This window comes from Perissodus microlepis, chromosome 7, assembly GCF_051167445.1.
Source record: "Perissodus microlepis isolate ML-2025 ecotype Zambia chromosome 7, ASM5116744v1, whole genome shotgun sequence".
Classification (NCBI taxonomy): domain Eukaryota; kingdom Metazoa; phylum Chordata; class Actinopteri; order Cichliformes; family Cichlidae; genus Perissodus; species Perissodus microlepis.
This window is the reverse complement of record NC_140467.1, coordinates 15,769,984-15,842,072: the sequence shown is the minus strand read 5'-3', so window position 1 is coordinate 15,842,072 and position 72,089 is coordinate 15,769,984. Positions and strand designations below refer to the sequence as shown.

Here is a 72,089-nt window from a genome sequence, read left to right as displayed (position 1 = left end):
GGGAAATAGCAATGTGGATGGTGCGACAAGAGGAGACTCAGACAAAACATACACGAGATAACACAGGGAACAGTAACGTAAGCTGAAACTAATCAAGGACAACAAGACAAGGGAAGTAAAACTAAATGCAATGACTGTCAAAATAAAACGGGAACACCTGACACAGAGACGAAGACTTGACAACACAATGTAAGAAAAAAAAAAAAACACAGAGGAGAAGCTAGATTAAAGTGAAACACACAAAGGGGTAAATGCAAATGACAAAAATGAAACCAAGGATATAAAAATCAAAACAGTGCCTCCAAAACGCAGGACCATGACATGCAGTGGCAACTAAACAGGAAATGCCTAAAGCAAAAAGGGATGGCAAAAAACTCATGTGCACAAATGCAAATCAATTTGTCTAAAAAAAAAAAAGACTAAAGCCAAAATGTAATTACGAATTGCAAACAAAAGGGTTGTAATGCGGAATTGGTCCTCTAAACTCTCATCTGTTCCCTATTTATCAGAAAAGTCAATTTCATGGCTAATAGGTTCATTACTGTGGTCATGCTTGAAGGGATTCTCAGATAAAACTCACTCAGGAGTTGAGAACTAAGCCTCTGGAGAGCAGGTCTTAATAAGGTTCCCTATCTGTCTCCCAGCTTCTCTTTCTCATGGCAGCATTAAAGGGAAGTTAAACTTTGACCCTTTTCTTCATACAACTTCTGTAGTTGGTCCATTGTGATTGCTGTATGTGGAGCGGCTCCAAACAAGAGAAATCGTTTCTTGTGTAGAAAAGAGCACAGATTTGCCTCAGCTGCTCAATTCACTACAGACAATTTATCTCCTGTTCAGGGGGAGAGAGTTTCTGCAAAGGTCCAGCTAGACAAGATGGGTCTGTGCTGCATACTAATGACAGTCCACTGTTTCTACCACACAGCCTTGTCATCCTGCATTCCAGCCATGTTCTCATGCTGTCACGCTGTGGTGCAGATGGAGCGCTTTATGAGGCGCTGCATCGGGGTCTGCTTTGCTACAGCACGTGCAATGCTCCGACTTGTGTTTCAAATCAAATTTCTTATTCTCAGGTAGATAAGCTCAAGCCAAACACGTAATGTTGTTGTATTTGTTTTTTTAGTTTAACGTGTTATCCCTGAAAATCCTTATTTTCTAAAATGGGATAGTTGATGAATGTGAAATCCTTCCGTCGCTAGCTGCACTTGATTCTTCTTAATTCCACACACATGTGGAAGGAGCATTAACTCCAAGTGCTTTCTCAAAAAACGCCAAAAAACAAAGAAAAAAAAATCACGGCTCTTTTTCATTTGCAATTACTGTTTTAGAATTCATCTTTTAAACAGACATTTATTAAGTCTGCACTTATTATGTGTGCATAACTTGTCTGGGCAAGGCTTTTTCATCTATCCTAATGCTCAAGTGTAATATCCATCATAAGGCTCTGGGCTTATCCTAATGAAGGTTAAATAATCCACTCCTTTGTTCCCAAACAGATTAGTTTCTCATTTTTTCCTCACTGCTTACATGTAGATCTTCTCTTCTTGGTTTTCTTTGTTAACATCATCATTCAAGGGCACACGCATGTCTAGTTATACCGGTACCTCCAGATATGCGTACGTCCACTGATGCAACTAATTTTGTAAACTTGCAGTCCGAGTGAACAAATAAGTAGTGGTTCATGTGTGTGCAAGCTATTTGTCTGAGCAAGATTTGTGGCACTATTTAATACAGCATAACTGACCGGCCTCACCAGTCTCTATTGATTTTCAATTTAAGTGGAAGATAGATCCTTAGAAGAGGGATGGAGTTAATATCTCTAGCTGCCGGTAAAAGAGAATTAAATGCATCTAAGCGTCTAAAACTGTTCGCAAGACTTCAGCATGAAGAGGTGAGTTGACAGAGTTAGAATCAATACCTTACACATTTACTCCGGCTGTAATATCTGACCGGTGTTTGTGGGCAAACGAAAATCAGCAAGAAGTCAAGAGTTTTATGAAAACTGAACCTTCTGCTGTATAAACAAGAGCACGCTCTAAGAGTTTGCACTCCTTATCAAAACAGCAATCAGGTCTATAAATAGCTTCTACAGACGGTGCTGGCCAATTATTTATGAATAATAATGGAATGACTTGCATGGAGACATGTTACAGTTCAAAATAACATCATCCATCTTTCCTTCCATCTCGGCTCTTATTGCCCAAGGGGAAGTGGTGGGAGTGGGGGTATATGTTGGGAGGGGGCGGGGGTTGTAGCGTGAGAGGGGGAGAGACCTGCAAAACTCAAGGATCTGTCATTGTTTGCAATGTGTGAGGTGAATGACTGCCTGGAGTAGGACGTAGAGGCTCCAGAAATAGCAAGAAATCACGTGTTATCTTATAAGAGTGCTTCAAGAAAAATGTGAAAGTATTTTAGGTTTAAATGTATATCAATGTATCGTTTATCTTTTTCATGTTTCACAGTGTAAACAAGAAGGTGAATGAGGGAAACGAGGTTCCAGCGTTCAGCCACGTGTGAATAGATTCCTCATTCTTCATCCCCGAACAAGTGCCGCGCTACAACAACAGCGAGACGGTAATGTAATCAGTATGTCTCTGTCTATCAACAAGGCTATGCAGAACTCATATTAGCAAGTAAATAATATTATTTAGTAAGAAAAGCAATGGTGATAACAACTCCACGTGAACATAATTTCATCATTTAATGTCTAACTGCAGCAGTTTATTGCAGCACGCCTGTCATTAAAAGTGCTTCTAAAGGATGCTCGTTCTGAGTATAATGACCAGAGCCACCGAGGCGCATCACATTCGGGGAATTGAACAAGCTTGGGCCATCATCAAACATTACTCAGCATCAATGTTCAGTTCAGTGTATATACAAACCATTGTTGCACATAAAAGAAGTCTGTGTCATCTTTTTTTAGTGCCGCCTTATTTGCACGAAACACATTTGCAAGGATCAATGTATTTATATATGTATATGGTAATGCTGCTGAATTATATGGAACAGTAAAAAAACAAACAAACTTTAAGATACCTACACAACATCCACCATGCAGTCTGTCAGGAACCCAGTGAAGGACACCTCAACAACTACGAATCCCTAGAAGCTCCACCTTAATCCTAATCATGGTAACCAGTGCTTCACTGCATAATCTCTATTATTTGCTGAACTCCTTTAGTGTGGGATCCTGCAGTTGCCTGACAAAGGCAGGGATAATCTGTCCTTGATTTTTAGTCACACTTCATCCTTCCATCAGTCCTGCATGTGAAAGACACGTAAATCAGGGCAATGCCCCCCTGAGCTCTCCATGACTTTTCTGGGTCACGATGACAAGAGCCAAAACCGAGTCTATATATTTTTATCTACATTTCATGTCTTGCATGACAATATGGCTTTCAGTGTCTGTCAGTGCCTCTTTTTTTTTTTTTGGCACTTGTGCATGGTATTCTCTGTCTGCCATCAAAGAGATCAAATCAAAAGTCCTAAATAGATGACCTTATACTGGCCCAAATAACACTGATCCACATATCTCTCTCATACAGACAGACATTATTGAACAGTGATAAACTAGCCTTGGGGTGATAAAAAAAGCAAAAAAATAGGTCAAATTGTTCCTAAGCAAGAATGCTTAGATTAACGAGGACATATTCATCCCTGGACAAAGCATGTTCTTGATTGTTGGGCTGGAAATATTTGGGAAGCTCAATCCAATTACAACTCTTGTTATACTGTACAATTTCTCTATCCGTTGGTAAACTCAAAATCGATCCTCTATTCATTAAACAGAAAAAGGGAACTAATTTTAGAGTCTTACTTGAGTAGTTCATCAAACAATGTCGGCTGCCAGCTAAGTGTTTTCTTGATTTACTTTTTCTTTAATTAAAAAGGCTACCAGGCATTATTTGGAAGCATGTTGAAGCCTTCTATTGAAGTGTGGTTACATGTTTTTTTTGTAAAATAGAAAGTGTTCTGTGTATCATGGAGTAAGTTTTGTGTTGTTACGTTATTATCGTAGGCTAAATTATATTCTTTGCTTGATGAAAATTGACTGGAATGAACTGTTTCAGTTACTGCTGGCTGGGTGACTCATTTACGATTGCTGGATTTTGTTAGTCTCTGGCAGGAATGCAATGCAATTGCATCCCTTTTCATCCACGTCAACTATTATATATAATAGTTAAAAATCACTGAAAAGCGCAGCAGCATTTTTCCATAGCATACCAGAACCTTTCTAACCACAAAACTAGAATTCTAGTCTTCATCATGAAATTGAGGAACAAATTAAAGAGAGACCAAATTAATGTAATGAAAAATAACAATTTCATTAGAAACTGAAAAGCTCCCATATCCACTGATCCCTGCTGAAAACTCTGAGCTAGAACAGATGTTCAGGAAAAAGACTCAAACTTTGTGGGGCATTGATATAGCACATCACTTCTGCATTCATTTTGTTGAAAGCACGTGTCGCCAGAGCGCTGCTGTTCCTGAATGGTAGCAGCGCTACTCTCTGCGGTCTGAAACTCAGCTGTGTTCATGCAGAAAGTGCTTGCTGTATCGGTTAAATATGCTAGTTTTGACACTAGAGGCTAACTAAAAAGGACAGTCTGAAAGACTTAACTGAGGTTAATCAATATTCTCTTAACTGTTTTATTCTGAGTAAACTTTGAAATATTACAGAGGCCAGAATAAGTGGCATCCATGCAAAGTGATCATTCATGCTGCCACAAAGTAGTTTATAACAGCTTTGTTCGATGCAGGCATAGATGACAGCACCTCCTCTTTGCTGCCTACACTTAGTGTTTTCTTGTAAATGAAAAATCTTCACCACCTGCTACAGTAAAGCAAGCCAGCAGCCTCTAAACCAGGCCCAAACACACATCTCCTGGGCTTCTGAGTGTGTAGGCGGACAAACTCCTTTCCACTTGGTAACTGCAAGAATGTCCCCCTTCGTGTGTGAATTTCAGTACTTCCTTCTGCACAAAGCCTCTTATCTATGAATGTCATTAGAATACATGAGCATTACGTGTCTAAGGCTTTGTGTATTTGTTCCAAACTGTTTGGTACAACATGTTCGACTTCCTAGGTTCAGTATCCCTCAGAATTTAGAGGACTGTCAGAGTAGTCTATTTATGTAAAACACACTTGCCTCCAAAATGCTAATCTTAGAAGACTGTCACCAGCCCTCTCGTGCTAATAGGATTTATATTATAAAACTGGGAAAATGGGATTTTTATTATTCTTGTGCTTTAACTCTCACCGCACACTTTAATGTGCCTCCCTGCCTGGACAGAACCTGCAGATTTCTCATCTCACATTGTATGGGTCAATTGTCAGGCCATAATGTGGAGCTCACAGTGATGAAAAAAATATGGTTTTAAAATGTCTTTCATTCTTGAATAGTGGAAGCTGAGTGCCAGCAAGCGAAACGGACTGAATGGCACAACCATTATCTTACTGTAACAGCGAACTTTTGGCTTTTGTGCTTCAAAGTGTTTCTTCTACAAGATTTATGCCAGTAAAGAGTAATCATTACATTACAACATTATCTTTTGGGTAAAGTAACTTGTTAAAGCACTCTTGGATTACAAAAATTAAACATCCGTTGCATTTTGCACGTCCTTAAAAGTATTTTACTTTTTTCCGAAACTCCTTGAAAATCCCATGTGTCATTTCCATAAAAAAAGAAAATCTGTATGTTTGATCTGATCTTTTTACAAACTTTGTCCAACATGCTGAAATCACCTCTGTGAACTCACTAAAAAACAGACCAGGTGCAGATGACCTCCCGGTGCAACATAAAGAAAACTGAATTTGCAATTTATATAATATAAATATTTGTATATTGTTATCCCTCCAATACAATATTGCATACAAAATATTGTGATACTATGCTATATTGAACCCCCCCCCCCGTCGTTATTTTCCGCAGCATGTACAGCATATTGTAAGTTTATCTGTGATTGTAACTCCATCTCAATACATAGTAAGCTGAGCTGTGTGCTCCATCACAACAAGCCTGTTAATGTTCCCTGGACAGTTAGCCAAACTAAAAGGCAGCCACTGTTGTTTCTGAGCTGTGGGCAGCAGCCTCACTACAACTGTTGTTGTGCTGAACTGGCCTTACATGTATTTCTTTGATACCTGAAACAAATCTCCTTAGGAACAAAGACTTACTGTAAGAGGTGTCGTTTCCCAGCAGGCAAGGTAGGCATCTGCTTGGCTCCCCAGGCCTGTGAGGGGCCAAGAGGGCTAATAGACTTTAACCTACCAACCGTGGCAATGTGCAAAGTTTGCAGTGACCTTCCTAGAGGAGTCCCACTTAACTCATTCCCATTGCCAGTGGTATTAATGATTTGAAACCCTATGACTGATGCCAGTCAATTAAAATTTGGAGGACTTTTCATTTGTGGGGTGAAAAAAGATGAAGAAAAAAGGGAACTAGGGTGACTAACCGTCCTCTTTCCCCCGGACATGTACCCTTTTGACGTTCTGTCCAGGGTGTCCGGGGGGATTTTCAAGATGGATGAAAATGTCCGGGTTTTCCTATAGGCCTACAGAGGACCCATATGTGCAACGTCATCAACTGCTGTGTTGTAAGTGGTTGTTCCCCGCTCACAGACGGGACAGCGCGTGGAGCGGCGGGCTGAAAAGATGCCAAAGCGCAAGTGCATCTTTTCAGACAAACTGCAAAAGAAATTTCTCTCGTACCATCCCGGTCGGAATAAATGGGAGGCGTAGTGCACTGTGTGCGGAGCTGGCACATACGTTTGTTTGTCTAACAAAGGTGCCGGAGATCTTGTTGCTTACATGGACACAGTAAAACATAAAAAGGCTGCGCGAGGCGAAAATTCATCTAGTAAGTTGACTGAGTTTTTTTGTTACACCTTGGAAAAACGAGGATGCTATTGTATCTGCAGCAGAAGGTGCACTGGCATTTCATACTATGAAGCATCACAATAGCAACAGATCCATGGATTGCACTAGTGTGTTGCAAAAAAAAAAAGCATTTCCAGACTTTAACACAGCTAAAAAGTTCAGCAGTGCCCGCACCAAGACTGAAGTTATTGTCACTCTTGAAGCTAATGAAATCCAGTACTGGGGCATTTCTCAGACTTAAGTAACCATGGAACAGAAAAAATATTCCCAATCATACTTTGACTGTAAGAATGGTGGCGTGCAAACAAAATTAATAGAGGTTAGAAACGCCAAATGAAACAGCAGAAACCATTGCACAATACCTCACTGGTACCTCACTGGTAATTTTTCTTATACAGATGAGGCATTATTTCTGCTACATTATTTAATTCCAGAGGTTTTTAATTTATTCTTTTTGCACTTGTTGACTTGTAAAAGCCTATATGACATTTTTTATTTCACCATTCACTAACCGCACAGAGAAGGCATCTTTTAAATATGTTAACATTTTCTTTAAACAAACAGTATTATTAAAATTCTTCATGACTGGGCCAAGTGTCCTCTTTTTTGGAAATCAAAATATGGTCACCCTAGATTAACTATAGTGTTAATAACTAAATACTGCTTATCTGTAACATAAATGCTACTAGCTTCACACTATTTCATTTGTTTTCTTTGAAATTTAACATTTAGTTAAATTATCCAGCAGAGCAGCCTGGTGTGTCTCTCTCTGCTAGCTACCATGTGACAGTCACCTTGCATAGCTAGCAGGCTAAAACAAGCTAGTAGTAGTTATATTAATAGCACTTTGTAACTCAGCTTAGTTTTGGGCATTGTTTTCGAAATGATCTCTGCCATTCTAGAGTAATGTTTTACCTGCTGTTTGGCAGGACACCAGTAATGAGGTGATTGGATAATATTTTTTTTGTAGTTAACTGATGAAAGATGTGTCTGACAGAGCTAAAAGTCAGGCTGTGAATGCAAATTTATAAAATTTAGATACCCATATGGAAAAGATATATATAAATTTTATAAAGTTTGTATCTGTCTTGTGTGAAACTTGTATGAAAAGCATATAAGAGTGAAAACAGATATAAGATCCCTTGAAAAATTATATAATGAAACTTGTATGTTTTGGATACTTACTAAAACAATATATGAAAGTAATGAGAAAGTGGCCACTTTCATGAGTAATCACATATAAGTTTTTACTATTTCTTTTCCATATGGGTACATTTAGACACATACTCTAAGTTCTTGTGGAGTATTGGTGTAGATTATTGTCTTAAATGTGCAGTGTGGTATCCGTATATTTTCATATTTCCATACCAGTCAGTACAGGCTCCAGTACACAACTTTAATCACCTGTAATGGAACTATATCATTACATGTATCAAATGAAAAGGAAATAGTAAACACTGAATAGTGAACGCTGTACCCAAGAAGAATATTCCAAATTTCAGTTTAAGCAATTCTAATTATATATATCATCAAACCGTGTATTTGTTGATATGTATTTACCCTGATATTAAAAACGTATATATTAATAATGGTGCCAATAATGCAGATATGCATGCATATTACTGTAAATAACTGGGTCATTGCTACATTTTCTAAACATATTTTCTATTTATATCACAACAATAAAGTTATTGAGAATTTTCTGACCACAACAACAGTGAAGAGAAAATCTGGCAGGTAGCCACGAGACAAGGAATGTTGCAAATGCATCAGTGATCGCAATAAAAACGAACAGGGAAAAGCAACTTATTTTAAAACTTACCTAATTACCAAATTGTTAAACTACAAAGTGCTGCGTTACTCATTACAACAAAAAGGTAATCTGAGTACTCAAAGTACTCAGTGCATAATACCATACAATGTAATTTATTTATTTAATAATTCAGTGCAAGACGCTGGCTGGATAATGTGCAGATGACTATGATTATGCATAAGATAAATGATATGTAATGTTTTGTGTGTGGTATGTGATGTTTTGCATATTAAAAAAAGACCTCTACTTAAGCATCATCAGTTTTTAATAAAACCAGATGATCATGTCTTTATAAAATTATTACTCCTTTTAAATGATAGGTTTCTAAAATGCAATAATATGTAACTCTTAATGCTTAAAACACACTGAAGAGAAAATTGTAGGAACTGTTACATTCCTAATCAACACCGCATCATTGACCACAGTGCAGTGCAGATGCAGCACAAAAGTGAAGCGGAGACAGACAGAGATAGACAGACAGATCTAAGGGAGGGCACAGAAAGGATGCAATGAAAAAGAGTGTGAAAAAACATCAGTGCTACAATACAGTATTCGTGAATTTAGAAATGTTAAAACAAATACGATTATGCAACTGACACTGTGGGATTTGATTGCATAAAAAGTCAAAGACAGAGGAGGCAGAAGCACAGTTGTTTGAGTGCTGTGCTTTAAAGACTAGATCTGAGGAAAGAGTGGGAGCGAATGTATCCACCCTCTTAAAAAATGACACCTTGTTTTAATGTAGACAGATGGCCTGACATCATCCATCCTGACCATTTTTTCCTTGCATTTTCTTCCACATGCCCAACCTTGCACTGGACTGACAGGGCCCTGTTGCTTGCCATCTGTTTGCCACGTTTGGCACCGTGGCATGTATTTCCTTTTTGAGATCTTTCCTGTTGCGGGGCACCATCGATTACTCACTCTGCCACTCCTTCCATAAAGACAGCTTATCGTTTCATTTTTTATCAGTTCAGCTTCTTATTCATTGTCGTACATATTCTTAAGTCTGGAGTAAATCGATCTGGGCACAAGGTAATATAAAAAGACACTTCGAATCAGTTGTTAGATGTTTGTTTTGCTAATGTTTCTTGTAAATTCTGTCTGGAGCCAAGCAGAATCCAGTCTCATCCAAACAGCAAAAGAAATTTCAATCAATTTGTCAAGTGGAACGAAAATCTAATCTGTCTGTTTAATGATACGAAGCTCCTTTTTACAGGGCCACTAAACAGCCTGTTTGCAAGCCCTGTGCCTTCTTGGCTTATCACATCCAAACTTTAGATGCCGCCAAGAACCTCGCTCTGCATCAACACAGTTGGAGAGTCAGTTTTAGAGCTATCATCACCGTACTATTAGCTTAAAGGTTTTTTGTGTGACAACATGTGCACATTGCTTGAGAGTTGTCTGCCACATTTAAAAGTGACACAATCACTGATCACAGGGGTAAAATGTAGATTCCCTGATTGGTTCTAGAAGTTTGGTGGTTGCTGTTACACAGCAAATTCAAAAGTGTTAAATGTATTGGTGTTAGTAGTCTTCTTGCAAAAGTAGAGTTAATTTTACTCTAAGTAGAGTCACATTCTTTTAATGTAACTCTGAGGTGTAAAATGATAGTAGTTAAAATCGAGTGTTAAAACAGAGTGTTTCTATGTCAAATCTGGAGGTGTTACAATGGAAACATTAACTCTTGACCTCTTAACTCTGAACTCCTACAGGGGCTATGACAAAAAATAGAGTAAATTCACAGACTCCGCCCCCAGCACCATAGGCTCCAATCGAAGCTGAAGTGAAGCCGTTTCAGACCTTTTTTTCCTCTACATATTTGAGTTGTTTGCCATGCTTGGTAAGTCATTTTTTCAAAGATTGTTTCAATTATTATTATTAGCTTTTACTTCTGTGGCTCTTTGGAGTTGAGACAAAGCTGTGTGAAAGGCATTAGCCATGTTGCTCGCTGATAGCATAATATTCTGTTTTAGCTAGCTAAATACTACAGCCTTGAAAAAAAGCTTACATGTGAATTTTCAGTCAAATTTTTGGTCAACTTAAATACACCTAAAACAATGTCTAGAATGTGAAATGTTGGTATAATGGTGCTACTTGAAGCCTGAAAACGATCTCCCATAAAAAACAAACAAACTAGCAAACAGCAGTAGCAGATGTCCTGACTGGGTTCTACGTTAGCATTTCGATCCCTCCAGAGTTTTGTGCACACCGTTTAGGTAAAAATGAAAAAGGTTGAGGTTTTACATTTAGTTCAGTATTACCTGTTGTCTTTGTCCTTGTCTTTTGGGAAAATACTTTACACAAGTAATGGCTCAAAAATGATTCCTTTTTTTTTACTGTGCTGCAATTGATTACCGGATTATTTGTGCAATTAATTAGTGTCAACTAATTTTTAATCAATTTTTAATCAATCTCCACACAGAATATGCTGTGAATATGAAGATGGAATATGGGGGAGAGCAGAAGTGCGTTGAAGTTCCACAAAGTGATGAATGAAGGACATGCATATTGTATTGAAGAAATAAGTGATGAGAATGCTGTTATTTGCATTTACCAGCTCACCTCTGCCAGACCTTTTGATAAAAAAAATTCTAATGAAAGTGAGAACATGTACACTGTTACATCTTTCAGAAAATGTTTTGAAATTGTGGTGCACAGTTCAGAATAAATGTTTTTCAAAAATCATTGCATCTTTTTAATAAATGTTTATTTCCAAAGGAATTTCTAGAAGTTCAGAACAGTAAAATTTCCACTTTTTAGAATTAATTAGAAGATAACTCTTATGTAGTTAAACTAAAATACTCTTTGAGAGTTAATATATAAACTCTTAACACCTAGTTAGCATTAGTAAGTGTTAAATTATCAACACCAGATAGATTTGGTGTTTAACACTAAATCAGAGTTAACATACCAACTCTCCAAAAAGAGTTAAATTAACACTCTCTGGTGTGGACCCATATAGACACTTTAATAGTGTTGAAATCATATCTGACAGTGTTAATTTGGACATGCTGGATTTGCTGTGTAGGGGTGCTAAGAAGGTGCTGCATGATTATAACACCCAGTAGGTCACAGAAGATCTCAGAAAAACATCTAAAGAACTGCAGCCCCCACTAGGCTCAGTTGATGTCGTGTTTGTGATTCAACAATAAGAAAGAAACTGTGCAAAAAGGGAGAGCTCTGAGGTCAAAACCACTGCTTGCCTCACATTTCCCAAAACACATCAAATGATCCCCAAAACATTTGGATACATTTTCTGTGGACTGTTGGAACAAAATTTGAACTTTTGGACAGTTTGATTTCGGTTACATCTAGCATAAAAGTAGCACAGCACTTCATAAAAAGAACATCATAGCAACAGTCAAACATGGTGGCAGTAGTGTGATGGTCTGGGGCTGCTTTGCTGCTTCAGGACCTGGATGCTCAGTGTAAATGATGGAACCATGAATTCTGCTCTCTAAAAAAAAAAAAAAACACCGAAGGAATCAGTTTTTGCTTTGAAGGTCAACCAGACTCAGGTTATACAGCAGGACAATGATCTGAAACATACCAGCAAGTCCACTTTTGAATGGCTCAAATAAATACATAAATAAATAAAATGAAGTATGGATTTAAATCCAATTGAGCTGCTTTGGCATGACCACAAACATGCTCAAACCCTCCAATATCACTGAATTACAACAATTCTGCAAAGGAGAGTGGGCCAAAATTTTTCCACAGTGATGTGAAAGACTCGTTGCCAGTTATTGCAAATGCTTGATTGCAGTTCTCGATGCCAAGTGTGAGACAACCAGTTACTAGCTTTAGTGAACAATGAATTTTTCACACAGGGGTGGTAGGTCTGAGTAGCCTTTTCCCTTTAATACATGAAAACATCATTTAAAATGTGTTTGATGGATCTGAAACATGTAAGTGTATGTTATTCACACATTCCACAATAACTGGATTTTGTTTCAAATGCTATCTGAAATCATTTGAAATGGAGAGGGTAATAAGACAATAAACCCTAGTATTTATATGCAAGTGATGTCACTTGCTTTTTCTTTCCATTAAAATAATATGACCCGCATATTCAGGCTCAGCCCACCTTGCTGGTTTATAAAAAGAGCAAAAAATAATATTACTAGGGCAATAGATACAGTGACTGTAAGAAGGACCCCTGCTGGAGTGCCATTTACCTAGAATCACTAGGATAGATAGATAGATAGATAGATAGATAGATAGATTCTTTGTTTTCTTGTATTTTTTTGTTTTTTTAAAGTGACAGTAATTTCACCCACCACTATTTTACACCATCACCCACTCAATTAAATTCCCAAGTCACCCTCCCTGGATTTCTGCCTGGATAAAGTACGATCAATTTGCATTCTGCTGAGATGAGTAAGCTTCCTCCATGCAGACAGCAAGACTTATTCATAGTGGAGGCAAAAATCTCTTAATGGAAAATGATAGCTAAATAATAAACCCCACAGAGATGTCTGAATAATATTCTAGGTTCTTCCTACTTTTTGAATGAACTAGTGCACAATTTCCTGTGACACTACCGGATGAAACTGTTTGATCACAGACTACAATTAAGCGCACGAAACAGGATGTGCATGTTAGAGTGCAAGCAGATGAGTCAGTCACTATGTCATATAATGATGTACTGAGTATATAGAAATATTTTGGCAGTCTACTTTAACATGACTAATAGCAAAACATAGGAAGAAAAAAGAAAAAAAAACAGCATCAAAATTAATAGCACCTTAAAAGATCAGACCGGACACCTACGAGCAAAAACACTTCAGTCACACACATCTGAGTGTTATTAAACTACGTGCTTTGACAGTGAGAAGTGCAGACAGTATTGACCAGCCCTGTTACCTTGACCCTGTGCCAGACAATCAAGGGCAGGAGCCCAGTATGCACACAGACAGGGCCCATACCCTACAGCTGCCACCCACGCAGACTGTCACACTCCTAAGCAGCAGTCATCTCAGTGAAACATGGGAGACTGGACTGAAATGCACCTGGTGCCACTGATGCTCTGAAAAGGCTAAATACTCTGCAGTGACACTGCAGTAATTCTGTGCAAGATAAATCGTCCACGCCACACCCGTCAGAGGTCGAGATCCATCCATCCCAAAATAAAATAAAGAACTCAATTCACAGCTAACGTCGTCTTTGCAGTAAGCAGCGGAAGATGAGCAGCCTAGTGCTGAATTTTACCCTAATTATATATAATTGACATCTATTTCATCCCATTCACACAGTCAAGAAGTAGGAGTGAGAGCTGTCTTCATGCTTTTTTTTTTTTTTTTTGCACACATTGAGACCCTTTACATCTTGTCTTATGGATTAGAGGTTAGGTCAATTTTAATTCCTTACTTTTATATGATTGATAGTAGCCTTCACCAGCTTCACTGACTTGCTTCCTTGCTTTCACCAGACGAGCGGACATGCAGCCACGATACCATCCCTGCTGAGGCGTTCGAATCGGCATGTGGATTATGAACTGAGTCCAAGGAGGAGCCGAGATGCTGTGAAGATCCCCAAATGCTGTGGCATATGCAGACACAAAGGCTCTGGTCTTTGTGCAACAGTGGCTTGAGGCAGGCCTTATTGGTAGCAGGTGAAGAAGATGGGCACATCCTGGCTGACAGAGCCATGGGAGTAGGCCATTAGTGGCGAACCGATGACAAGAGTGGCCTCAATGACAAGCGGTGACTAGGCACAAGGCAAAAGCTAGCAGTGTCTAATTATCGTTAGGCCCTACTAAGGAAAGTGACAAAGAGGAAAGTATGCAAAGGCACAAGAAAGGGCAGAAGCAAAAAAAAATTCAAGGGAGAGAAGCACAGCAAAAAGGCTTGTGCCATACTGCCTGTGTCTACAAGGTGTAATATTGGAACCCTTCCCTGCAGGCAGTAGATTTTATTTATGAGGCACTTACAGTAAATGTAATTGAGAAAACAATTTCGAAGAGACAGAGTTGAAGGAGAAGGAGAGAAGAAAAGGATAAAAGTAAATTCCAACGTCCTTGGTGTTTTTTGCTTGGGGCTTGACCACCGAGCAGTCCTCTTTGGCCTTGGTCCAAGTGTACCTTTGGAAAAGGTGAAAGGAAAATAGTTCTCACATCCTCCTTGAGATTGATGACGACCAGGTGAACACGAGCCTGAATCTTATGGGTAGTGAACCTGTGTCTTTTCCCAGTTATTGAACAGTTTTATTGTTCTGGCTTGTGTTATGCTGTGGCGCTAAATGAAGAGCTTCAATAAAAGCTGCGATTTAATCTTTTTCATTAAATTTTTTTTACAGCTATTACTCAACAGTTGAATATACGGGTGCCACCATTATGTAATCTTTGTCTTCCTCTCTCTCTCACTCTGTCATTTTGTGTCTCTCTCTGTCATAGTCAATCACCTGTCCTTCCCTGCTGTGCTTAGATATGACCTTGGTACACTGCCTGTGATTTGCAGTCCTGATGATGCAGCAGGTCAGTAGGGTTATAACCATAAAGTTGTAACTAGGTGAGGTCAACTGTTTAACTTTGAGCAAGGAATTGACGATTGTCCATCGAGTTTCTTCAATCCCCAGTAGGCTCCGCAAATGCTGACGCCTGGGAGACATTCCTTGCTTTTTTTCTGCTGAACTGTGACCTCGTCACTGTTCTCTGTCACTGAGAATAACAGCTTTTTTTCCATCAGCCCCTCAGAAGTCCATTTCCTGTTGCAGCATAACATCTGTTTACGTTAGCAATGTCAAAGAGAGTTGACCAAGGCGTGGGAACGCAAGGCGATGCATGCGGGATCCCCACGCGCTCACAGGGAGGTACGAGTGCAGTGAGAGCCTGAATCTTGGGGGAAGCACGTACAGGCAAACCACACACATTCTGCAGATAAACACGCAGATGCACACGTTCAGGCTACTCCCTACAGGCAGGCGGCCATCAGAGCAACACAGTGCTTGTCATCTCAGCGTTTCATCAGGCCAAGCTGCTGCCCTTGGGAAATATGGCTTTTTTCTTAAACAGCCACTCTATATGAGCAAGCAGTTAAAGGACTTCAGTAACCAATTTGTTGTCATTGACTATTTAGTAACTGGTTTGGGGGATTTTTTTTGAATAGTCCATGCTTTGAATACACATCAGGACAAATTGATTATTTTTCAAGCATGCTTTGTGCAAAGGACATCTCAGCCCCAGAGGCTTGAAGTCGGTCTGCACACGTCTTTGTGTCTGTTTTTATTGTGTTAGTATTATTACAAAAAACAACAACAAAAAAAAATAATTCAAACAACTTTATTAATCCCTGTAGGGGCATTTTTTAAGCAGCTTGCTCTACATAGAACATAGTAACATTCAAAAACATAACACTAAGTGACACTAAGGCCCGAATGTTGTCGGTGCCTTTGGCTTTCTGACTAACTACTAATACAAATCCAAATTTCTGTGCTCACTAGCCATCGGAGACCCACCACAGAGGGAAATCCTTGTTTGAAACACACAGACAACAAAGATCATTAGACTCTGAAGGCCGCAGCAACACTGGGTATCTTTGCTCATTAGGAAGGGATGGAAAACATGTATACGATGTCATCTTTCCGAAGGGATGACCACGATCATCATGTAAACATAACACTGCTCCAAAAATTTAAAAAACACTTTGAAAAACACATCAGATCTCAATGGGGAAAAGGAATCATAATGAGTATCTATACTGGTGTGGACTGGGTAATGATTTAAGAATGAAAGGATGTCAAACTGTTTGATGGAAATAAAGATTATCATCCTACAGAGGGCTGAATTCAAAGGCAACACTGAAATGTAAAAAATAAATAAATTTAAAAAAAATGCTTGTATGCATGCCTGACAATACCGGAGCATGCTCCTAATGAGATGACGGATGGTGTCCTGGGGGATCTCCTGCCAGATCTGGGCCAGGGCATTACTGAGCTCCTGGACAGTCTGAGATTCAACTTGTTGGAGTCGGATGGACGCAAACATAATGTCCCAGAGGTGTTTTATTAGATTTAGTGTGAGGGCTGGTCCCTGCTATCAATTCCTTCATCCTCCATGAATTGCCTTGACGGACGGCCACATGAGGCCAGGCATTGTTGAGAATCCAGGACCCACTCCACTGCACTAAGGTTCTAACAATGGGTCCAAGGATGTCATCCTAATACCTAATGGCAGCCAGGGTGCTGTTGTCTAGCCTAAAGAGGTTTGTATCTGATCTTTAAAAGACCTTCTACAGCCCTTTCAGTGGCCTCCAACTATAAAGCTATTCCTGTTTGGGGAGTTGCCTCCTGATTACCCCTCTAGTGCAGCTGTTGTTAATTTCATTAACACCAAAGCAGCTGATTAACTAACACCCCCCTCTGCTATTTGACTGACCAGATCAATATCCCATAAGTTAATTGACTTGATGCTATACTCAAGTGCTCATTTAATTGTTTTGAGCACCGTATGAAAGTATAATGTTTACTGTTACATTCTAAGTGTAAATGTATTATTCACTGAAGGTTAAGGTCAGTATGTTTTATAATCCCTCAGAGATTATGCATTACTTTAAATGTTTGAATCATTTTTGCATATTTTATGAAGTCATGCGTAATCTTACCTTCATACTGTAGAAATTTTCCAAGTTACAGTAATTCAATCATATACCATCTGGGAGGTGAAACGCTGCCTGAGGGAAGCAAAGGACACCTACAGGAGGAAGGTGGAGCAGAAGTTGGAGAGGAACAATATGAGGGAGGTCTGGAATGGTGTGAAAACCATCACAGGCGCAACACCAAGAAAAGCACAGTGGGGGGGGGGGGGGGGACTGTGGAGAAGGCAAACAAACTCAACAACTTCTTCAACAGGTTTGACCAGCCCACAACCCCCCCACCCTCACCCTCACCTTTACTACAGAGCCCTCTCCCTACTCTCCTACCTCCCTCGCTTCCCCCCCTCCCTGACACTATGACATCCCCCCCTCCTCCTTCTCCAACCCCTCTCTAAACAGCACGACAGCCTCTCTCCCCCCCTTCCAATCATCTCCCAGTGTCACAGTGGATCAGGTCAGGAGACAACTGAGGAAGCTTCGCCCCAGAAAGGCAGCAGGCCCAGACAAGGTGTGTCCTAGGATGCTAAAGGCGTGTGCTGCTGAACTTGGGGAGCCGCTACAACGAGTCTTCAATCTCAGTCTGCGACTGGGGAGAGTGCCCGCCCTATGGAAGACATCCTGCATCGACCCGGTCCCCAAAAAGAACCGGCCCAATGAGCTGAATGACTTCTGACCGGTGGCACTGACGTCACATCTTATGAAGACTCTAGAGCGGCTCTTCCTTAACCTCCTCCGACCACAGGTACAACATGCCCAGGACCCACTACAGTTCGCCTACAAGGCAGATGTCGGTGTGGAGGATGCCATCCTGTACCTCCTACACAGAGCCCACTCACACCTGGACAAGGGAAAAGGCACGGTCAGGATCCTGTTTCTTGACTTTTCCAGTGCCTTTAATACAATCTGGCCCTGTCTGCTCCAGGAGAAACTAAACAGGATGCAGGTGGACCCCTGCCTGGTCGCTTGGATCTCCGACTACCTCACTGACAGGCCGCAGTACGTCAGGCTGAAGGACATCACGTCTGACACTGTGGTCAGCAGCACAGGAGCACCACAGGGAACCGTGCTGTCCCCTCTTCTCTTCACCCTGTACACCTCTGACTTCTGCTACAACTCTGAATTATGCCACATTCAGAAGTTTGCAGACGACACGGCCATCATGGGGTGTATCTGGGATGACCAGGAAGAGGAGTACAGGAGCCTGGTGAGGAACTTTGTCACATGGAGTCACACAAACCACCTGCAACTCAACACTTCAAAGACCAAGGAACTGGTTGTGGATTTCGGGAGGTCCAGACCAGGTCCACTGCCAGTTCAGATAGAGGGAGAGGAGGTGGAGGTGGTCAACACATGCAAGTACCTCGGGCTGTGGGTGGACAACAAACTGGACTGGTCATGCAACACGCAGAACCTGTATAAAAAAGGCCAAAGCCGACTGTACTTCCTCAGGAGGCTGAGGTCTTTCAACATCTGCAGGAAGCTCCTGAGGATGTTTTACCAGTCAGTGGTCGCAGGAGTCCTTTTCTATGGCGTGGTGTGCTGGGGGAGCAGCACAGCAAAGAAGGACTCATCCAGGCTGGAGAAACTAATCAGGAAGGCTGGCTCTGTGGTCGGCATGAAGCTGGACACTCTGGTGACAGTGGCAGAGAAGAGGACCTTAAAGAAACTGATGGACATTATGAACAATGCCGGGCATCCTCTGCACACGGTCGTAAACAATCAGAGGAGCCTATTCAGCGACAGGCTGCTTCTCCCAAAGTCAAAAACCAACAGACTTAAAAACTCCTTTGTCCCACACGCCATCAGACTGTTTAACTCCTCACTGGAGGGGAGAGGGAGGAGAAACAGGGGGACAAGGGAGGGCGGGAACAACTGAGTTGTAGGTGCTTTTCTACACTGTGCAATATTTGCAATATTTGTTTTTTTTTTTTGTTTTTTTTTTTTTTGTTTTGTTTTGTTTTGTCTTTTTTCTTATATTTGACTGTGCAATAATCACTGTGCAATATACTCACTCAAATGAGCAATCCTATTTATCCATATTGTATATTCTGTATCTATATATGTGTATATATGGTGTATTTATGCTTATATCCTTACTCTCATTCCCCTTAATGTATCTGTAACATGCAACATCTCTCGGTGCTTTGCTACTGGAAACTGAATTTCCCGGAGGAACCCACCCGAGGGATTAATAAAGTTTCATCTAATCTAATCTAATCTAATCTCCAGCTGTTATAATCAGTCAAAGTTTTTAATACAGACTGATTTTCGAGAATAAACTATTGAGCATCAATATAATGAGAAATTTCATAGCTTAAATATCAACTCTGCATTAATTTTGATTACCATATTTTTCAGACCATAAGGCGCATTAAGCAGAACAAAACAGTCAGATAAGTCAAACTTTACTCAACTCATTCTTCTTGCTTCCTCCACTTCTGTACCATTGATTCATTAATGTTGAATTCTCTTGCAGTTGCTCTGTTCCCATGTTTTTGCAGTATATTAATAACTAACCTTGTATTGTGGATGGATTATCTCAGTTGTTCTCCTGACTGAAGTTTGGCCCGTTTACAGCATCCTGCCATGCGATTGCATTTGTCTCTAACCATTGGGGACCCTCGCGTTAACTTTTATCGAGTGGAAAAAAGTTAGCGTTTATCATCCAGCTTTACTGTGCTTATGTTATGCTAACATAGCTGTATCGCTAGCGATCACGTAGCACATCATTATATACCAGCTAGCCCAACTTCAGTAACCCTGCAAACGTCACTGCTCTTTAGTTTTCTGTCTTCGTTTATGTTGGAAGTGATAGCAGAGCTGTATGTTTTAATTTTTTCAGAAATCTCTTAGTCAGAACGTGCTATATCATGCTTAGGTGGAAACTAGCGAGCTAACTTCCTGCTAACTTCTAAATTGAATTTAATAAATTCTGTTTTCATGGATGTCTGGATGTTAAACTTAATTGTTACACCCTCACACTCATTTTATTAAGGATTAAAGAATTTAGACAGTTTTTAACTCTCAGTGATGCTGCAGTGTTTGTTTGACTTTGTGACCTGAAACAGACAGAGTTTTGGACCCAGATTACTCTGCGAGGCTCCTGACTACGACAGCCGTAATGCTCCAACAATCCATCAAGCAGTGTGGCTTCATGGTTTACCAAAGTCATACTGAAACATTTTTTGACAGATTTTTGAGCACCGTGTACCACATAAAATCGGTTTGAGGTCAGTAAGCACAACCAGAATTCATACATAAGGCACACTGGATTATATGGCGCTGTCGATTTTTGAGGAAATTAAAGGATTTTAAGTGCGCCTTATAGCCTGAAAAATACGGTATGTTGAGTAAAAGAAAAATATATAGTTGGTACCCTGGATAATTTACCTGTTTTCTGATAATTCACTGGAGAAAACGCTCAGAAGTACATGTGTAAACTTTCAAAAACTTATATCACTGTGTGGGATAGGTGGCTGGACAAATCAAGTTAGAGCATATGAAAAAAAATCTAATACAATCTCTTTTTTTTTTAACATGAACAAATTTGGAGTATTCAAGTCTTGTTTGATAATCTTTCAAATTCCTCTCTGAGGATGGAAACAAGCCCACAGCACAAAGTGACAGAACAAGAACAAGAACATAACGCTATCAGATTGTGCTCAACTGTTTACAATCTGACACATTTTTTGAAAAGAACAAAATACATTGGACCAAATTACAATGCAGAATAAAGTTTAAAACCATTCAGCAGGTCGTAACAGACGCCAAACAGATATGTGTTGTGTTTGTGTCATGAACAGAACAATCTTCAAGAACATACTTACAACTCAAACTATAGAGTCATACAACGGCCCTTTTTTGTTATCAGTTTACGAGCTCTCTAATCCTTTCAACTTTAAGTCCATGTATGGTTTCTGCCACTACTGCTTCAAGGCATGCTTATACCTTCCCCCATCCTTCTTAAATAGATAGGTTTTCATCAGGGTTTAGGTCAGGGGATGATGCCACACCACGAATTTCTTTCTCCTTTTATTTCCATAGCAACCAAGAAGTCTTTTTTGTGCAGCATGGGATGGTGTGTTGTCCTGCATGATGATAATACTATTCTGGAAGATATCTTCTTTTCACACCATAGAAGAGATTCTAATGAGATATTTCCATTTCACTGGTCAATATTCCAGCAAGATCATCTGTCCACCACCTCCTTTCTGATGTTGTAGTCTTGTTAGGGCTGAGTGGCAATTCACTGCAAATGTTTCTCTGTCTGGGTTTTGGTTACAAGTACCCAAAATGCTGGTTTGTGTTTCCTGCTGATGCCACTTTGCTGCTCAAGATGAGCTTTTTGCAGCTGTTCTTTTAATACCATAGAAAGTATTTGTCTGTGTTCTCAACTGCTTACAAATCTTTTGACAGCTTCATGATCTCTCATTTTTAGGACATATGGTTTTCATGACTCCAGCAAGACACTCCACTCTTTCAAGCTTTTTATGTTCACAAAGTCATTTAATCCTCCTCATTATTCCATGAAAGATCGACTTTCATGAAGCTAACAACTCTCATTTTGCCAGTTTAATTTTTCACTCCAAGTGCTGATTGCACAACACAGTGGTTATTTAGACTAGCTCATCATTCAGCCCTCCTTGATCCTAAGAGTAAAAATAAGAGTTTGGCATTTGATTTCTCTCGAAAGCAAGGATTGATTAGTAATGAATAGGCAAATGAGGGATTTAAGCCATAGCTGGGAAGAATTTCCTACAACAAGAAAAGCAAATACAGGAGCAGCTCAGGAGACATCATTTTCCTTTCTCCTTTTCCAAATGACCGCCCATGTTTGCATGAGGCTAGAGCAGGAGCTCCTCGGGCTTTGTTAAAAGGGCAGTTTCCATAGATCAGGTGAGAGCAGTTTCGTTCTGGGACAAATCACAGTGGTACCAAATTGTGTCCTGCACAATGCATGCTGCAAGACAGAGATAAAAGTGAATGCGGTAGGTTTCTCTGGCCCATATTGCTCCCTCCCTGTAATGCATGATTGCCTGCTGATGTTTGGCATGCAAATTGTACACTTGTTATAAGACAGCCCCTGTCTGGCACATCTGCATCTGCTTCATCTGATGGGCTAAGGCCAGAGAGGGTCCTCTTCACAGACACATCACACATTCTGTGCCAAGGAGGATCTTGCATAGGCGAAGATATTCACACATTTGAATATCTACAAAAACATGCATGCAGCATATCCATAGACATCTACAGGCACGCAGAGACTAAATAATAAAACTGCAGTGAATATCAGACAGTAGAGTATATGAGATGGAGCGAAAAAACTCAATGAAATATTCATGGAAATGAAATACTAACCTCATCCTTTCTATTGATAGCTTTGAGAATGCATTTTTATTTGCAGCTACCTGTTCACAGCTATCACTCTATGGATTTTTGCGAGAAAACACATGATTCAGTGATAGCGATGGTGAAACTGTTTTCCCCTTGACTTCCAATTTGGTTTACACTGAAGGAGCTGGCATTGGTACAGTGTCAAGCAGTTGATTCCATTAAACCCGCTGCAAAGCTCACCACCTCACTTTCAACTAGAGTTCAGCAATATGTAAAAAACTAATTTCAACCGGTGTCCGTCAGCCCCGCATATATTTTGGTAGAAGTGTGCACTGCAACACTCATAGAGGAAGATACAGAATCATCCACTAGAGTTTATTTTTGTTTCTTGCTAATGGAAGCTAACAGATTAGTGATGCCATGCATCCTGTAAATGATAAAATGAATGACAAATTCTACTAAACGTGTTTAATCAGCGTGTGAATCTGTTAGAGAAAAAGTAGCAACACATAACTGCCTGAGCTGCAAGCTTATTAGCTCAGAAAAGACTTCCCATATCTCAACTGGTTTGTTACCATACAACGCCAGGTCTATGTGGCACTACCAGTTTTACAGATTACGTATTTCCATCGGTGTACAACTCTTTTTCAGCTCTAGCAGAAGAACAGAATAAAAATGAAAGAGGCACCGCATTACATTGGCAAAATAATTCTTTACAAATAGTTGGCTACAAAAGTTTACCCATTCTAATGTCAGAAAATATTTAAAAACTGTCATTCCAAGTTACCTTTTCACACCTGTGGTTTTCAAACCGAATCGATGAACAACAATGTAAATTTGAAATTGAGCAATCAGAAAATCCTCACTTTTGAAGTGCTTGAGCTAGTGAAATATTGACATAAAAGGAGAAGAAGATGCATGGATGGATACTTGATAGAGTGACTGATTTATTTGAAACTGGGTGCTGTAATTCATAGTCTTATTTAGACCTTTGATACCAAAAACTCTAAATGCCTTGAAAAGTAGGTGGCAGATGATAACGTGCAATTACTACACTTACTGAGCACTTACCAACCCCTCTTTCTCCCTTAGCTCTCAACGCTGGATGCTGGAAATGTTCCTGAGTCCATGTTAAAATTATTGCATTATGTCACTTCTGCCGATGTGTTAGATACACATTCATCCTAAAAATGTCTCAATTCTACAATATCCAAGATGCTGAATCTGGATCTTCAGAGCGCATGCCTAATAGGCTACTGTCTCCAATGTTATATTTACAAAACTATATTAACACAACTTTTGGATTGTGATATAGTGTAATAACACGACAGGAGTAGCCATTAGAAGATGGAAAACAGGGGGCTATTAAGACACATATTCAGCAGTGATACCGAGATAAGCATTTACATATTCATTGACTGGTTTTAGGGGCCTAAAGTGAGTGAAGAAAACATTTCCCACACCATCGCACACAACCACGAACATGGACTGCTGATATAAGGCAGGTTGAACGATTTAAGCTTTTGCAAACAATCACTTTATTCAATTTTAGGTGTATTTTTCATCTTCAGCTGCCCAGTTTTGGTGAGCTTTTGACCACCACAGATTTCTGCAGATTTCTTTTTTCACCTCATTGACCTCAAGGTTGGATATGCTGTGCATTCCCAGATTTTCTTCTCCTGAACGCATTTGTAAAGGTCTAATTTTGAATCTAAGTGTGGGATAATTGCTCTTTTCAAGTCACTATGCCAGAATGACAGTTGGCTTCATCTTCTTTACTGCAGGCTGTCAGGTACCAGGATGCCCTCTGACAATAACTGCACCTGACAAATGAGACTTGAAAAAGAAACAGAGGGTGGTCAACCTCTCACTGATCTGACAAAGCAACTTAATTGAAACTATCAATCAGAGCCCACAATACTCTATCTCCTGTTTCTGAATTCTACCTTTCCTGCATTATCCATTTCTCCCCCACGTAGAATTTACCTCTTCTTTATCAGCTTTGCTGTCTCTCATGCTCACTTGCACATGCAAAATTAGACCTGTGAACAAAAATCAATGCTGAAATATTGGTTCTCTCTTCTGGCTCTCCATCCTCATCATTCCTTCCACGGTCTACAAACGCATTATTTGTTCATTATATTGTGACAGAGCTAATTAATACATCATCCTGGATGCATTACCCCTGTTTTTGCTTCGAAAGTCTGCCCGGTTGCTTTTGAAGCTGGATGTGTGATTAGCGCAGTGACATCTAAAGTCCCTGTGCATAAGTGTAGTATTTTTTTTTTAATCCCATGCTGTTCACTACAGGCTCACATGGAATGCTACAATCACTGACAGGGAAAGAGGAGAGCATCAGAACAAAAGGAAATACCTCCCCTTGCCAGAGAGGAAAGAGTTAAGCCTATTACAGAAGACCAATCAGGACGGGGAGAGCACTGCAAACCTCCGCAGTAAGAGAGAGAGAGAGAGAGAGAGGGAGGGATCGAGGGAGTGAGGGAGAAAGAGGGGAGCAGAGCAGGAGAGAGATACCAGGAGTGTGATGGTTTGCACTCCTATCCTGACAGAAGGAGCGATCACAACAGAGAGTTGGGTGGCTAAAGGAGTTTTCACAGTGCGCATGGATGGATGAAAGTAAAATGGGTAAAAGAGGGAAAAAAGGGGAATCCCACCAACATCCATGTCAAGACTCATCTTTCTGGACTTCTTCTGTCTGGTACTCAGGAAGGAAAGAACATCTGTCAGTTGTGTGACCCTTGTATGTTCATCACTATTCAGTCCTGGATTCCTGCTGGGAGAAGTGCAAGAGAAAAACAGCAGCTTCTGTCAGTCGCACCGAATTGTTGCAGAGGTGGAAGGACAGGGGACAGCGTGGTGAACAGACCAGCTCAGGAGCATCTGTGTTTACTCTGCATGGTGAGCTTTGCTGTGCTGTGATGGGGCACTCTATACTTATTGCTTTGATCTACAGCGCTAAGCCGAGCAGAGAGTATATGGCAGCAAAGATTAATGAGGGACCAAACATCTCTGTTAGAACAATTGTGCAGGATTAGAAACCGCAAATATAATTTTCTGAACAGTTTCAGTCTTAATGTGTTTTTTGGAGGACTTTAATTGAGAAACATTTGGTTTTGCTTAAACCAATTAGTAGCTAAATAAAACCAATTCTGTTTTTAATGGGCAATTCAAGGAAGCTAATTGTCTAAAAGGCTTTTTCTTCTTTTTTCAATTTTATCCACTGCAATGTATGTGTATTCCACTGTGGGCACACTTGTGTCTTACTGCTACACACCTACTTACAAACAAGCACATGCCCTATGCTCTGTGATATAAGAAACTAAACATGAAATCTTGGTTGTTCACCTTAAAATTGTGCTGTATGTCTTGCGTGCTACAGAGGAACGATCATTTATGATGGCACTCTGGTATACAAGTAAAGGCATATCTCACTTTTGCAACCTTGAAGAGTGACAGACGTGTTCTTCCAGAGAGATTATATGGATCACATATCGAGGCATGCAAGGAGGCATCCATGTCTCTGTGGCAAGTTTCCCAACGGATCGCACTCCACCAAAGCTTTAAGCAAGTCTGTGCCGTTGGTGAGAATGCAACAACAGCAATGTCACCAACACTGTTGCTGCACAAGTAGCATCCTAATAAGCATTTTCCTATATTAATATGTACATGCATAACAAGAATCACAAGATAACGCTGCAGTTAATCTTGAATCTCAAAACAGAACGCTGAGATGTAAAATACTCCGTGGCTTTTGTGCATCCCTTTATTAGTGCTACTGTCTCGTTCACCAAGTGCATCAGGTTCTGCACAGGAACACGATAAGACATCAGAGGCTTGCTGCTTTGTTAATGAGAATTTCTTTGTCGCCTCTCTACTGAGGATATGTCTACTTTCACTAATGCGTCCCCCACACTTCCCTTTTCTTCTCCTTCTACCCCCTCTCTGTCCTTATCTTATTCTCGTTTTTATCCATTTTCCTGTCCTCTCTCTTTTTCTCTCTGTCTCTTTAGGTCACTGTGAATGAAAGGTGTGGAACTGAAGGACATGTAGATGTTACCATTTACACATCCGGCCTCCTAAAGACTAATTATTGTCTGGGATCTCTTTACAAATCTAAAAGGCAATTTCTCTCTCTCTGGTGAACTGACATCCACTACCTCACGATAATGACCTTTGCCTGAATTGCAGATTCAAGCCCCCACCCTACCCCACCCCAGCCCTCCTGAGTACCTTTAAATACTGGTAATCACAAATGACAGTGTTCACATATGTCATTGCGACTGGATACACATACGCTACAGTCATGCCATCTCCGGTGATTTAGGTTTAAGCATGTCGTGGGACAAACTGGAGATCTGTGCTCAGTCAATGGCAGCTGGAGCCAAGAGAGCAGAGACTAATGAGAAAGGTAGAGATTGAAGGCCTGTTCCATTAGTACTCCCAGGGGAAGCATGGGCCTGTATGCTGGCCGGACACTCTGACCTCTCCCAAATACATGTGGGACATTACTGTGGTGTGCACCGGAAATATCTGCATGGCAGACAGACAACTGCGCTTCTTGGAGTACCAGACATGGATATGGATGTAACTATTTTCTTATACACAAATATCTGACTGCTATTTTCTCACTGTATACAAAAGAAGCAAAAAGGCTCATGTTATGAGCAGTACATTTTAGCACTGCACTGGAGAAAGAGAGTCTGCGTTTCTTTGTTTTCTTGGTTGGCTGCGACTCTCCTGCCTGGGAATATCATGCGACTATAAACAGGAGGTGGCTCAGACATCTGATCCCTGCTCTGCTCATCTATCAGTTATCTCAGCATTACCAAATCAAACCAGAGATCTGAGAGAAGAAAAAAAAAAAATCAGCCTAGAAGACATCAGCCTATGTTCCCCAGCATCCACTGGATACAGGTGGCTAATTGCTTAGCTTTCTTGCCAACAAGGTCAGAAAGGAGAAAAGTGACAACTCACTGACATCTTTGGTGAGACAGTTGGGGTTTTTCGGCCTCTCTGGGAGGGACTAGCAGTAAAAGGAAAAGCCTCGCTGGGGGCTGTAGTTGAACGGAAGCACTTTTCTACAAGCGATGTTTGGATGCGATGCTCGTCTCTGTGGATCTAACATGGACTCTATGGCCTGATTACACCGCTCTGGTGTTCAGATAGTGCTGGAGGCAAGGGTAAATATTACAGAAACATTTGTTGTTCTCCATGTCATCTAATAACCATATTCAGATTTGACTGGGGTTGGCTAGATGATTTTAATAATGCATGCACTAATAAGCTGTTATGATTTATCCTAGAGTAAGATATAATTTTTCTTCTTCCTAACAACAATTTTATGACATTTCCAAATGCCAGCAGCTTTTTTTCTTTGATCCATTGATTAGCCTGAATAGACACTCAGTATTTTAATGTGCATCTCTAATAGCTGGAAGTCTGACAATGTAAACATCCCTGTTTGGCAGACTCATCTTGTTATAAACTATAATTCATAATTTTGCAATGGAGAAAATGCTGTGAAAAATGATTAGTTTAGTTACTAAGGAACATATAATGTGTTATAAAGTGTTATTCAGTAGATGCTCAGAACTACACTGTGCCACAAGTAGGTTTTGACAAAACAACAATATACCAAGCAATCTTGAAAATGAAAACATTGGAATTCAGTCGAGGGTTTCTGTGATATGACTCCGGTGTAGATGCAACAGCCTGAAATAGGATCACTGAGACAGTATAGTTACCAAGGAGTCATGCCAATCACGTAGTGAGACAATCTAATCTTCAGGGCATAACAGGAAAGAAAATCATTGCTCTATTTAAGTGTGTGCTCTTGGTATTTCTCATTTAAATGCTGACGCTTCCTTCTTACTGGATAACTTCATCTGATAAGAGTTATCACATAAGTGTTAAATGGAACTTCCCAGAGATGCACAAACAAAAACCTGTCATTTCCTTTTCCACTTCATAAATATATATATATATTTTTTCACTCCCTACACACAGGATAATGTGCCCTGAAAAAGAAGCCACCATGAGCAACGTCACGGTCACCGACAACACTGAGCCCATCAGCGGCACCATGAGTCCGGCGACCCCCAGCCTATATCCTGTTAGTTTTCAGGTATCCCTGACAGGCTTCCTCATGCTAGAAATCCTGCTTGGCCTGAGCTCCAACCTCACTGTGCTTGCCCTTTACTGCATGAAGTCAAACCTCATTAGCTCCGTCAGTAACATCGTCACTATGAACCTCCATGTGCTGGATGTACTGGTTTGCGTGTGCTGCATCCCTCTCACCATTGTGGTGGTCCTACTCTCCCTGGAAGGAGACACAGCCCTCGTCTGTTGCTTCCATGAAGCCTGTGTTTCCTTCGCTAGTGTTGCCACTGCTGCTAATGTACTGGCCATCACCCTTGATCGTTACGACATCTCTGTCAAACCAGCCAACAGAGTCCTGACCATGGGTCGTGCCCTGGCCCTGCTGGCCACCATCTGGGTGCTATCCTTTGTTAGCTTCCTTGTACCCTTTATTGAGGTGGGCTTCTTTGCTCAAGGCCACACAGAGCGGAACCAGACACTGGTGGAGAACCTGGTCCCCACTAACCAGTACTACAATGAACTTGGCCTCTATTACCACTTGCTTGCTCAGATTCCTATTTTCTTCTTCACTGCAATTGTCATGCTAATCACCTACTCAAAGATCCTGCAAGCGCTCAACATTCGCATTGGTACGCGTTTCCATGCTTCACAGAAGAAGAAAGCTCGCAGGAAAAAGCGTCTGTCCATGACAACCATGACAACACAGCAAGAGACCACGGACGGCTCGCAGAGCAGTGGCACCCGTAATCCCACGCTGGGCATGCGAACCTCCGTCTCCGTCATTATTGCCTTGCGCAGGGCAGTTAAACGTCACAGGGAAAGACGAGAACGGCAAAAGAGAGTTTTCAGAATGTCCCTCCTCATCGTGTCTACTTTTTTGCTGTGCTGGACGCCCATCACGGTACTAAACACAGTAATCCTCAGCGTGGGCCTCAGTGACCTGATGGTCAAGTTGCGACTAGGCTTCCTGGTCATGGCTTATGGGACAACTATCTTTCACCCACTACTCTATGCCTTCACAAGGCAGAAGTTCCAGAAAGTCTTGAAAAGCAAGATGAAGAAGCGAGTGGTGTCAATAATTGAGGCGGACCCTACCCCCAATAACGCTATTATTCACAACTCTTGGATTGACCCAAAGAGGAACAAAAAGGTGACGTTTGAGGACAAAGACGCCCAACTGAAATGTCTATCTTCAGAGAATGTGGAGTGAAGGAACTTATCATCTTATCAGCAAATACAGTCAAAGCAGCTAAAACTGACATCAGGTCATGACGAAAAAGGGAAAACGTTAATCCAAAGCAGTAATGTAAATGTTATGGGCAGTAGAACATACAACAACATGAGTTAGATTATTTATTACTATTTATTGAGAACAAAACTAGGTTTCATAGATATACTGTCTACTGTACTGTAGATATTGCATGGCTTTTTGTATCAGTAGCAACATAAATAACATTGTGTACATACAAATACATGTACAGAATAGGGTAAACAAAGTATATATATATATATATATAGACAGAGAGAGAGAGATAGAGAGAGAGACAAAGACATAGAAATTGTTATGTAAATGTATATTTATAATAAATTTTGTGTTCACTCGTACTCTCCCCTCCCCCGAGTAAAATGTCTGTGACTGTGTAACAGCTGTGAGATTACTCCCATTCATCACTGTGCAACTCGTTCTGACACCAGACCCTGATATCACCAGTGACCACTGACCTTATTGCCGAGGAAGAGCACTCACACTTAAATGAGACAATAAGCGTGAAGCCACACCAAAACACACACAGGTCAAATGTAATGTGGAAACATAAGTATTTGAAGTTGTGGATGTTTTATTGCTTTAGCAAAAAAAAAAAAAAAAAAGCGTAAAAAAAAAAAACCTTTGAGATTGCCGCTCACAAACACCGCTTTTATAGTCGACAAAGACCAAGATCACATTTCTCAGACGCAACAGAACGCCACGGTTCTCATCATCACGTCTGACATAAAAACAGATGTTATGAAAAATCTGTTTTGCATTAGCAGTCACCTCTTTGAGCCAAATGGAAATTCTACAGTTGCCTTATTTTTGTTTGATGAATTGTGTTGTGGCAGAACAGGAGACTGTGACAGTGACGAGCACATGCTGAACACGCTGAATGAATGATCAGCAAGCATTGTGTTTATTTTCGATGGCACAATAATCCACAGCTAACGTTTCAATACACAAGTTTCTTAACCGAAGGGAAATTGTTGTATTATCGAATTGTCTGTGCTTAACAACAACAGCCAAACGACAATGCTTTCCAAATAAGCAAATCCGTGACTGTAATAAAGGATCACTGCAAATATCATGAAGGAAAATAAAAGATTTTGTTTACAATACACAACAATGAAGTTCTTCTTCCATGCTTGCGTGTAACTACCAGTAGTGCATGCCTTTGATTGTTTATCAAAGAGAAAGGACGGTAAATGTGTTTTTATTTTTCACATGATAGATTATGATGCAGCCAGCTTTGTATTTCTGGCTCAACTTGTCTAGTTGACACATTTGCCCTAAATAACTCAGAATAATTTATTCATTCAGCTGCAGAAGACTTTCTGAAGTAAAAATCTGCAGGAAAAAAAATACTGTCACCTTAATACATTTGATGTGCACTTTAATACCAAATCTGGATGCAGAGTAACAATATTCATCAGCATGTAAAACCACCCTCAGCTACTGTGGCGGTCTACTTCATTTCAATCCCAGGGTCAACAATTAGACTCTATCTGTGATGTGGATACACACATCGCATTTCCATGCATACATGAAGGTACACACAAATTCATTTCCATTTGTTCCCATGGTACATTTCTGTAATGAACTTTTTACATGCGTGCCGTTGCTGCATCAGGTATGGTTGAAAACTGAAGAGCCCTTTAAATCCCGAGAGCACAGTTGTGTTGGCTACCAGAGTGATTACACAACCTCGATCAGATGCCTCTCTAGCTGTCGGCGTCTGGTTTGTAGCACAGCAGAAAGGAGTGATATGGGAATATTGATGCAGGCGAGGTTCTTTATGGCTCCCACTGTTAACAAGCAGTGTGGATGTCATGGTGCCTTGAGGGCACATTTGTGATTGAGAGTGGAGATGGGAACACTGCCAGCAACAGATTAGCTGACAGGGCAAAGAAAGTGACCTACAAGAGGGCACATTTAGCCAGAGGATAAACCTAACATGAATATGTATAGTATATGTAAGTCTGAATTTTACAAGACAGACTTCCAAGGTGAGGCATCAGAAATAAGTCTATACATTTATACGGGCATACAACAGTGAGACACAATAACCAACAGGATTATCTTCCTGGAGAACACGTGAATTAGATCTGTGCTCAAATGCCAGGTACTATTCTAAACTTCATCAGTGCTGCTGGAAAAAAAAATCATTTTTATTGATTCCCTCCTAAAATTACCCCGCAAAGACCAATACAATTTATGTTAACTAGACTCTGAGGTCACAATTTGTTTTCGATCCACAAGTGCAGCCACACTGGAGAGAAACAAACAAGCCAAAAAAAGGTCTCGTAAACACACCAACGTATCCTGATGTGCTGGGTAATGTATCAGTTCCCTTGATGTTACTTCCTGCACACACAGAAATGTGTGAGTACTGGGTACATCATTTAATGGCAATGCTAATTCCATTATTTCTATTATTTGTCACATACTGACCTTAATTGGTTAGACTTCTGTTGTGTTTTGTAGCTTCTTGTTCCCATTACCAGCTATTTTAAAGTCAGGTCACAAGCCTTGGTCCTTATCAGTTCACAGAGGCCGTTGAAAATTTCTCTAAGCAGGAATAACACCTCCACATTTATGCAGAGGACATATGACCCGACATGATAGTAGGATGAAAAAGACACTTTTTCTACCACACTAACCAGCTGACATCTTATTTATACATTAGTTTGACTAGTGGCAAAAATCTTCACAAAGTCTACTACAGGTTAGTGTTAATGGCCTGTATTGTTTGCTGTCGCCACAAATGAAAGCTGATTTGTTGGTCTGGAAGTTTGACTATCTACTTAATATCTAATAATACAAAATTATTATTTTGTCACACTGTAGCCCATGTCATAGAAAAAATGGAAAGGCTAGCAGTGTATTAAACCAAATCAATCTCCACTCTTATTTTGAAAAAATATTGCATTATTAAACGCTCCAAACTATCCCAACTAAGACCTTTTTTATTGATATGATGTTGTTACAAACACCATGACTATAACAGAGGAGAAAATATTCTTCATTGCAAAGGCTCTTCTCCTGTGCAACTGAAAAATGAACTAGAGTAATGTGTAAAATCAAGCTTTGTGTCTCTTGTCAATATAGTTGGCATTTTTCAGACTGACCTTTTTGAGCCGCATTTTCCTCATTCATTTCTGGATTACACATACTGCGCTATAAAATTGTTTTAATGCTTCATTTCCTCTGTGGCAACAAAACACATAGCACAAGCCTTCAGAAAAATTTGTTTTATAAACTGGGATAGCAAAACACTTTGAGTGCTGACCATAGGTTGAAAATTAAAGATGGATGTAGCCACTCTGGCATCACCTATTGGTTAGTGAAACACCATGTCAAGCCTTAAGCAGGAGGACAGCTGTCATAAGGGGAGGATCAGACTGATAAAAGAGCCACACTGCTCACTAGTACCATAATGACTTGTCAATCGCAAAAACATATCCTGCTTCATACTTCGCTTTGACTGTAATGAGGGTCATAGGTTACAAAAAATACATAATAACACTTGAAACTAGAGAACGAAATGAAAACATTCTTCTATTTCCCATTATGTTTTACTTTATTTTTTTTTATTAGATGTCAGCTTTTGCTGTCCAAAAAGTCTCAAGCCACTCCTCATTTCTCTCCATTTTGCTAGCAAAATAGGAAATATGTAGAACCATTTATTGCAACATATACAAGCATACGTGGAAATATGGCCGCCGGTCCCAAACCATGACAGAGCCTTCACTGTGTTTTACTGATGGCTGTGGACACTCACTGTTATACCTCTTTTCTGACCTCTCCTTGACAGTGACCCTGAAAGTGAGACCATTTCTGTTGAGCCAAGCATTAAATTGATAAACTGAAGGGCCAGATGTATTTTTCAGGTCCTGTGCCAGTTCTTTCCGGTATTCTTTCCTATTTCTTAAGGACATGACTCACTGATACTGTTCATCTGCTGTAGTTAATTTTGTTTAGGTTTGCTACCTTGTGTTTTTCCTTCACTTGACCAATTTCCTCACATATTTTAAGGATACACTGCACCCCATGCCAAGATATGCCAAGTTTCAGATAATAGTTCTTTTGGAATTCCCTTTGTTGGTGCAAAAAAAAAACTTTTTTATATCTGTCAAACTGTTATTTCTGGTCATTTTTTGCAGATTAAGCTAAAGTAATGGGAACAAATGATATGTTGTTTTTTTTTAACAGGCTGCTACTAAAAATTGCCTAAAGTTACAATTTAAAATTATATTTTGGTTCTTTGCTAAATTGTCTGTTATGTTTTTGGACACAGTGGTTCATTACTTGAGGATAAGGTTAAGGATTTCTTTTTTAGGTCAGTGTTAAGTGGCTTAACAAACAAAAACAATATTTGCTTTAAAAATGGTCAGGTACAAGGACTGGACTGAAAAATAATGAAAAAAAACAGCCAATGTCCAAAGAAAAACCTGATCTGCAGAAAGCCTGGAGAACTATTGCTCAAGACCACTTCTTAACATGACAGAAAGAAAGTCTGGAGCCTTGAGAGCAAAATATAAAGAAATGAGGGGTGATTCAAGACTTTTGCACAGTACTATACGTCCATATTTTATATGCAGTTGCTCACCAGCAGCATTTAAACTACAGATACATCTTAATCCCTTCACACTTGCAGTAAAACACCACATTACACTGATACGCTCTCTACTCAAACAGTAGGCAATGCTTTCAACATAGTTGTCTTAGACCATGAATATATGACACACTCCACTTTTTCAAAACCAATTTTAAAATATTGTTTTTGTCTTATTTATGGTTTAAAGTAGTTAAATATTATTGTGAGGTCCTTTCTTACCAAACACAAAATCAAAATGGCAACATTAAAATTATGAATGTCTTTCTTTGGGCATTGCTTACTAACAGGGCTGTGAATTTTTTTCCCTTTAACTGTTTTGTTGTTTACGTGCACTAGTTTGTAGTGTTTATCTCTGTAATTGTTGCAAAAATGAAAGGATGAGTGTCTTACACATTTCATTTGGTTTTAACGTATTGCAGGCATTTGTTAGTGGAAACGAGTTCAGTCTTAATAAAGACAACTATTGTGGAATATCTTTTGTCTTGGGCTCATCTATAACAATCAAATCTTTTTGAATATTTTTCCCAGACCATATGTTTCTAAGATATACTGAAAATGTGCAGCGCCTTTGATTATATTCTAAAAAATCTTTTAAAATCTGATCAACATCTTTTGTCCATCGAAGAAACCGAACATAAAACAAGCAAAGAAAAAACAAACAGTCTCAGTCATTCTCCATTTAGTTTGGGACTGATAAGCTTGGGACCGCATGCTGAATCACCCAGGTATGTAAATCCCAAAAAGTTTGATTCTGTTCATCTGGACGTAACGTTTTCAGTGGGAGAAACGTTTCATCACTCATCCAAGTGACTTCTTCAGTCTCAGCTGACTGCAGGTTTCCCCAACCTTATAAACAGTACATATTTGCACAATAACTGAAACCAGCCCATTGAATGAGCAATGGACTGTGAGGTCAGTTCCTTGATCATTAATAAGGAAATTGTCATGATCATTGATCAAAGACCACTGATCAGTGGCCATGAGTGCCATTCACAGAGAGTTGGGGAATGGCTACAATGCTGTGATTGCATTAATGCATTGATGAGTGACGAAACATTTCTCCCATTGGAAACACTGCGTCCAGATGAACAGAATCAACCTTTTGGGATATATTAGACAGCTCAGCAGGTGCCACTACAGCTCTAACTTATGATGACTAACACACACAATACAACACATGCTCGATATTTAAGCATTTCTGTACTTTCTTATTTAGCAGCACAGTTAATACCAAAGGGTCAGTGATGCTTCACTGAGAGCCTTATAATAATCACTTGACCCCAGTGAGTCCTTGTCTTTTTCCTCTGTCCTTCTCGTCTGCAGTCCACATCCAGGCTGCAGCTTGCATCACATGCATTATGTCCTTCCATCCCTTGTTCAATGGCCGCCTCTCTCCGACAGCCATCCCCAATTCAGATGGCATCTCTTCGGGGCTCCACTCTATCTAGCAGCAGACACAGAATAAAAGCCTGGGAAATCACATTACTCTGTCCGTATGGAGCCTCTATTGCATTAGGTCAGCGAACACTCAACTGTAATTCTGCTACTGTAGAGAAGAAGAAAGTGTATTGAGCACACCAGCCAGCACACTTTGACAAATCGTTGCTTGTGGTCATTTTCCAAATGTTACTCTCACCAAGCCACATTTAGTGAGATGGAAGGACACTTTATAGAGTTGAAAGATATATGGCTCTGATAAAAACCTATAATCTCTGTACAAGAAAATCTATGGCTGAGATATTAAAGAAAAGAAGAAGCAGGAATTAAAGGCAGACAGATACAATGGAACATAACCTCCACCTGACATGACCCTAATGGCATCATTGATACAGAAAAAACATGAAACACTGTCTGCCTTTTAAACAGTGCTGTGCAGATCAGTATCCCCTTGTTGTTATCAGCAGAAAGCAGACACTTAATGAGACAAGTGCTCATCTCTAAAATCCACTGTAAGTCAGAGAACAAAGAAATCCAGAGGGGTAAACATGGATAAGCAACTTGGATTCATGCTAAATAAGAAACTACAGAAACACTTATTTATCAAGCATAGTTATTAAGACTCATGGATTTGCCATTACGTTGTGAAATCTTTCTCATCCTTCAGTCTGACTAGACAAAAAGGGCTGACTTGCACATTCTTATCGTTCTGAACCAAACTTGTGAAGGACAAAAAGAAGTCACAAGTTTTGCGCTGACATGGCTATATGCCCGGTCTGTGTGTGTCTGACTGCACCTGTCAGTCAGAAACCAATTGCATTTGCACATGTGTGTTCACTATTCACTATTCAGCATTGTGTGCGCCCTAAATTCATGAGTGTATATGCCAACATGTGCTGCTATGCCCATATAATGTGTGCACAAAGCCACATATCAGTCCAAATGTTTATCAGGCAATGACAGAGTGTCAACTACTGTGTGTGAGAAGGTAGACAGCAGAGAGAAAATTGCTGCCCTCCAGTTCTCCTCACAGTGATGACTGCTGTCTGGTGATTATACACCAGTCTCCTCCCCCCTTGTGGAATGATATCAATGGGACCGCCATAACAAAGCTCACTAACAGAGCCCGGCATCTTAAATTTGGCACGATGCGGTTTGCATTCGGTGCAGACATGATTGACAACTACATTTTAAATTTAGATTCTGCTGGATTTCAAGTGTCCCGGTGTCACAACAGAGTTGCAAAAATTTCAGTGGTTGTGGGATATTACACACAGGTGTAGTATTTGTCGAGCTGGGAATACCTAATATCTTTCTTTGCCTAAATAAAGTGCTTTCTTACACTTTTAGTCCATATTTATCACAAAAATGTGTATTGTGTGTATTGTTAACATAACTAAAATGGTCTCTGTTTCTGAAACAAATATGCACCAAGCAGTATCATAGGTAGGCGAATGATTGGTTGACAGTTTTTAATCATGCATCTTGCCAGATGGAGAGGCAGAAGAGCCCAACAGAGTGGATTTTTTGGGCTGTCTTCAAGTTAGAAATGACTACATCCATATGGTCTGTCTGATATCATCACGTTTGTGTTGTTACACATAATACTGTTTGTCCAGGATCAACATTGCATCTGGCCAATTACATTGTCATAGCTTTGCAACTTGGGAAAAAAAAACTGCAGATGAAATTCAAAAAAGGGGCATTTGGCGTTGGAGGGTTAGGATGTGATTGTGTTTAGGGTTAAGGTTACAGGGCTATAGTCAGGGTTAGGTTTACGGTTATGGGGTTAGTGTTGTGGTTTGCTGTGTCGTGTGACGTGTTTTGCAAATCTATGACATCACTACAATGTGATTGGTCACTCACAATGTTGAACCTAAACCAACCTGTTTTATTGATCCAGGAGCAGCACCAACACGACGATATCAGATCATGCACATGCGTATACCCCTCAACATTTGTATGTATATACAATATGTTATGTCACTGTTTCCAGCGTCGTATTTCAAAAGCTAGTTATAAGCTACAGTCTGCTATTCACAGTTCAGCAGACAGCACTGAACTTTATTGTTTCACAAACTACGCTGCAATACAATCTATATATTAAATCAATCATGGTACATCAGTAGAAACAACATAGATTGATAATTCTCTGTTACTACTGTGATTAAAAAAAAGGTTTTGTTTTCAGAACTTATGTCATTTTTTTAACGTTTTCAGTTAGCAAAATAAAGACGATGTACAAAACCTTTCCATCCTCAAATTATAGTGTTCTCCATCCTTGCAGAGCTATAATTTCTTGCTTATTAACTATAACTAGCATTTACAAACCCAAAATGTTTTGGGTTTGATCTTTAGGAACGTTACATTAAATCTATCAAATCACACCTTTTGAGTTTGGGTCAATATGTGAAGGGGGAAAAAAAGTTACAAAAAATAACACAAGATGCATGCTCTGTGAAATTGTCTGTTTTGTTTTTGTTAAATTATGCATCACCTTATTTTTCATTTCCAGATCAGACTTGAAATTGTGTGTATGCATGGTTGAATTATCCTATGTGTCACTAATGCTCATTTTCTCTCTACATTGTTGTGTGGATAAAGGCCTGTATGTTTTTTGTGTATTTTTACATAATTTCAATCCGGTTGCACATCTTTTGCACTCCACCAATCTCATAAAGTCTTTTAACTTAGCAAACATTTATATTTAACTATAAATATAAAGATTGTAGCTTTGAACCAAGGCAGAGACAGTGACCTGAGTCCTTATCTTAGTGGAGTCTTTCACATTCAGTGCCCATAATAGTTCAAATTGTGACTTTGGCACTTGCATAGGTGTATGCAAATGAGACCACAGTTCTGTGTCTTTAAAATACCTAAGTCTAAAGCAAACACAACAGAGAGCAAGTAAAAGCTCTGGGAGTCCCCCAAAATAGTTGGTTGATGAGTTTGGATAACTTGAGGCTTTTGGCTGCAGTGAGATTTCTACACCTGCAAATGTAGGCTAAATGTTGATGTTGTAATTAAGTTGATTTAATCAGTTGTGATTTGTTGTTGATGACAATAGGCTAGCTAAGAAATTATTATGGCTGTAATGTATTGAAAACCCGTGTGCTTGCTACACCTGAGAACAGAAATATGAACATCACACTAACTGTGGCTGTTAGTCTAGAAAGCAGTGTACCGGGGAAAAATAAAAATCTTTGTAGTTCCCAAAGCAAAAGCTCTAAGGGACTGTGTGAAATGTGCCTCAGAATTGTTTTTCAGCAAAGGTAAGGAAATGCTGACTTTGGCTTGGGATGACAGGAAATTGAGGCAGGAAAGTACACTTTTAAGGAAATCTAAAGCCCAAATGACACGTCCTTGTGTAAGGACACAGAGCTGGGGGAGACAATACCCTGGATTTTGTGAGGCTGCCGTGGCTCTTCAATATTGCATCAATGACTCTCAACATGTCCCATTTAACAAAGCAATCTCAGAGAGAGCTGAAATCATCAGCTTGATAACAACTGTAACCAACCACAGAACAATTTTGCCAAGAAGTCACCAAAGTCAGTGAACGGCAGTGAATACAAACACATCTGTGACCTTCCATAACCAGTTACAATATGGGTAAGTCTACCTGCAACTGAAAGTAAAACTATGGACATATTTGTTTCTTTATTACAGCTTAATAAAAATTCTGTTTTTCAAATATATCAGTTTGGAAATTTATGAGGGCCTCATCTGTCAGGCAGCCTTCCCTGACATTCACTGACGCATGCTGTGCATAGCCGGGGACTGGAAGCTTAGCAAGTTAGCTGTTTGTAGTTATCTTTGATTTGAAATGTCAGAGAAACAAGATATATTGCATATGTTTGTCACATGAAAATGTCAGAAAGAAGGTAAAAGGTGCATATTTTGATGCTATTCATAAAGTCTGCAATTCAATTCAATTTTATTAATATATACTGCTGATTCACAATAACAGTTGCCTCTAGGAGATTTATCTTGCAAGGTAAATACCCTAAAATATTAGAAAAAACTAAGAGAGTGTTCAGGGTTACTTGATCCAGCCCTCAATGTAAGCTATATGAAAATGTTGTATACCTCATCTTCAAAATAGAGAGTGTCTGTCTCCTAAATCTAAGCTGGGAGCCGGTTCCACAGGAAAGGGGCCCAATAAGTGAAGGCTCTGCCTCCCATTCTACCTTTGAAAACTCTAGGAACCACAAGTAAGGCCACCACAACTGAAGTGTTCGGTTAAGAAAATAAGATAGTATGAGGTCTTTCAAATATGACAGTCTAATTATTCAAGCTTTTGTGTGTGAGGAAAATTTTAAATTGAAGTCTGAATTTATCAAGGAGCCAGTAAACACAAGCTAATATGGGAGAAATATGGTCTCTTCCTTTCTATCTGTCAGTGTTCTTGCTGCAGCATGCTGTATCAACTGAAGCCTTTTCTTCTACTACTTTTAGAGCAGTCTGATAATAATGAAGTAAAGTAGTTCAGCCTAGAAATAATAAATGCGTGAACTAGTTTTTCAGCATCACTTTTAATGTGACAGGAAGTTTCTAATTTTAGAGATATTTCACAAATGGATCAAGGCAGTCCTACTGATTTGTTTAATGTGCATTTCTTGATCAAGAAATGGCTCCAGGATTCCTTGCAGTCGTGCTGGAGGCTAAGGTACTGCTATATAAGATAAAAGTTAAGTGTCATGTTTCTTAGATTTTTAGGATCGGGACAATAACCTCAGTTTTGTCTTAATTTAGCATTACAGGTCATCCGGGCCTTTATAGCTTAAAGACATGCTTGCAGTTTAAGTAATAGATTTGTATCATCTTGCTTCTTAGATAGATAAAGCTGGGTGTCATCAATATAGCAATGAAAATGCATACAGAATTTATCTAATAATTTTGCCTATTGGAAGCTTGTGTAATGTAAATAGAACTGGTCCCCACACAGTACCCTGTGGAACTCCATGATTAATATATCAGGGAAGGACCATTTACATCTATCAGATATATATATTACAAATCACAGTGTGAAGTTCCTTTAATACCAACTATGTTTTCTAATATCTGTAGTAAAATATTGTGGTCATTGGTGTTGAATGTTGCACTGAGGTCTAACAGGCTCAGAGATGAGTCCACTGTCAGATACTGTAAGAAGATTTATCAGTACCCATCACTAATGCTGTTTCTGTACATTGTTGCACTAAATCCTGACTGAATCTCTTCAAATAAACCAGTTCTTGGCAAATAATAAGTTAACTCTGTGAAGACTACTAAAAGAATATAATAAGGACATTTAGAAATCGGTCAATAATTAAAACTGAGACAGATGGATCAGTTAAGGGCTTTTTAAGTAAGGGTTTAGCTACTGCCACCTTAAAAGCCTGTGGTACGTAGCCTGTTAATAAAGACTGCTTAATCATATTTCTAGCAAGAGAAATGTGAAGCATTGACATTCATCTGTATGTAAATGCTGAAGTGGGACCATTTGAGTGAATAAACCACTTGAGCCCAAACTGTCAATTTACAAATGAGTTTTTTCCCCCTTTTGCTCTCAGCTTATGTATTTGTAATCTGTACAATCATGTTACAAATCACCCTACTTATTTGTACCTCGAGGTGGATTGTGCACACTGAAATGCTCTTTTCCTGAGTGGTTATCTGAACCACTACCACCTTTCTGTCAGCTAAAACCGGTCTGGTTGTTCTCGGCTGACCTCTCTCTTGAACGAAGCATTTCCATCCACTGAACTGCCATTCACTCCCATTTTTCTTTTCAAGTATTTTCTATTTCTATTGTGAGTTCCTGAAATATTTAAACCTGCCCCACCTGCACAATCATGTCTGTAATTGCTTGTTTTTATTTCCATCATGTTTTTGTTTCTTTTTGTCCACATGGATGATTTGCTCCTGATCTGTAGTTGAACAACTTTATGCTCTGCACTGCTGCCGCATTATTGACTGATGGGATAACTATATGAATAGGTAGGTGTACAGGTGTTTCTAATAAAATGTTTGGTGTGTGTACATAATTTCATGTTTATGGATGCCTCCCTGTAGATGTATCATGAGTACAAACAGTTACAGTGGGTGTAGCCTCTAACATGATGTGGAGAGGAGAGCAATCAAAGGACATTCAGTTCTGCCATACTCATTTACCCGCTCTCCAAAAGCTATCACAGGGTGCAGCTGTAAAGATTTTGCTCCTCAGCCCTCCTGAGAAATGCAGTCAAAAAGGATAGCAGCCCAGTCTCTTTCACAGAGGAAGCCCATGTGAATACACTTTGCAAGCTGAGTACATTTGAGAGGAAGAAATGTCCCCCAAAAAACCCCTCATCTGAATCCTTTTTAAAGGTTACACAATAAGAGCAATTCTATCAACTAAGAAATCAATTAGCTTTTGTAATGAGCTCGTATTTCCTTATTTTACTGACACTTACATTATGTTGGTTTGTAAATAGAACCATCCACACTTTTCAATGTGCTTATATTTGATTATCACATGAGGAATTGTGTTGGAGTGAGTTTAATGCAGTAATTGCAAAAGATATCCAAGTCGTCCTCCTCCAGGCGCCTCTGCAACAGCTAACTTTAATCAACATCGCCCCCTTCTGGACGACCTTCTAGTCTTCAATGAAAAGAAAAATCATTTAGAAAAGCCACCATATTTATACCCGAAGTGCAAATATAAATTCCGTTTATTTTCATTATAATATCTGGGAAAAACATCAGTTATATTTGCTTTAATGATTTGCTATAATCATATAATGATCACTGGGTCGTTTTTTTGTACAGTGACATTATGAAGGCAAACAAAAACTACTTCTTGAAATCATTCTGTCACTAAAAACTAATCTTTTGATCACTTTAAGGGTTTTGATGCAATCCAAAGGGGACTCCCTAATGAGGCCATCCGGCAGAGTTTTATTTAGGGCTGTGGGTGCTCTGAGGCTCCCCAGCAGCTGTCGTGAATGTGTGCGCGCATGTGTGCTCGTCTGGACTTTCCAGTAGCCTACTTTGCACCATACAACTTTGTCCGGTAAGCCAACAACTTTATATTTTTGCTTTGTATAGATTTATATTTCGCTGTAGGCTCCAGCTCAGCATTCAGAACAGCCGGTGATGAATGACTTGGTATAAATGTTGATATAAATGTCCCATATAGAGAAAACAGCCGAATAGCTGCTACTGTTGGCCTGTTTTGTAGGCCTGTAGACACATTTATATGCATGCTCAGAAACTCGTGCGTGGTGTATGGTTTCCTAGACGAAATTTAGATCAAAATAGAGGAATACTTGGCCACTTTCACACCCACTTCCACTTGTTTAATAGAGTAATTTAATCTAAAAGCTGGTATCTATCAGACAAATGTTCTTGTCAATGGAGGCAAAACAGATTTCCACAAGTATAAAACACTACCCATAGATCAATGTGCTTATCTCTGCAGAGAATCACAGTGGCAATGACTCTCCAGTGGACGGTGGTGGCTTTCTTCCTGTATGCAGAGATCACAGTCAACCTTATTTTGTGTGTGCCTTTAATATCAGCACAGCGGTAAGGCAATTTTAAAAGCATATCATAAGTCATCAAAAGCTTATTTAGATACTTGCTGTAAGGAGCACAATTTCTGAAATAATTAAAAAGATATATCATCCCAAACGGGCAGTTCACACAAATAACCAGTAGAGTGCATTCAAATCCTTCTCCAGCAGACCTTCTATACCTTTACATTGCAGGTGGCGTTTGATTTTCAGCTGGCGAATATGGAGCTGGTTATCTCCTTACTGGAATAAATGCTTTTTTACAATAATAATGGTCCTTATTGTTCTTTTCCTGGGTAAGCGAGCTTTTGTGAGTCAGACATAATCTCCTTTGTGTGACAGATATTAAAAAATAATAGCAAGTGTATTCAAATCCCACTTGGTCATGTTTCTGTCCACCCTTCCAGACGCTTTACGCGAGGTGCAGAAGTATTCCGGTCCTGAGCCCATGCAAGATGCTAAAGTGAACCCAAATGTGTACGACCACGTCCACATGAAGCTTTTCAGAGCCCAGAGGAACCTCTACATATCTGGCTTCTCTCTCTTTCTCTGGCTGTTAGTGGAATTTTGTCACTTACTTTGCCCATCTGCACACCCTTCACACGTGTTGAAGTACTGTCTTATTTTGTTGTGTTTTTTCTGTCTTATGACTTCAACGCAGTATGATGCGTCGGGTTGCCACTTTGCTAAACCAGGTTGCTGTCACCATGGAGGACAGCGCAGGTCTTCAGTCACAAATAGACAATGCTGTGAGAGCAGCTAAGCAGCACCAGGAGGACAAACTGACCCTCAAGCAAGTGAGAAACAGAGTTAATTTTTTTTTCTTCTTTTTTTTTGTTTTGTCAAGTAACATAATAAAAAATTTTTTACATAATTTTTTTTGTTTGTTTGTTTCTGGGTCATGCCCACGCATTAGCATACTGTAGGCACACACCATGCTGTGATTTCAACAGAGCATTTTCCTATGCTTTCTACTTAACATGTGCTCTGTCATCTGCTGTTTAAATAATCAGCTTAAGCTCAGTAACTAAGGAGAATCCTTTGTGCTTAGTCTTTCCTGGAAAAGGAAAAATCCATGTCAGCAGCAAAGCAGCAGCTGAAGCTGGAGGTGGAAAAGCTGGCGGGTCAGCTGAAGACTGCCGAGGAGGGTGAGCGACCTAATTTAAATACGTTAATGGAAAGCTGCACCTATGTTTGCAGAGCATGTAGACAAAGAGGTCCCTTGGTCATATGGTTGTACAATAGATACATTTTGAAAAGCATTTATGATATGCAGTCCAAATTTGTAATCATTAAGTGCGTGTATGTGTGTGTAGCTGTTCGTAAGTCTGATGCTGATATTGAGGCAATGAGGAGGCAAGCCAAAGGTCTGGCTCAGGAGTATGACAGACTGCTCAGAGAACACCATCAACTCCAGGTAATACATGACAAACACACATCACAGAATATCTCCTGTATATTCACACTGCTAATCCCACATTGATCCTGTTTTTAATTTACAGAATCTTCAGAGCGCTGAAGACAAAAAGGATCGGTGAACACTAGAACACAGTATCAGCTCTTACTTCCTTCCATGGACATTTTTTTTCTTATACCTCTCGATTGTGTGTTGTATCTAGTTTGCTACCAGACCTGTTTTTATTGTCTTTGAATCTTCATTGTTGTTTAAAGTTTGAACTGAGTGCAATAGACAAATCTTGCTATTAACTTACAGTAACTCTTCATTATGAATATGCATTGTTTCTTTTTTTACTGACTGCTAAGCTGTGTTATAAACACAAAGTGTTAGTGTTACTGTAATGACTTTTATATTGTACATCAATGGGATGTACACTATAAACTATACACTGTAATGGGATGTGCTGTCATGAACTTGAACATTTCACATGTTAATTGAGAGCTGTGTAATTTGAGATGTTGCTCTTAGATTTTTCCTATTTCTGTGAACATTACAAGGTGTCACTTTGAGGTTAATTTGTGGGGAATTCACAGCCTGTTGCATTATTTTAACATACACCTGAATGCTCCAGACCAGCAAACTGACAGAACTGTTTATAGAGCTAGTCAAGCTTGCTGATCAGTTAATCATGTGCATTTGATTAGCAGCTCCTGACTGCTACTTACCCTCTTATAGTAATTCCTATGAAAGCATTAATGGTGTACTTAGTTCTCCAGAAACCTGCACAGATTCCTGTAAAAGCATATACATACACATATATATAAGCTACTCACAAATGCCATTTCACCAGATGTCTGTGAGCCATCAGCTGATGGCTGATTATCAATAAATCTCATATAATCTATGCCATTTACTGCGAAATTGGAAGCCGATTTGAAAACCACCTCCACTTTATTCTGTATGAGGAGCTCTACTCGTTCTCTGCCTGCCTCGTCTGCCTCTGGGGAAGGCTTGGGTTGTAAGACCCATATCTTCAAGTATAAAATATGGAAGATGGAAATAATAATTTTGTTTTAAGCTAGTGGCTCTAACTGAACTGACTTTAGGAGGGCAAACCTAATCTTGACATACTGTACCATACTCTGGTGACAGTTTGATGGTATAAATATGAGTATGAATAATAAACTTTCATAATAATTAATAATATTTCTTGAACTTGTTGCTATGATCAGTGTGATCAAGAGGCCCAGTGTTGGATATTTGTAGTAGATGATTGTATAATCACCTAGAAAAGGTGCTTTGAAAGCCAAAATGCACTATACGTCAAAAATAAAACAGCTGTGGAATTTGTGCTATTTAATTTCATACTGTAAGGCACAGTTAGGTCACTGAATACGTCCCCTTATATCTGTACAGGAAGTGATGGGTTTTGCCCTGTATGGAAAGGAGATACCTTTTCAATGAGCTACTCCTGTTGCTCAAGCTTTGATCTACCCCTTGACCAATTGTTTCATTCACAAGTAGAAACGCGATCCAGGTGTGAGAGACACTAGACAGACCTGTGCATGCATGAACTAAAAGCAAAGCCATGAGCACAGCACAAACAGGTATGTTAAACCATCATATTCAGGCATCTTAAATGTTAAAATGCAAAATCTGATTTTATCAAGTTTAATCATAAAAATGAAGAACAGAAAATACAACACAATTACAATCTTTTTTTTTCTATGAAAGTCTTCCATTCATGAAAAACACAAACACATATACATTCCAGAAATATCAGACTTTGTTTATAAAATGACTAATTTCAGATACCGTACATCTACGCAAATCCTTTACAAATATATATACTCTGTGTGCTATGAAAAATGTCCACAGTGTGTCTTCCTCAGTACATGTGAGGTGAGGTGGTCGTCGGGCTGAGTCAGAAGAAAAGAAGATGTGCCGAGGCTCACAAGCGAGTTTCTCTGTCGGGATTGCAGTCCAAGGCCAGTATAAACTGCTCACAATGTATAGAGCTGTTCTCCTCTTTCCTCAGTGTTTCCAACTCTGCACTCCCATTGGTCAGCACATGTTTTTCTTCTTTCCTAATATGTCTTTTGATTAGAGCAAATCCCAAAATACAAAGGAAGAAGGAGACTGTTCTCAAGCCCAAAGTCAGACCCAGGTAGACTATCCTGTACAAAAAAAAAAGCAATACAGTTATGAGTACGAACTGCTCCATCACGGTTTAGGCCAGCTCTAAGTGAAGCTACAAATCCCTAAAGGTTAGTCACTACTGGACTTTTTCCCATTCAAAGTTGTATAAATAGCATTTTCTTCTAGTCCTTTTGGAAGATGTTGTAATTCCACAATCTTAGCTCTCTACTAAAGACAGGACTTGAAATTAAGAAAAGGTAAAATTACTGCTCTTTTTATTTATTACAGTCAAAATACTTTGGTCCAAAACTGCAATCTCTCAGGCACTACCGTTAAAACACAGCGGTTAACCTGACTGCGACAAGGTCAAATCTGTAACAGCCCAGGGATGTTACTGAACTTTTTTTGCATTTTGCATGTAGTTGCAGTAACTACTGTAGCTGTAGGCAACACCCTTAGCGTCTAGGATGACCACCTTCTGTCACAAAGCGATTGCACCGGTCACCTGGTGGGAAGCAACCTGTCAAAGAATTGCAGTTCAATTTGGACCGACTACAATCAGTCTCAGAAAGACGAGTGAAGGTTTCCAAAGAGCTGCTGCCTAATTCATGAACGCAGACACACTTCCAACATGTTGTGATCACAAGTGAACAATACTTGTCTGCGATGCATTTCTTTCCAGTAGGGGGCTTGACTCAACTGCCTGCCAAGTGATTATACTCTAGTTCCTATATTCAATTCAATTTTATTTATACAGCACCAACAGACGCCTCGAGGCACTTTGTATTGTAAGGTAGACCCTACAATAATACATACAGAGAACAACCCAACCATCAACGACCCCCTATGAGCAAGCACTTTGGCAACAGTGGGAATGAAAAACTCCCTTTTAACAGGAAGAAACCTCCGGCAGAGAGGGGCGGCCATCTGCCGCGATCGGTTGGGGAGAGAGAAGGAAGACAGGCTAAAAGACATGCTGTGGAAGAGAGCCAGAAATATAAAAGCAGGGTTGCTGAGCGCCTGTGCCACTTTGTGGTTAAATTTGCTGTTCCTCAGCAACTACATCACTATTTGTGGGGGAATTTCTGAATTTCTGTTTTAATTCTGTGAGGTTCTGGGCAGACTCTCAATGCACACTTGTGGTTAGAAGTTCAAAAAGAAACTACCAGTTGTAGCCAATCTTGATCATTAACAAGAAATTAACAGGACTTGGCCTCGTCAAGTTAAAAGGTTTTGTAGAGCCACTTATTAAAAGATTTAAGTGAATGATTTAACTAAATTTAAACGAGTGCACCCAAGTTTTCTTTTTTAAATGTATTAAAAATCTATCCTGTACAATCACTCCACCCTGAAAAAAACATTAAGAGTAAAGTGTAAGAGTAATATGAAAACATGTAGACGCAGACAGGACCAGGTTTGTCATTTTCAATGATTTTTCACAGTAAACAAGCAAATTGTTTGTCATTGCCAACTTGACTCCATTCAGTGGCAAACTGATACTTGACTGAATCCATCCTGTTGCCCTTTTTTCGTGGTCTTGACTCACCAAAGTCGGTCTGAAGATGAAAACTGACTGAAGTGGTCTTGGACCTTGTTTCCATCTTTGAAGCAACCATTTCAAGTGCAAGGAGGTCATTAAACATGGTTGCTATAATTTTGTTGTGCAGCAGTCTCTAACCAACGGTTTCCCTAGTGTGCCTAACATCATCAGTTCACTGCTGACAGCGTGCAGTTCAGTGGTTTTCAGATTATGGGCAGAGCCCCAACAGTAGAATGCACTGGGCCTCCAGCTGTACATTTAAGATCTGCTATGGGTTCAGCATTTTAAATAAATCAACCATAACTCATGGCTGTGCGTAATAACTTGCACATAACTTGATTACAGGGACACTAAATCAAGAGTTTGAAGGATAGCCAATCCCACAGAAACTGCATGCAAAGTTAAAATAAAGCCATCTTGCAAGTACCTGTAAGCTGAAGTGTCATATATTCTGCAAGCTCCTCTTCCTCCACACATCTTGTATCCCCATTTGAGGCAGGTCGTATCAATTATGGCTCCAAAGTATATAGGGGCAGGTATTCCAGCTGTGTTACAACATATAAAGTAACTTATGTCAGATTTTCAAGTCAAATCACGGTTCGCCTGAACACAGGTTACAATCGAAACAAGTCAGACTTCCTTACAATAACTTCGAATATTAATAATTATACTGCTAAACCGATAATTAGCCGTACTAAGCTAAATACTTTGGGTTAATTTAACATAAAAAGCTATTTTTATTAGTGATCTCCAAATGTGTATCCTTATAAACAAACAGTATTCCAATAACTGTGCTCACTATATATATTATGCTGAATGTCAGCTTGAGGGAAATGTCTGTGAGCCTGAAATTTAAATGAAGTAGACAGTGATGTATGCCAAGAACAGCAAAGGTGGTTCTCACCAAGGGTACGAGTGGCCAAGGTGTGGATTCCAAGAGCGAGAGACTTCAGCTCAGGTTTAATGCACCTTTAGAAACAACACTGTGGTATTAGACAGGACTCAACTTTTAACCTGGCAACACTTAAAGAATGACAATGAAAGAATGACATTTGTATTTCTTAGAGGGAGACGTTTCAGAACAATACAAACAACATTACAGCAAAAAGTGGCTTTAAGGCACAAAAGCAGAATATGACAGACCTGACAAGCAGCATGAAGCCGGGTGTACCCCCAAGAGAGATGATGAAGGAACTGAGGACAGACATAGCCAGGAAGTACGGAAAGACTTTCTCACAGCTGTCCCTGTGTGGACACTGACCCAGTGTGGCTGTCAAGTTGCCTGGTTGGGTATTAGCCACCGCGAGACACTTGCAATTGTTGAACACCTGACAGAAAAGAAAACAAGGTGTAATTCAGTGATAAATGAGCTGCGGCACAGCAGGAAACACTTGTTCTGTCTGTATCACGGAAATGTCACATGCTACTCTGTGGTACGATATGAATGAAAATTGAGAATCAAGTCTGAATATCATGCTGCGTTTACTGAAAAACATGCAAGTTTCATGAGGGCAGTGGTGTGTGTCTGACCGTGTTCTTGCCAGAGCCAGTGGAGGAGTTGCATCCAGCCAAACACGGGGACACATAGGTGATCCCGTTCTCTCCACACACTGGATCCCACTCTCTGCTTGTGCACGAGCAATCCGAATTACAGTCAGAGATGAGAGACTGCTCCTGATAAGATAAGCCCCCCAGTCTGCATGTGACACAAAAAAAAAGGCATGTGATTGTCAGCCCTTTTAAAACATCGATCAGACAAGAAAAACGAGCCATGGAATTAAAAACAGTGACAGATTAAATAAATAAAACCCCAATCCCCTTTTCTCTGAATCTACTTCCTGGTTTGATGACTATCAAGTCCACTAAGGAAAATATACAAAGGTATTACATACCCACTATATGAAACTGTGATGCCTGCGACCTTAGCGTTCTCACAGCCCATGGCAAAGAATAGGAGTGACAGAAAGTAGCCCAGCAGAGAGGTCCCAAAGGCAAATTTAGCTGCTCCCATGATAGTCAGCTTGTACTTTTTCATCACAACCCCTCCGGAGAACATCCCAAGGGCCACTGCAGGTATGTTGATCATGCCTATGAAAAACCGCAGAATACAGCGTATCCTTAAATGGATGGAGAATCGAGAAAGAACTTAAACAGGCGATATCAGGCAGCAACATCACTCGCCAGAAGGGATCAAAGTCAGAACACTCATGTATATCAAAGCACTCTCATTTATATTTTACTTAAGTCATGTTGCGAAAGATGAAAATAAGTTATGGTGGTTCAGAGGATCTGGGACGTATTTCTCATCAGCCGATATACTCTTAACTCGGGATGGGTATCGTTTAGGTTTTATCCGATACCGGTGCCAAACCGGTACTTTTGAAACGGTGTCGGTGCTTAAACGGTGCTTAAAGAATGGAGAACACAAAATTGGTCCAAAAACCTCTCATGTTCAGCTGTTTTTTTGTAAAAAGATAACAATGTTAGCCTTTTCTGCAGCTATGGGGCATATATGGTATTGCTCTTGGCTGGAAGCAGTGCTTAAACAATGGAAAAAACACAAACTTTGTCCAAAAACCTCTCATGTTTAACTGTTTTCCACTTTTTCTTTGGTCATTTTAGCCTTTTTGGCCAGGGTGAAGGGAGTATCTGCCATCAAACAAGAAGACAGCCGCATGTAGCTATGATGATGTTTGCTAGTTCACCTTACATGCATTAATGTAATAACGTGGTTAGCCTACTAAACGTAAATTACACACGAACAACATTAAGCTACTCACGCAGAGAAGAACGGCTGCTGCTGCCATCAAATACGGCGCATTTCTTGGCTTTTAAAAACAACGCTATGCGTTGCCAGGTGTTTCATCAGATTCGAGGTGTTACCTCCTTTGCACAGCATCACTTTAAAGCACTTGTTGCAGGCTGCTGAGTTTGCATATTTTGCTGTGAAGTACAGCCAGACTTTTGACCGCTTTGCCTTGGGCATTTTTAATCTGTAGCTCTGCTCTAAAAGAACGTACGTACCCGCCTACTATCCTCGGAAACGTAAAATGATTGGCTAGAATCTAAAGTGTATCACAGCTCAGGAAAAAAAAGCACCGAAATAAAGCACCGAAATGTGCGCTGCTTTTCGGTCTGGTTACTACCGTTTATGTCAGAACCGGTGCCATCATGGCACCGGATACCGGTACCCATCCCTACTCTTAACCCACTCGGTTACAGGGGACAAAAAGAGCAACGTTGTTTCCATTCGCATCAGGGAGACATGTTAATTGGTCTGATTGCCTCAAGTGCTTTTAAATCAATGTCTGTCATTTGTCTGTCAAATGCCCAAGGACTGAGGTAAACCAGGTTGTCATCTTGAATTTGCAGCATTTACTTAAGAGGGAAGTGGGAGTCGGGGTATAAAAAATGTATCAAAAGCCAGCTCATGAAACTCTTATGATGACCATCCAGCTCACATCACTTTGCATCCTTAAATAGGTACTTTTCAGCCAAACAGCAGTGGTTCTAAGCAAGCTTTTAGCTCTACAAAGATCTTACTTACAAAGATAAAAGAACAAAATAATCCAAACGAGGTAAACATTATAAATTAGTATAATATCTTGCTCACCCATGAGAAAATTGGCTTTTGAAGCTGACTGGCCGTAGTGTTGCTCAATGTATTTGGGTTTGTAGGTGACCATACCAATGAGAGAGTTGAACTGAACAATGGTCACACATAAGTAGATGGTGTACACAGGATTTCCAAGGAGACTCTTCAATGTGGGGACGAATTCTGTGAAAGGATGTTTAAATGAGTGATTTTCACTTCTTGAAGTAACCTCAGCCTTTTATTTTGATGTATCATTAAAACTATTTTGATTTTCTCACATTGACACGAAGGAATAAACTTCTATTTGTGTTTACTGTCGACAGAAATGACAGTATTATATATACTATAGCAGTAAAACAGATCTTAGAGCCGTTAAGATTCCATTAATTGCATACAGTCAGTTTAATAATACGGTTAAAATGGAAAATCAACATTCTTTCATAAAGCACACTGTGATCACTATCCTACCACTGGCCATCAGATGTAAATTAGCTGGCTCCTCGGGTCTGAACATGTGCTTCAAGCCTGGGGAATCTTTAATAAATCTGGTTTGCTCTGGTGTGCAGTTGGTGTCATGCTTTTCCACAGGCATCGGCAGTGATTTTGGCAGGAACCAGAAAGGAACGGCAGACATGAGGGTGATGGCACCAGCAATGAGATAGCCCAGCCACCATGCGCCCACCCAGCGGGCATCGCCAGGAGTAATAGTGATGGTTTCTGTAAAGACAGAAGCACATTATTGGCGCTGTTCATTCTTTTATGATTGTAATTAACCACAATTATGTATTTACTAAAGTCACATGCCCCTTAAGCACTTGAGTTGAAGCAAAAATGATTACTTTTTACTTTTACTGATTACCTTTTCAAATTCTTAAAGATGTAGTTGATGGTTAGATAACATGTTACTCACCCATGTCCACATATCCAATGTCGACATAGATTTTGGCACACAGGGACCCCAGCAGGTACCCAAAGACAGGACCAATTATTGATATTGTCTGGACACAACCTGAGACACACAAAAAACACCTACTTATAGCCTAATATATGTTGGGTTCATCTCTGTATCATTAAAAAAATATTGTTCATTATATTATACAGTACAGTCAACTTATATCAGAACTCTAATTTTTAAAGAAAAGCCAGGTGGCAAGATCCATCTAATCATAATGGATTACATTATGTCCTATAAACAAAAAGAAATCAAACTGTACTGGATAGTTTAGTAAATCTTCTTAAAACTTCTGAAAACTGAAAATGAAGAGAGCCACTACAGGCAAAAACAGTGTAACTGTAGTCAGGCACCGTTAGTTGTATGATGGAGCAGCTGTATGCTGATATTTAGTGTTTTCTAATAAAGATGCATTGTGTTTTTTTAAAGGTTATTTTCTCAAAATGAGCTTTCTTTCCCCTCATACTCTGAACTTGACATCTTTGCTTTGGTTGTGCTTACATACAACAAACGTTCCAATTTTATTCCTACAATAGGAATGGCTCAAAAACACTGCTCAAAAAATTAAAGGAACACTTAAAACATGTCAAATCTCATTGGGGGAAAAATAATCTGGATCTCTATACTGATATGGACCAGGTAATAGGTTAACAAAAAAGAAATATGCCAAATTGCTTCATAGAAAAGAGCTATTTTCAGAGTGACAAAATGATGCAGGAGGCTCGTCCATTTTAGTAAATGGCCTGTATTTGTATAGCGCTTTACTAGTCCCTAAGGACCCCAAAGCGCTTTACACATTCAGTACACATTCAGTCATCCACCCATTCACGCACTGGTGATGGCAAGCTACATTGTAGCTGGGGCGCACTGACAGAGGCGAGGCTGCCGGACACTGGCGCCACCGGGCCCTCTGACCACCACCAGTAGGCAACAGGTGAAGTGTCTTGCCCAAGGACACAACGACCGAGACTGTCAGAGCCGGAGCTCGAACCGGCGATCTTCCAATTACAAGACGAACTGCCAACTCTTGAGCCACGATCACCCATTTTGCCAAAATTTCAGCTCATAATGGTGCTCAGTAGTTTGTATGGCCCCCACGTGCTTGCAGGACAATACTAATGCATGCTCCTAATGAGACGGCCAGGTGCAACCTGGCAACATTGGATGAACCGAAGCATAATAGCTCCTAGAATTTTTTTATTGGATTTAGCTCAGGTGTGTGAGGGGGGCAGACAGTGGTATCAAGTCCTTCATCCTCCAGGAACTGCCTGCACACTCACCACATGAGGCCGGGTATTGTTGTGCACCAGGAGGAACCCAGGACTGACTGCACTAGAGTGCATTAGTCATAAGGATTTCATCCTTATGACTAATGGCAGTCATGGTTATTTTGCGTAGCCTGTAGAGGTCTGTGCATCCCTCCATGGATATACCTCCCCAGATCATCACTGACCCACCACCAAACTCATGCTGAATAGTGTTACAGGCAGTATAATGTTGTCCACAGCTTCTCCAGAACCACTTTTCATCTGTCACATGAGCTCAGGGTGAACCTGCTCTCATCTGTAATAAGCAGATATTCGCCTACCTGTGCAGTCTCTGCAGTATATTATTGTTTAAGTGCGACTTAAACAACATTACAAAACAGTTTCTTTTCTGCCTGTTGACAGCACTTTGGTTTTTTTTTTATTTCTTTTAAAGACATCCAATATTCCCTAACATGAAAGCACAGTGAAACAAGAATATTCCTATTACAGAAATCTATAGAAGGTTAACTCATCTTTAGTAGTACCTAATTTTCTAGTTTCAAAATAACCTTCCAAAAAATTTCTAATAAAAAAAAAAATCCTATCAAAGCTATCAGCTGTAACGAAGGTGGATTACCAATATAGAGAGCAGCATTATCGAACTGTGCGTAGTCATCAATATAGGAGATTCCCAAAGGCTGCACTGGAGTCTCTCCAATCCCACGCAGGATATTTCCCACCAGGACATAGATCCACATGGAAACACTAGACTCTTTTTCACAGCCTGCAGTTTAAAAACAGCAGTCAGAATCTCAATGACATAGAGCCTTATGCAGCTCATGATCCATCTCAATTTCGCAGGTTACTGGCCATAAAACAACAACTGTGACCTTGAGCTTGACCTTGAGAACAGTTTGGATTATGACACACATGGTGATTGTTATGTGTAAGATTGGTTGAATTCTGAACAATACAATAGGAAGACTTGTGTGATTTATGAACGGCCTCGCCATCTGCCAGATGGGCCGAAACTATACATTATGATTTACACTAACAAAACATTGATGAAAAATATTCTCTTATCACAATAAGTCAACATATCTTACTATAATCCCTGCAATCTCTCTCTGTTTGTCTGTATGTTTGTTTCTTTGTCCCCCAACTTTGCCTGCACTATCAAAAGTTGGACACACACTTGGTTAATCTTAGGCCCCTGAAGGTTCTTATCAGCATTAGATATTTTGACATCAACATTTAGAAACTACCAAGCAACAGGCTAAAAGGACCTATTTTTGGCCCTCATTCACCTACAAAACTTTATGTAAGTATCCAGTCATTTTAATTTCATGACGATAACTTCTCATATCTGCATATATATTCAAAAAAGCTGGCCTTTATATGAAATAACACCATCACATTTCCTAGAAACTTCCCTATAATGGGCTAAAATGACCTTTTTTGCATTTATGTACCTATAGCACCTTATAAAAAGTACTGTATCATTTTTATTTCACAGCCAACAGAATGAATAGCCTACTCATTTAGTACTATAGCATGGACATGTGCAAGTTATCGCAATTCATCATCAAAAATGACTTGCAATCAAACAAGTAAAACATAAACACGCATATGCTGACCTAGCAATGATGCTAGCACGAACAGTATCTGCAACCTTAATCACATTTGTGCAATTGTCATAAACAACATAAATGTTTTTTGTCTTACCTCTAGAAGGCAGTATAGAGGGTCTGTCACCCGCCCTCAGGGACTCAGGTGAGCTTGCCGGACATGGAGAGAGGTTATTGGTCGAATTCACTGAAGATCTAATTGATGTTTCGATCTTATAGCTGCGTATAAAATACCAATGTGACTGTTAAACAAGGGAAGGGAGAAAGCACCAGGTATTGTTAGATATTCACAATGTGAAGCACAAATACATCAGAGACTACAGAGATCAAAGTAATATGTGAATGGAATTTGTGAACAGCGATGCATGCATTCAGACACTGCGCTTTGCCTACCGGCCAATGATGAAATGAGGCATGGCGATCAGGAAGGTTCCAAAAGACATCAAAATACACCCGATTGCTATGATCTTGGGTCGGTGGAGCTTGGCACAAAAATAACTCACAAACGCAATTACCAGCAAATTCCCTACAGGGTTAAGATGATCAGAAAAGAAGATGGAGAGGAGTCAGAGGCATCAAACATGAGATGTACTGCTCAGAATCATAAATCATGAAAAGTCTCACTAACTACATCATACACATGATGTGTTATTTTTGATAAGCCCTGATTCTGATCCACAAGTCTGTAACGACATAAACCATTACTCCAAGTCTGCATACTGTGGCTTAAAACTATTTTTCACTCTTCAGTAGTCAGTTAGGTATGCAACAAGGCACTATTCAAAGCTTAAATGAGATGGAAGTATGCAATGGTATTGGGAATATTAACATGTCGTCATAATATTCCTGGTTCAAGACCTCACAGTATTCCACAGCATAACTAAGGAATGGTTTAGAGTCACCTGATCCAGTTCTAACTATAAGCTTTGTCACCCGTCTCTACTTTTAAGCCTCCTTTAAGCACTCTCGCTGTTTCATTTGCATCATAAAAATACAATAAATAGAGAATAAACAAATACAGCCAATAAATACAGAAATGTACAGAAAGAGCCTGAGAAACTCACCTATTTCAAAGCTGCCGTCTATGATGCCAATCAGATAGCTGGGGATATCAAATCGCCTTTCTAGCTGTGTAATTGTGCTCTTCATGTAGCTGCCAGATAAAGCCTTGGCAAAGTAAGCAAAGGACAAGGCTGCAAGGAACATCTGCAGAGACACAAAAAGAAAAAAACAATACGATGTCAGGCAGACTGGCTCTGATATGGATGTGTGATTGTTTTTGATTTTGACTGCAGTCCAAACATCTCATAATTTCATTCTTTCATTTTTCAGGCGCAGATTCAAATACAACTACAAAATTAAAATGAATTTCCGAATGAAGTTCGAAGCAAAAACACAAGCCTGCACTAATTAACCTTAAACCTATCACAAGACTTAGTGAATGTATTTCTTTTATACGGGGGTTTTAAGGCTTTATTATGACAGAGCAGTGGAGAGAAAAGCTAGAAGAAAGAGTGAGGGAAGACACAGTAAACTGCTGGGGGTGGATTTAAACCCAAGCCTCTGCAATAGCCTTATATGGGCATATGGGATATGGGTTGCATGCTGAACCCAGTGAGCTACAGCAGCGCACGTGAATGCATTTCTTTGAGGATACATGTGTGTGTGTATGACATGAATTTGCAGTTCAGATACATCTTTATAAAAGGGCAGCTGGCAATATGCGCTGGGCCAGAGAGTGTATTGAGCTCCCTCCTTCTTCTGCTCAGCCGCCTGTGGACACTGACAGTCAGTCACAAAGGGAGGATTAGAGAAGCCAATCCCACAAGGACACAGACACATCCTTGGACACATAATTGGAAACAGGTGAGCGGTAACCATAGCCTGCACTGTAAGGGATTAAAATAGTGAAAGCAGAAGAGACTGCTTCCAAACAACAAACTGCAATGCATTATAAATGCATTATAATAAATATGTCAATATAACCTATTTTCTACTTGTCCAGAAATATCAAATTCTTTTCACTTTGTTTTTCATACAATTTAAAGTTAAATTTCAAAACATAATGATTGCATAACAGACAAAATTATCATAAATAGGATCATTATTCACACCCCATACAGGACACCACAATAAATGCGCAAAACGCATTCATACTAGCTGGACAAACTCCCATACACGTTCGAATATTCTGAGACAGTGCCAGCCCAGTGATCCATGGCCACAGTGAAAACTGCATTGTTCCTCCAAAAGTCAACTATTGCATAAACTCTCTTCTTTAGTACCCCTGCTACATGACGTTACGGACGTGTATCATTCAGTAAAAAACCTCCACAAGTCTCTGCAAACCCAAGCTAGATCCTAAGCTGTTCACTAAGCAGCTTTTTAATTATCGCTCAGTGTGCCTCATAATCCAATAAAGAGGCACAAAACCTCCTTTCAGACCTCTTTTACAAAAGCACAAACTTTGTCTAAGAAATTTTTCACAGCGACTTAATACCAAGTCCAAAGGGCACTGTGAGCTGTTGCACTAGACCTCGCATGGTCATCAACAAGGCTTACATGCCCTACACTTAACTCAGATTTTAAGTGGGTGTTTGATAGATTCGTCAACACAGAGAAAAAAGTGTGATAAAGTGTTTTTACACAAACTGGCTGAAGAGTTATCTCGAGTAGTAGCATTTACTTACACATGAAAGCACATAAATGAGTGCCGCCAACTAATGAATCTACTCTGTGTCTTTTAGACGCACGTGATCCCACTTGATAGAAAGAGAGAGAGAGATTTGTGTGCACCCTCTAGGCCAGTCAGATGACTTGGGAAAATGACAAACATGTGGGGCCTTTGTCCTTTTTGGCTGAAATGATTTCTACGTGTTCATATGACTTTTCTCTGGTAAACAAAACCGTCTCCGTTGGCTGGTCTCATGTGTAATTACAGGCTGTATAAAAGAAATGTAGAAAGGAAGGTCCTCCCAGTTTGATGTTTGGACTTTTTAAGAATGAGAACAAAAGAATTATATATATTTTTTAATATTTAGAGATTAAAAATACATGATGCCAGTTTTTTTGTGAATATTAACTCACTTAAGATTGTTTTCGGTAAGAGGGAGAAAGTAGACTACCTTCAGATTTGGGTGACAGGAGTTTTTCACTGTGGAGGAGTCAGGGTTGTTGTCCACAATCCAGCTGTCTGTGGCTGTGTGGTCCATTTTCTTCATAGCAGCCTCCTACTGTGGTTTCTCTTTTGATGACTTACTGTAGCTGTTCTCACTTGGGCCTATTGGAATGAAGTCAGATTTAGAGATTACATACCAAGCCAGTATTGTGCAACAACAATCAGTTTAGTCTAGTTTAGTTTATTAAGATCCCCATCAGCTGCTGCAACGCAGCTTTACATTTTGACAATGCAAAGGTCTCGTATCAGGGTAAGCATTGATCACCTAACCTTTGCACAGATAAGACTGATTTACCATCATTACTACAGTGCACAGACAATATTTCAAATTCATGTTGCCATTTTTAACACTGGTCAAAAGTCAGACCAAATCCAGTTCCAATTATTTAATCCAGTTTTACTGGTTTCTTGTATTATCTGCATTGGTAACAAATTCAGTTCTTCCATAGCCTTATACAAAACTGTTCTTTTGATTGAACTGGTTCTTGGTTTGGGTAACAAAAATCTAACTAACCTAACTATTCTGTCTATACTGAAATACAGGTTTTATACAAATGAATTACTACCTTTGCAACAATAATATTTCTAATAAATACAAGTAAAGAATAAAGAAATCTAAATTTTACAATTAACTGAATTAAGACATTTATGCATTCTTACAATATTTGTTCTACGCCCACAACCATTCAAATCATTTTTGCTGCCTTATTTTGTAACATTTGCAATTTCTTAATCCGTTCCATTGTACCACCCGACCATACTACTGGGCAATAATCAAGATTAGAAAATATCAATGCTTGGATTAATTGCATGGATTTTGGTGCCAAATGGCATTTAACTATAGAAACACCATTTCCTATTTTAGCAGTTATATTAGTAATATATGCCCTGTCCAGGAATATTTATTGTTAAGGGTTATTATAGCTTAAAGAAATAAGTGGATAACAGCATTTGCAGAGTCCCTGGTTCAATCCTGGAAGGAGACACAAATCCCTTCGGGCTTACATCATGTGGAACAACCTGCTGGGGTGACGTCTTATGAATAAGGAAGCAGATGAAAGTAGCTTTCATAACTTAAAGAAATACTCATAAAATGACTTGTACAAGCCTGCTATGAAAAATGTAGGGGACAGCCCTATATGCCCTTTTTTGAGACTTGATGCTGGCATCAAATTAAGAATTTGTAAAACAATACCACTTCTAAGTTTCCACATTTTTATGCTTGAAGTTTTCCTTGATCAACACGAGACTTACAAGACCTACAAAATCTCCACAACAGATAAATTAATATGTGTGTGGTATAAATGTGACTATTAGTTAGATCTAGTCAATCAATTTTTGTCAAATTTGTATACCAAATTTCAATCAAATCTTCTTTCAGTTAATTGTTCTTATTCACGATCGTTAGCTTTTTGAACTACAAGAATGACTAGTGCAATTCCTTGAATGGTATTTCAAAGGGGAAAAAATCCCCATACCCTTGTTTTTTAAAAAAGCGGATAAAGACAATGAATGTGTGAGCCACTCTCCAAATGTCGCCGTTAGGTAAGCATAGCGAATTCATCTGACAGTCTTCAAAACAGACTGCAAATAATATTTAAAGTAAGTCAAGCAGAAGAGCAGCACTCGTTCTTAAACACTGGTGACATTATGTTAATGATTTCATGATGCAAAAAAAAGCAGTGTTTTCACAGTGCAAGCACTATATGACAGTATATAACTGCATTCACATCAGCAGGAACAACAGCTCATTCATGAAGCTAATGGAAAATACAAGCAGCTGATTTATGGATGAAGGGCAGCTCAGTAAATACACCAAATTGGCTATTTCATCCTGGGGAGACGAAGAAGCAACTACGACTTGTTGATGTAAAAATATAAAGAAAAAACCTTGTGTGTGGCATGTGGTCTAGTGTTACAAATGATACAGAATGAGAGACAGCAGGGCCAGGATGCTTGTTCAGTGATGTGAACTTCTCACTGAGTGCACTGAACCATAGCATGGCTTTGAACTACTCCTCCTTTCTGTCTTACAGAAAAAAAAGCTGAGAGGGCTGAAGATGTAAAGGTTTAAACACTCACTCAACAAGGACAGACATTCAGCAGTTTCTTTTGACACAGCTAGTCTGGAAACTATACAAATGCCCACACTCATGTTTTGCACTGGCAAAGCTACATTTTCTTTATAAAACCTCGACCAATTAAGGTTGCACACACAACAAAGATCCCCCTGTGTGTAATGAAAGGTTTCTCAATCATTAGTGTGCATAAACATCCACAAAATCCCCCAAACATTTCATATGTTTGGCTTGAAGCCTGTTTAAGTTTCCTCCGATAGAGATGTTGATAGGAAGCATTCCTTTTGTACAATCATACCGCCTTCTCTCTAAAGGTCCTGGTGAATCCAAGTGCCATCTGTTGGCAGGTCCTTTATTGAATCTCAATGATTAATGGTTACACATCTACAAAAATTGCATTTCTGATGCTACAAATATCAGTGATATGAATGTGTAAGGCTCTTCTTAAAGTCTTTGCTCTGTTACAGTTTCACTGTGGAAAAACACGCCAGGATCTTTTGCGCTTTCAGTTGCGCAAGACAAATGATCACCGAGCGAAAAGCAAACACTTTTAATCAAGCTGAGCTCAAAACACCGAGAAACTTCAAATGATGGCAACGAACGGGCTATTTATTATTAGCAAGCACGTGACCCCTGTTTAATTATCCATCGGTGGCAGTGCGTGCAGGTTGATTAATCACTGTGTACTCAGTAAGCTTTCACCGAATTCTCCAAATCACCTGCTGTTCTTGCAGACAGCTGTGTGCACTGCACCATTTAAGTGTATGATGATGCACAGTTGAAGCTTCACTGACAGTTTTCTGTTGGGGCTTTTTTTTTTTCTTGTCACTTGAATCTACAGCTATTATTATACCGCTGATTATCCACTAAATACACACATACGTCAAGAAATGAATATTCCCATTCTCATGAATGACTGGGGATAATAACTCGAAAGAACATCATGATACTTACCCAACTGTGGAGGCTTCAAAGCTTTCTCTCCTAACGACGTATTTGAGGCTACTTCTTATTCAGCACACAAAGAGGAGATGAAATGATATCCAGTGGTTTAAAAGAAAATCTTCAGTCTCTCCTCATTAAGTCGCCTACACTCACACGGTGTGCTATTAGGCTATGAAGGGAGAACAGCGTGGAGAACGGACACGGTAGACACTGAGCACGATCTTCGGTGGAGCACGCATATACCCTGAACAGAGCCGGGGAGGGGGGGAGCAAAACTATGCCCAGCCTGCGTTTCATTGAGCCCTGGTAATCTGCAGGCTGTCAAACGTTACATATGGGTGCATGAGTGTAGGTAGGTAAAGCAACCCACATCACTAAGTCGTGAATTTCTGCGTTGAATATCTAATAGATTAGACCTGTTGTGACGCAAATTTGCCGCAAAAAATGCAACAGCCGCTCTGCTTTTCACATAATTCCGCTCAAAGAGTGCATGTTTGCCAGTGGCTTCCAGTCGCTGAACAGTATGCAGTGTTTACAGCTTTCAAGGGGTGAAAACACTAAAGGTGAACAATTCGACGTTCACAGACAAATGCAAATGAAGTGCATAATACTGTCATTAAGTTGATAATAGTCTGATGGCGTAGTTTTTACTTGTAATTACAGCAGATACTAAATAATGCAGCAGTTTTCACTGAGCATTTGTTGATCAAACCATGACTGTGTTACTCAGTTATAGTGAGTCTGGCTATTTAAGGTCTGGTGTTCATGGTAGCACTGAACAAATCTTGTATACTTTTCTATCCAGTGAAACTTAGTGAATCCTGGAAAAGTCAGCTCTGTTAAAAGTAGGCCAGCAACAGTGAATATTCAATCAAGTTTTCAATCGAGATTCAGTTCTTTGCTTGAAAACTAATTGGACATTTCAGTGAACTTGCCTTGACCCTAGAAATGTATCACGTGAATAGGATAAGATGTAGGATAAAATGTCAGTTCAACTTCAGACTGCTTTTCTTACTGGCCTCAGAAAAAAAAATGCATGCTCTGGAACAAACAGGCAAACTAATTTAGACAAAAGTAAAAGTCTGCACAAACAACAAAGGTTCAAATGTGCTTTCAGTGTTTGTCCCCTTGATAAAAAAAACATTAAAAATCAATAAATTAAGTCATGATTTCCTCACTGTGCCTATCAACACAGGAGGGACCTAATCTCTTAAATTCCTCTGTTGCCATGGGGACACCTGGCCTATGTAGCTTTTACTGAATTTGTCAAAAACGCCCCATATAGCTTCATTGTTAGTATAACATGAAAATTATGTAGCGAAAGTTTAAAAATATTCTATAATTCTGCCTGTAATCGAATCTAATGTGCTTCCAGTTCTTACAGCTGCTGTCAGGTGGGAATGGTGTGCTTATTCTCTGTGCCCATTATGCAATACTGTTCTTCACATATGTATCAAATTCTTGTCAGTCAGTCAGCAAGATTATATTACCTAACCAAATTTCATGAAATGATAATACAAAAATTAACAGACAGGAGACTGACCACGGCCGAAGATCCCCTACTGTCCTAAAATAAATTAGAATATGGATTTAGTAGCACTTAATAGAACCTATTAGTTACATACATAGACAGTAAGTAGCCATAACCATAACCTAAGCCATAATCTTTTTATTTTTATTAGAACATGATGTTCTACACTGAGATATACTGTAAAACCATTTTTCCTGCTGTTGTTTCTTTTTTAAGAAGTAAAAAGGATTTTACGGAAAACATGGTAGAACAGAATTCATGGTTTGTACCATATCAAGGTACATACATTCATCCATCCATTCAATTTAGGGGTGCGGGAGGGGCTGGAGCCTATCCCAGCTAATAATAAAATATTTAATGAAAAGCTAATACCTGTAAATTAGAAGCATTTTTGTCTACATATGGCAGCATTCAGTAGTAATATCTTCATATGCCATCTTCCCCAGCTCCCTTTTTGTTAGGATGCCTGGGTCGTTGACCCAGGGTTTTTGAGTTTATTATTATTTATAAATTTTAGTCTTTGGTTTCTTTGTTAGAGTTCTGTCTTTTGGTTTATGTCTCTGTCTTCTCTAGTCGCTCTGTCTCCCCTGTCAGCTGTATCCCCTTGTCTAGTTCGCGTCTCTGTGTATCCTTAGTTGCTATATCCCCGTGTCCAGTCAGTGTCTGTGTCTGCCCTGGTCCCACGTCTCTGTTCCCTCTGTAATGCCTGCATGTGAGTCTGTGTCTTTTGTTCAGTCTGTGTTTTGTGTTTCCTGTTTTACTTTGAAGGTCTCTGTCTCATCTCAGTGTGTTCAGTTTACGCTTCCTTGTCTCGTCAGTTCTGATTTGCCCCAGCTGTGTTTCCCTCCTGTTACCCATTCCCTGATTGCTCCTTCTGTGTATTTAACCCCTGTGTTTCTTTGTGTCTGTGTTGTGATCTACCGTTTACCTAGCTGTGTGTTCTGTCAGTCCTCCGGTTTAAGTTTATTTTGATTTTTTCCAGTTATGTTATATTTGAGTTTAACATTAAAGCTGTTTTGAGTTCACGTTTGTCTCCAGAGTCTGCACCTTGGGTCCTATTCCTGTCTGCACACAGCCGTCACATAACACTTTTGTGCCTTTGTTTTATTACAGTACTCAGTATTTGTCACATATTGATGCATTTTGTTCAAACACAGTGAATTTGCACTTTATGCACTTGCTTCTTCTTCTTGGATCTTGAACAATTAGAAGCTGTGACCTAAGCATGGTTTACCTGCATGAACATAAACATCCCTTTTAATATCAGCACGTATGAGTAGCAGCTACATGCCACATTACTTTAATTCTTAAGATTTGTTTTAAGACTTGACAGTATATTAGCTATAATCACAGCTAAATCCAGAAATTATATACACAGGCTCAAATATATCGACTCAAGTATATACAGTAGCATAGTATATATTTGATTAGAGTTGCCTTTTTAAAGAAACGTCCCCATACTTACAGAAATGGTTAAACTCTAAATGCAATCAGAGCTCAAAGATGGTTTAATGAAACATGGCACTTTGAAGTGATCAGGAAATTGTGTTATCATGTACGCGTTTATAGAATTAAATACAAAGAAGATGCGACACATCGACACAAGCATACCACAGAAACTGTAATCTTGTAATTCAATGTATTCACATTACAACATCCACATGGTTCAGTTTGTGACGTCTACTGATCTTCAAATATATTCACTGTATAATACATAATACCAATATAGGCACTTCCAGTAAGTCTGGCAATATTGAAGCTACAGTATAGTGTCTAAATTACAAAATGGTAAAAATAAATAATGTATATCTAAAAGAGTTTTTGTAGTTTTAAAATTTCTTCACTGTACAGCATGTATGTATTTTGTACAAAATGGAGCATCGACCTGCAAGGAAATCAATTATTTTACTTTCACAAATACTATGTATTTGGACATATTCTTCTTTAGTACATGTGGTAAGTGCAAGGTACTTGTGAGAAGAAAGTAATTAATTCGTTAATTATGTGTCAACTATATAAAAATACATCATCTCCTTTTGTTTACGTAATTGTAAAACTTGTTTGGTTCTCTTGGTTACAATTATTCTACATGTGTGAATAAGCATGGCAATCAACTAAAACAAATGACGACACAAAATATACACGATTAAAACTGATATACGGTGGTATCCACTCAAATGCAAGTATTGACTTGATGTGACTGTGGGGCAAAATGCGCACGCGTTACACTTGCAATCACCAGGAAATAAACACAGTGGACACAGTCCGCTGGCCTTTAAAGATGTTGCGTGATGAATGCTCTAATGCTTATGTCTGTGAGGCTAAGAGTACGCAGATCAAAGAGGAAGCGCGAGGAGAAATATCCTATAGGACTTTCTGTGAATAATAATTTCATCTGAGTATCCGTGAAGAATTGAAGAACTACTCACAGCATCGCTTTGCCCTTCATTACTTCACAATCTCTATCCCCTTCTCCCCAACAGTACAAGATAATTAAATACAGGACGGAGTCACATTAGAGGGGTCAATGGAAGAATAGACATAGAAGCAAACACACACTGTTTTGCTCTCGCAGATACACTAAATAATGTATATATACATTCAAAAAGGAAGGATTTCTAGAGTGTTTGAGGTGATGCAATTGTGTAATTGTACAGCCTGGAAGTGGAAGTTACATTATCCCAATGAGTCATAGACAGAATGTATGTTTTTCCAATTCTGGACCACTTAAGCTTAGATACACTGAACAGCTTTCCTACATAACATTGATGATAACTCACGGGGCTTTTCCAAAGCTAAATAAAATGTGTCCATTGTGCAGGTAATGATGATTATAGCTCATTGGGCATGAAATGCATCAGCATACAGAAAAGAGCATGCATTTACAAGACACAATGCACCCAGCAACCCATGGTCATTTGAGGCCCAAAGAACTAACATTGTCCCGATTCAATGGCTTGTAACAATTCTGGCCTGATAAAGGGTTTCGTAAATCTGAGATGACATACTAATCAGGAGGTCAACCAATTATTGAGCTTGTGCGTGCGCTCCTCCCTGTGTAAGACAAACTGCAGAGGAGAGGCAGAAAAAGCAGAACGGCCCATTGTGGATGCGGCGCTCTATTCAGCACAGCCGGACATATTGTGTGACACTACGTCAACGCAGGATATGCTAGAATACAATGCGTTGACACAGCCGTGTGTTACAGTGTAATTTCACCTCTCGTGTCATGTGTACAGACTCGTATATCTGCCGTTCACCTTTCCAAAGATCAGTTTAAAGAAATCAGATTATGACAGAGAGCAGTGGTGCAGCATGAGATGCTTGCTGACTGCATCCGTAACAGAAATTTGAACTGCTGATTCTAAATAGAGCACTTATTCAATTCAATGCATTCATTTTTTTTTAGTTTGTGCGTAAATGTCAGTGATTCAAATTAAGTTGGATATTCATTAGATTTTGTGTCTTATTCAAGCTTCTGTATGTACTTGGTTATTTACACTTATGGCTTTATTTCAGTTGAAGCCTTGAGCTCAAATGTGACTTAACATTTAACTGTCAGAATTGTTGGTGAATGTCTGGCTGCTAAAATAATTCCTGTGAAATTTCAGTTTTTACAATGTTACTCATAAATACTTCCCACCATCACAAAGAAACGGGAGACAGTCGGGGCAAAAATCACATAGAAAGAATCTGATGTGACGAAAGGTGAAATTGATAAAACATTACACGCTGCAGTGCTGTTATCTTGACCCGGGTGAAATCATAAAAACGGTTCCCAGCATTTATCTGCTGAACATTGGTTTCATTAAATAAAGCGCAAACTCCAAACAGCTGCAATTCTTACATAAACAGAGAGAATTGCTTTGGCTCCAATGCTGCTGCACCACCAGTGTGAGAAGACTGACGTGAGAAAAAGTCATGTGATGTTAAAAAAAAGACAGATTATGATCATCTAAATTTGAAATGACAGGGGAAACATTCCCTTCGTGTATTATCATGCAAACTGATGTAACCAATATTCTTTGTGAAACTTCATCCACCAGCTGATGCACTCTGCCTGCACTGAACTTGAAGAGAAGAATTAACTCCCTGAGGTGCCAGGATGGGATTCAGAGAGAGTCACCATGAAAAAATCAAAGTTAGCAGCTGTGACATAAACTAAGCCTTATTTTATGAACAGAGTTAAAGTTTAGATTTCTGGTGTGTTTTTCAGGTAATGTCCTGTTATGTGATGTTCACGTTGAATTTCAACAGCTGGGGGGGGGGGTTTCCTGAGGGTTCAAGGTCAGCATCGTTTACAGATTTTAAGCAACAGTAATTATAGATTGCACGACACACTGAGTCCAGCTGCATGAGTATTAAAATGATGATGACAAGAAGAAAAAAGGACTTCCTGTCAAAAGGCGATTTTTAAACAATACTTGAGGGGACACAAATGAATTTGAATTAAATGTCACCTTTTTTGAGATGGCGTTAAGTTTTCTTAAGTGGTAAAAGGATCTGTTTTCTGGTTCTGTTTGAATGCATGATTGCTGCCAGTGCAGGTCCTTTGAATACAATATCTGGGACAGTAATGTATTACAAATAACAAGAAACCTGCTGAATTCATCTACGTCATCTGCAGAGGAATTGTGCACGTAAGCGCATTCATTTAAACACGCAGGCACGCACAAATGGACACACATGCATAGCGTGACGAGCCTCGGGTCTCTGTGTGAAACTAAAATGGTACATAAAGTACTTCATTTGGCAACAAATGGAAAACATAAAATGTGTAAATAGTTGATATTGTATGCTAATTCCCAAGAGTGAGTCATTTATTTTGGCAAACACCAATGTTCCTCATTTCTTTGACCCCCTTTATAATCCATGTATGGAAAACAAAAACAAAAAAAATAACACACAGTCAGTGGGAGAGCTCAAAAATGCTAAAATTGAAACACAAGTTCATATATATATTTATATATATATGCACTCAGGAAGTAATTATATATAAACTGGCAGCAAATTTCTGGAGTCCCGCGTTACCACAAAGGGCTGAAGCTTGTGCCACCAGGCTTCTTCTTCTTTTGACAGTAGCAAAAGAGTTTTTATCCCAAAGTATATGAATAGTCCCGTATTGCAATATGGAAAGCTTTATATGTTTGGTGAAATCAAATATTCAGATAACATGTGTAAAGCACATATTTTGCCACCCTGTTTTTTTTTCTTTATAGGCACACATTTCCCAAACATCTACAGTGTTGTGTCTAAGTGATGTGCTGGCAAAAACAGGAGTCAGTTAATAGAAAACAAAGTCACACTTCTTCATGTCCTTGTCCTGAATGATGCCATATTTCCCCTGTGTTGTTTCATTGTGGGTCCCCCTCCTCTAGTTGCTCTTGAGGTTTAGAGTCTTCCCTCAGAGCTACAGGCCATTCTGGTTCCTCCTCTGGATCCTCTCCTTCTATCAGCTCCTCTCTGCTACCTGACTCCTCTTCCTCTTCATGAATAGCCAGAATAGGTTCAGCTACATTGTTTAAATGGACAGGCTCCGCTCCTTGTGCCTGTTTTTGGTTCTCTTCTGCAATCACCTTTTTCCACATCTCGTGGTTCTCCAGCAGGTGCTGCGTGATCTGGCAGAAGACTTTCCTCCTCTTCTTGGGAGTTGCTTTCTCTGGAGAAAACAAACACCTCCATGGATTAATACGTCCGTCGTTCTCTGTGATCAGACATCTTTGGCAGGGGTAAAAACTTACGAGTGGGAGCAAATGCCTCCCCAAACGTCTCATCTTTTACAGGAATCTAAGTTGTCCTTTTCTTTTTGTTAATCAAAAAATGCTGCCCATAAATGCACAAACGAATTATTCTAAACAAATAAATTTCTCTTTTTAGATAGACATTCAAATATAAATACTGTTATCATTATTGCAGATTTACATTTGAATACTTACGGGACGCTTCCGAGCAGGTGGACGTGTCTTCCTCTGCAGTATCCTCCTCATCCTCCTCCTCATTCTCTCCAACCTCTGGCCCCTCCTCCTCCGGGTTGGGTTCCACCCATCGTCCAGGCATGAGGCTGGCCGAGTCATAGGAGTTACACAGGGGTCCAACGATGTGGGTGATGAAGGATTCCTGGAGTTTGGCCAGCTGTGGGGCTGCTCGATCCATGAAAGGGCTGATAGGAAGGCCAAGGCTGGACTCCTCATCACCCTACAAAAAGTATAAGCCATTTAGATATAAAATTATCGCCAGTTAATTTCATATTATTTTACAGGAAATGAGTAATTGTGGTTAGCATAAGCATAACTGATTCTACTGATTCTGAGTCTACATGATAATTTAGGTCACTGAGATTGGGTTTGACTGAAGGGAAACCAGGTGGAATAACTGATGGCAGAGGTCAAATTTTCCAGTACACCATAACAGTGACCTGTCACACACAAGAGCAGGACCTCTCCTAAATGGAATGCAGCCATAATTAATATATTTATCCCACTTCAGCTTCTGATATGCAAGACAAAATTTGAAAACCGCTGCCATAGTTTTTTTGTTTTGCAGTAAGAGATGTTTTTAGTCATCTGTTAATGACTGCGAAGGCCGACTGCTTAAGATTCATATCATTTGTTTTTGTCCAGGTCATATGCCAATCAAAGAAGAGCAAGTACTAATACTGAAACATAGTCGCCCTCTTCTGTATTTCTTTCCTGTACGTAGACTTCTGGATTTCAGGCATGATTGATTTTTTGCTCCCCTTAATTCCTCCTTCATTTAATCCCTCTGACATATTGAGAAAGTAATGGAAGTGCTCCTTCTGAGAGCTGCTATTGTGTAAGGAGCTGTCATAACTCCATGACAGGACTATTGTATCTTTTCAGTCACATATTGTACATTTTAATTTTACATTGTATCTACATATAAGAGAAGAACAGTGGAGACAGCTGGGGTATCTTGTAGCTTTGTTTAAAAAACAACAACTAATGATTCATATATGCTGTAGGCCTTATGTATGCTTGGCTTCATTGCCATTGTAATAATATCATATGTAATCATGGCCTATTTTTTTTTTGGTCCTGCAGTACCAAACAGAATATGTTTTTGCCTTTAGTCTAAACCCACCCACAGTGATTTTTTGTTACAGTATTTAGGCTTGGCACACACCTCAGCTAATTGCTTCTGGGTCAAGAAGAATATGCTCAAGCCCTTATCTTGACTACGGTTACTAGGTGACGACACACCCTGCGCATTATGTGCCTCTGAATTTTTTGGGAGGAGAGGCACAGAGAGCAAAAGCTCTACAGGATATTTGCGTTCATCACCACGTCTAGCAGCACTGTCCTTTTAGTTGTTTTGTATGCGGTGATGCTAGCACAGCTGAAATTCACGTCCGATCAGAGTTTTTGGTTTCATCTGAAATTTCAACTCCATAAAAGAAAAGAAAGAAAAGAAAATAACCAGCAAAACAATAAATCTCAATACTTCCCAGCTGTCACAGAGCGAGAGGTAGAGGGTTACACCCTGGACATAGTTGCTAAGCTGTTGCACGGCTAACAGAGAGAGAGAGACAACCATTAACTGCATGTCTTTGCACTGTGGAAGGAAGCTGGAGTACCTGGAGAGATCCTGAACATGCAAAACTCCACACAGAAAGGCCCAGACAGTAGATTCAAACCCAGGACTTTCTTGCTGTGAGCCAACAGAGTCAACCACCAGGCTCAAACGGGCTCAAACACTCAAGTGTTTTTGAAGCAGGATGTGTGTCAGTGTGTGCCTGTTTGTCTATGTCTATTTGTCAGGTCAGTCTTAAACTCCCCCTCTCTCTGAGAAAAGCTCAAGCTCGACCAGGTTTGGGGCCTATTTACCCGCGACACACTCCCTGCCAGTGGCTGGTGCCCCCACCAGTGAATTGCTGGTTCTCGGTGTCTGGGGCTGGATACTCCGGTGTGTACTGGCTCGCTCCTGGCGGCTGCTTTGCGGGGCGTGGGCCCTGTTCTTCTACTCTATTTTTCTCTCCCTTCTGCTCCTTCTGTTAACTTTTTCCCCAACTTCATTTTCTTTTACTTTTTCTTTTCTAATAGGCCCCCAGTCTTGTCTGTTATGGCTCTTTATCAGTCTACTCAATCCGCTGGTGAAGTATTACAAGTTGTCACAAGTATTCAGGGAGTTGGCAGAGGCCACAGGTAAATACTCATGGTTTCCTGTCAGCTTCTCCTACCTTTATATGTATCTTTTATTGTGTGCTTTCTAACCCCCCTGTAGGTGTAAATGTGAGAGCAAATGGTTGTCTGTCTCTATG

The 72,089-nt window shown here is 39.7% G+C and overlaps 4 protein-coding genes across 7 annotated transcripts in view; 2 read left to right on the top strand and 2 right to left on the bottom strand.

Annotated features, from left to right (window-relative positions):
* Window positions 1-25,103: 25,103 nt before the first annotated feature.
* On the top strand, window positions 25,104-35,075 carry LOC146382835 (G-protein coupled receptor 22-like). The gene is made up of 3 exons (XM_084933780.1): window positions 25,104-25,533; window positions 26,646-27,815; window positions 28,642-35,075. The coding sequence occupies exon 3, from the start codon at window positions 28,646-28,648 to the stop codon at window positions 29,942-29,944; it is 1,299 nt and encodes a 432-aa protein (XP_084789906.1). The 5' UTR covers window positions 25,104-25,533; window positions 26,646-27,815; window positions 28,642-28,645; the 3' UTR covers window positions 29,945-35,075.
* Window positions 35,076-37,495: 2,420 nt separating this feature from the next.
* Window positions 37,496-45,882, top strand: LOC146382834 (B-cell receptor-associated protein 29-like). Of its 2 annotated transcripts, XM_084933782.1 has the most exons (8): window positions 37,496-43,077; window positions 43,486-43,592; window positions 43,775-43,875; window positions 43,987-44,134; window positions 44,241-44,376; window positions 44,631-44,727; window positions 44,896-44,996; window positions 45,082-45,882. In XM_084933782.1, exons 2-8 carry the CDS (start codon window positions 43,501-43,503, stop codon window positions 45,115-45,117), a joined length of 711 nt encoding a protein of 236 aa, XP_084789908.1. In that variant the 5' UTR covers window positions 37,496-43,077; window positions 43,486-43,500; the 3' UTR covers window positions 45,118-45,882. The 2 variants fall into 2 exon arrangements, with proteins under 2 accessions (XP_084789908.1, XP_084789907.1); XM_084933781.1 differs by having other exon boundaries at window positions 37,496-43,592.
* A 753-nt stretch (window positions 45,883-46,635) lies between these two features.
* LOC146382833 (solute carrier organic anion transporter family member 1C1-like) lies at window positions 46,636-62,605 on the bottom strand. 2 transcript variants are annotated; one of them, XM_084933777.1, is made up of 15 exons: window positions 62,290-62,603; window positions 59,205-59,359; window positions 57,144-57,285; window positions 56,473-56,605; window positions 56,177-56,298; window positions 55,089-55,235; window positions 53,163-53,261; window positions 52,721-52,969; window positions 52,271-52,435; window positions 50,550-50,745; window positions 50,188-50,353; window positions 49,801-49,985; window positions 49,562-49,626; window positions 49,085-49,202; window positions 46,636-47,155 (listed from the first exon to the last, which is right to left on the bottom strand). In XM_084933777.1, exons 2-15 carry the CDS (start codon window positions 59,298-59,300, stop codon window positions 46,930-46,932), a joined length of 2,109 nt encoding a protein of 702 aa, XP_084789903.1. In that variant the 5' UTR covers window positions 59,301-59,359; window positions 62,290-62,603; the 3' UTR covers window positions 46,636-46,929. The 2 variants fall into 2 exon arrangements, with proteins under 2 accessions (XP_084789903.1, XP_084789904.1); XM_084933778.1 differs by lacking the exon at window positions 59,205-59,359 and having other exon boundaries at window positions 62,290-62,605.
* Window positions 62,606-65,301: 2,696 nt separating this feature from the next.
* Window positions 65,302-72,089, bottom strand: part of LOC146382832 (cGMP-inhibited 3',5'-cyclic phosphodiesterase 3A-like) — an 83,138-nt gene continuing 76,350 nt past the window's right edge. For both annotated transcript variants that reach the window (XM_084933775.1, XM_084933776.1), the window contains exons 13-14: window positions 69,748-70,006; window positions 65,302-69,470 (exon numbers count right to left, since the gene is read on the bottom strand). In XM_084933775.1, coding sequence (XP_084789901.1) covers window positions 69,166-69,470; window positions 69,748-70,006 — 564 coding nt within the window. In that variant the 3' untranslated portion in view covers window positions 65,302-69,165. The remainder of the gene's footprint in view (window positions 69,471-69,747; window positions 70,007-72,089) is intronic.

Excerpts from the sequence above, each read along its gene's own strand:
- LOC146382834 (XM_084933781.1), top strand. The coding sequence starts at position 43,468 with ATGTGCTTATCTCTGCAGAGAATCACAGTGGCAATGACTCTCCAGTGG. Across the intron at positions 43,593-43,774 it reads CCTTTAATATCAGCACAGCG|GTGGCGTTTGATTTTCAGCT; the intron begins GTAAGGCAATTT and ends TTTACATTGCAG. Across the intron at positions 44,997-45,081 it reads GAGAACACCATCAACTCCAG|AATCTTCAGAGCGCTGAAGA; the intron begins GTAATACATGAC and ends TTTAATTTACAG.
- LOC146382833 (XM_084933777.1), bottom strand. The coding sequence starts at position 59,300 with ATGAAGAAAATGGACCACACAGCCACAGACAGCTGGATTGTGGACAAC. Across the intron at positions 52,436-52,720 it reads TTTACATCTGATGGCCAGTG|AATTCGTCCCCACATTGAAG; the intron begins GTAGGATAGTGA and ends ATCCTTTCACAG. Across the intron at positions 47,156-49,084 it reads TATGACACTTCAGCTTACAG|GATAGTCTACCTGGGTCTGA; the intron begins GTACTTGCAAGA and ends TTTTTTGTACAG.
- LOC146382835 (XM_084933780.1), top strand. The coding sequence starts at position 28,646 with ATGTGCCCTGAAAAAGAAGCCACCATGAGCAACGTCACGGTCACCGAC.